Here is a 71,460-nt window from a genome sequence, read left to right as displayed (position 1 = left end):
AGCCTGAAAACCTGCCTGTCATCACCATGTCTGGGGCAATGCATGGAAACATTATTTGGTAAATCAACAGCCTTGCACTGCACAGTGACCTAGATAGGAAATACAATGCAAGGAGGGAGAAGGTGAATGTACACTGTTGTAACATAGGTCAGGTTATTTGCTGCTGCTTTTATTCTGACTGTGAGTTTAATAGCCAATAAACCATTTGAAAACAAGTCCTAGTCTCTCCCTTCCTTCTCAGGCACTCTCACAGCAAGCAACACAGCACACAGCCAGATCAATTAATGAACAATGTATCTCAGGACTTAGCAAAATGTTAACAAAATATTCTTAAAACCACTGTACACATTTCAGCTATGTGTGCATGACTTCAAGAGTACAGCCTTAGGGTGTCGGTGAAGGTGCTCAGAGGGATTAAACCAATGTTGGAGTGACTACTTATCTCTTGTGTGTGTGAACAGGTTTGTTTACGTGAAGAAAACTCTTTCCATTCTGACCTTTGAGATTGCAGTAGACAGTTCAGTTGGAGAAGCTTAGAMTATGCAAGGATGATTTTTGCTCACTGCAATAAAAAAGCAAAGGGAAGTTTTTGGGAGCTAATGCATGACACTGTTAGAAATTCCTTCCCATTTGTACATTTTGTCCCGATTACTTAGAAGCCAAGCATGACCAAGTGATTTGTCATCAGTTTTGGTTTTGTGAGGTTTTTCTCCTTGTAATTTACCTTATAATTAGCACACTGTATCATACATTCTAGCCTAACATCTGATCTTAAAATTCTACCATAAAACCTTAGCACACTGAAAGAAGTAACTACTGTTTTGATATGGAAAGCACATCTCCCTAACCTTTAAAGAAATTGTAGCTGGATGACACTTTCAGAAATGCAGAGGAATGATAGCCTTGTAGGGCAATGGCTCAGTGTTCCTATATTATTATTATTATTATTATTTCCATATTGTTTTTCCATCAACAGAATAAAGATTTCTCTTAAATCTGAAATTCTGCTAGTAGGAAGAAAAACATTTAAAGATTGCGTATCAAAGGTCTTTGAGATCAATAACTTACCCATAGACCAGTGTTCAATATGCAGTCTGTAAGCAGGAAAAGTTTGCTTTCATTTTCCATTCTTCTGTAGACAGAATATTGTCTCCAAAATTAGTCTTGTTCACTCCAAATTACTGAGCTTGGCCAAACTTAAGCCTGCTTTTTTACATTTTCAGGGTTTTTTTCCCCCCCAAAGTAACCAAACAAGAAATGGAGTATGCCTCTTTCAAATGTGTAGTAAACAAGATTTTGTTATTACCATCAGGCTGATCTATCAGAAGTCAGCATGAAATTTTCCTCTTTTAATCCCATATTTTAAAGTTAGTTCTTCTGAAAATAATACATGAAACTTTACCCAAACACAATTTCCCCCTCCACGTTTAAACTGTAGCTAAATCTTGTAAAATACACTGTAACTAAATTTTGGAAGACAATGCTTTTCAATCCGCCATCACAATGAAGGGACCTACATTAATTGAAAGGGAATATTAAGACGGATTCTTACAGTTTCTGCAACAGTCACCTGGTTTTCTTCTATATTTACATATTTTTTAGAAACAAAATTCCAAGTGTTTTGCTCTTGGGACTTAGTCCAGAGTTATGTTTGTGATTACTCTGTCACACACATGATAGTCCATGAGAGCAATWGAATAATTTCCACGTGGTAAACTACAGCATTTCTTACAGCATGTATTGCTGTTTTCATTGGTCCCAGTGAAACCATTTCTCCACTTCTTGTGGAGAATGAAAGATCCCCTCTTCAGGAGTGTTTCTTGACTGGTTGAGGGGTATCTTTTTCATCATTTGCAGCTGACGGTCACTRTGGCTGCATTTTCCACACTGCTGGCAGTAGTTTTGGTATAGCATCTAAGGGGATTTCTCCCTGCACACACCTTTTTGGCCTTATATCTCAATTATTCTCCACTCAACCTGAGCTCACTCCTCATCTCACAATGAAGGAGATCCTGTTCCCTTTCCTGGTCCCACAATTCTGCTTCCTCTGCCTCCATCAGAGCTCAGCACTCCCCCACACAACACTGCAAAACCTCCTAAGGGATGAAGACCTCCTCTATTTACAGAGCACTGAGGTGAGATGAAAGTTTCCAGAGACTTTTCTGGAAGAGCTCCCATCTAGCTGCTCTGAAGGCTTACAAAGGAAACAAGCTTGCACCTTGCTTCAGAGTTTTGCCCAGCCTCCAACAATCACTAAACCTTTGCAGTACAATATGTAGTGCACCAGGCATGCATTTGATGTTATATATTGGCATTTATGAACCTCTGAAAAGTTTTCTTCCGGACATGCTTGGGGCAGATTCTCTAGCATGAACCTATATTCTCAAATTATTTGTGTCCTAGGTCTGTGATTCACTGCTGTCTTAAGATTACAGAGAAGAAAAACCGTTTTTAGCTTTGCGCTGTAGTTTTTCCTCAAAACATTGAGGTTGATATTTTTAAATAAAAAATTAGGTGCCATTAACAAATGCACGGCTGAGCGCTCTGTTGCTCCACAGAGATATGATTCTGCATTTCTTTTACTCATGTCACAAGTTAAACACAGAGTATGCTTTCAAATAGCAGAGAAATGGTTGCTGTATAAGGTAGGAGTCAGGCTGGATTCACAGGGTGGGCATATCCACAAACACAAGCCTGTGTGTGTATACAAGCTAGCCATGTTCAGCCTTTCAAACTGATAAGTTGCTGTTTATTAAAAAGAAAAAAAAAGAAAAAGGCAGCAAGCCTTTGACTACTTTTGCCCACAGCACATGGCTTTTATTGGAGTATGTGTCTGCACAAAGGAAGGAGTGCTGCCTCCCACATAAATTTCAACAACCATTTGAACAATTTGGTAAATAGGTGAGGACAGAGCCTCTACTTATTGTCTGCCTATCCCCTCCACTTAGAAGTCAATCACATAGTGAAGAAGCTCCGAGAAACTCTTTTTAGAAATCTCCCTTCTAATGAAAACTCCTGAGCATGGTCCCAGTATAACCAACCATCTGAGGATACACACAGACACCTCAAAATAAACAAATGAACAAACAACAAAATACACCCAAAACAACAACAAAAAAGTGAGACTAATTCCAGGGAGAAAATATAAGCCTAATGCAACAGTAAGGAAAAAAGTGAAATCCACCTCCTGACAAGATAAGCGTAATCATCTTCCATTGTGCTGTAAGTGGATGAAGAATGTGCAAATTGCTGGGTTTTGCCTCTGCATAAAAATAAAACACCATTTCTTCTAGCACTAATATATTTCTACCTTTTCTCTAGCTCACTAATTAGCTAACTAGGTGAGCCAGGAACAGGTTCAGGTGACTCTAGCGGTGACAAACTGATGCAGAATGATAGCAAGACTCAGACACAATTCAACTCTAATTACAGCTCTTTAGCACATACTGTCACTTTGAACACAAACCAAAGATGTTTTAGTAAGACAAATTCGGCTGTGTGCTTGCACAAAATCCTTGTAAGCTTAATTTCCCAGAACTTAATATTTCAGTACTGTTTCTTAAAAGCTCACCAGCATAGAATTCCAACATTTCGTTTCAGTGGATTCACAAACAGCATTTTGCCATCTAAATACCCAGTGAAAGAGATAAAATTAATAGTCTCAATTTAGATCATGCAGGAGGGAGACAAAAATCTTTCATAAAAATATAGGAATTAAAATTACTTTATATCTACCACTAGCATTCCTAGTTCAGTAAATATCTGTCCTTGGTATGAGGTGCTTGGGATGTACTTTAAAACATGATGAAATATCTTATTGTAGTATTAGTCCAAGAGTATTTGCACAGAGGGTTGTGCTTGTAAGCATAGGAAGAGTAAGAAGACAGAGAACACCATCATAATGAGTATGAATCAATATCACAATTTTTAATACCATATTTGTTCAGTTGTATAATATCAAGAACTATTAGAATCAATAGCCAGAACCTTTCAACTACTAAAACCTGAAAAGAAAAACAAATAAACAAACAAACAAAAAAAACCAAAAACCAAAAAAAAAAACAACTTTACAAAATCTGAGTCCCTGTCATGCTGTTTGCAGCATCAATAGCCTGAAACACCTTGCCCTACATCCTTAGATAGCAGAATCAGGTGATGCTAGCTATTAGCCTGTCTTGGTACAGAATATCCTGCACTTTGGATCTGCTGATTCCCTCAATACAGTTTCAAAATGAAACACTTCCCTTCAGTCAGAGAGAAAGTAGAAATGGGTCAAGTTACATAATATGAAGTAAATAAGAGTGAAGTTATATGACCTGACTGAGTCAGCTTACTATTCTGACTTGGGTGGTCCTGCTTTTCCCTCCCCAACTCCTGGCCCTGCTGGTCCACACCCTCTCTTGCACCACATCAAACTGCTTGGTAAGCTGATCCAACTTGTTAATCCAACAGAAAACTACTCTCTTGAACTGACTCACCAAACGGCTTGACAAGAGTGATGCCAAGAAGCACGGCTCTGGAGGGAGCAGAACCACCCCTTCTGGTGGCAGCAACTCAACACCATGTCTTAAATGTACCAGGAAAAGCATTGCAGAAGGGCACAGGAGAAACACTGAAGGCAAACAGAAGGACATGGAGTACAATCTTGTGTCTTCGGGAAGAACAGAAATGCAAGAATAGGCATCACAAAGCCCTTGGGGTGGGGTAGACACTGAGGGGGGCAAAGGCAGGACAGCAACAGGACATTGCATCATGTTAGGCATCAGAGGGGAGCATAGGAACACCGGCACTGTCCTGGCTCAAGGAAGAATGGGTAGTGATAGAAACATGGTACTGAGTCCACCAAGACTGCAGTGGCTCTTTCGGGTTCAGGCTCACAGTGCTTGTACGTGTGTACRTCTATAGCCAACCCAGGCAAAGGTGAGCTTTTCAGATGTGCTATCTTGATCGTTTCAACAAAACATGAGCTATGATATTGTATCCCCATTGTCCAAGAAAAGGGGGAGGACACCATTGTTCACTCGAAACAAACAAAAATGAAGCCTGTCCCCATTCTTCTCAAGAAACTGCCTCATCAAAAACAGAAAGAACAAAAATCAAACTGCTAAGTGTTATTGAGGAATACCACCTAGTCAGTCTAATCAGCTCAAAACCTGTCTCATTATTATCTTTTCCTTCTTCTCGGCAGGTCCCACATAGCAACAAATGTCTTAAGCCTGCTGTTTTCTTAGAATTGCCTCCATAAGAAAAAAGAGTTTAGGAATAACAGAAATTGTGCTAGTCATCTGGAGAAAGGGAAAAGAAACTGCACCTTCACCCAAAAACAAAATGTCCAGTTACTTAACAAATACATCTTCATAGTTTCAGGAACAGTTCTTGAGTTCCTCTCTCAAGCTCTGGCTAACCGTTTCTAGGTAATCAGAAACAAAAAAAAAAAAAAAAAAAAAAAAAAAAAAAAAAAAAAAAAAAAAAAAAAAAAAAAAAAAAAAAACAAACCCAAAAACATGTGGACACTGTAAGTCATTAAATAGCATGATATATTGTGAGGCATGAGAGCTGAGGTATTGTCAAGCCTCCCAACCCAAGAGGCAGAGGGCAAACTGTCCTTGCCTACACCCCAGGACATTCCTGTTCTCTTTTCCAAATACAAGACCATGCAGGGGCAGAAGTAGGAACTACGTGCCTGGCAGCGGAAAGATGAGGAAAGAGAAAATACGATGTGCAATAAATCAGGTACACAAAATAATCATGGCAGGTCACATCATCCTAGCACTGCACGGCATTGTTTCCACCTTAATGACCTTTCAGCATGTCATGATGCTGAATCATGATGACAGAGGAGCAGGAAATACATATCAGATACAGAATGAAAAGGTCTTTTTGATTGTGGTGCTACAGAGCGCTGGATTTTCTTTGGAGTCTGCTGTTCTCACTGTGGAAGACTTGTCTGCACCAAAATCAAGAAAAGTTTCTGGAGCAGTTCAGATTAATTTGACCTACATACAGATAAAAAACTGGAATCTCTTTTTTTTGCCCCCAAAACTGTTTATTGCTGTATCAGTGCATGAATTTCAAATGGGTTTTTAAAATGTTCTTCAAAAGTAATTTTCTGTTCATAACCGGACTTTAGACACCCTGAGGGCCCTACTGGCTTGCTTAAATTAGAGGCCAAAAATGTACATAATGGTCAATCTTTAGCAAGACAGGGAGTTCTTTTCTAACCAGAGCCAGAAATACTCCCTCTGGAGAAATCTCACAAACAATGTGAAAAAAATCTTTTGAACTTTCCATGGTACAAAGTTTCAAATGAGGACAAAACTGAAATGAGTCGGTCTTGAGCATTTTCTAAGACATGCTGCATTTCCATAGCTTTACAGATACAGACATCTGGAAGCAGAACCTTCAGCTAAAAAGAAAAATGCCCCATTGTTTTGTACTTCGCTAGCATAAATAATTTTCCTTAAACATGAATAAAATTATTACAATAGAAAAAAAAAATTAGCATGTATAAATCTCTCTGGATCAACCCTAACCATATTTTTGTTGTAATAAAAGTAGGCTATATTCCCAAATATGAAAATGTATATAATTTCAGACAGATTCAGGGACAGCAAAACCAATTTTAAAGAGCCTGGAGGAATCTCATAATATTAAACACAAGTTTACATAAAGTAATTGAGAATACTTCACCTTATAATTTAGTCCAACCCTTATAATCTCAGATTATAATGAAAGGTTTTGCCTTTTAAACATTAGACCATTATGATGTGATAAATAACCAACTTATTCTATTACTTTAATTTCCRCAAAAACTTTTAGGAAAACTCTATGATGGCATCAACAAGCACTAAGCAGAATAAGAGATGGTACAGGGAAATGCAGACTATTTTCAGGGCTCTGAGCCACATTCYCTGTTGTCCCAAGGGCTCTTTGCCACTTCATACTGTGAAAAATACCAAGTTCTTGGCATATGGAARCCTGGATCTTGAAAATTCCTGAGACTCCTTTTAGGTGATGCTGCTCAAGTGATTTGAGGGGACCCTGTGTTTGGTTATGTGCTCTTCTGTAGTGGTCGGCACTAGCCCCACCAGGCAACAACTCCACATCTTCCAGATTACCTCTAATGGGTAACCCTTTCCTTGCCTTGCAGAGACAGGGGCCAGGGGAGGTATGGGGAGGCGGGGAGGGGGGTGTGAATAAACCATGCTAGCCCTTTGAGTACCTCAGGAAAAGAATGTGCATTCAACAAAGGAGCACTTGCATAGCCTTGTTGATGTACTTCGTACACTTTGTCCTGATTAGAAAGGAAGTGAGTTTAACAGAGAATCCAACTCAGACAAACAGTTCTCTCCTTTAATTTGGAGAAGCTGCAAACCTGTTACAGTTTGTTTGCTAGTATGAAAATGGCACTGTTGGAACCAGTGAATAATGGTCTAAGTGGAATAGCAGCAGTCAGGCTGAAGAGCATGGCAGAATGGTTCTGGGTAGAAGAGAGCAAATGCTACTAGCCCCCAAGTTCAGAATTTTAATTATGACATTGTCRTGGACAAGCATCTGTTTCACTGATGCCTTACACTACCACCCATCTCAGGAGTAGCTTCCAAGAGGCTTTCTGGCAGTAATGAAAAACTTAGCCTGGAGTCCAAGCACTTCTTTTGTGTTCACAGGAAAACTATCTCAACATGAGATTACTTTGCATTTAAATTTTATTTCTAAACTRACTTATAACCTTCTATAATGTTGTTATTCTGCATTCCCTTTCTACCCAGGCTTCAAAGATTCTTTTTTGGTTGCTTGGATGTCAGCACKCCATTACTGCAAACTATCTAAAGCATGGTATAAATGCAGCTATTATTATTACTTAATAAAAATAGAAAAGTTATTAATTGACCAACCTTCCACTCCCCCTTTCTAATAAACATATCAGATCCATATCTAAGCGGTGATACAAAACTATGACCTTGCACTAAGTTTATCCCACAACATCCTCATTATGACTAGTATTTAAAGACTTTTCATTGCATTCTCTGCAACCACTATGTCTCACCATTACCTAGTCACCCATAAAGTTATTTTCCAACATCCACTGACACAGATAAGAAATAAGATACCTAGGGAAGTCCACGTTAGAGAGCTAGTAAGAGTAACCAGCGTAAAAGAAAAAGCAGGAAGTCCCTTCCTGCTCTGCTCTGGCAACCATCATATCGGTCATGTTACTTTGTATACCGTATGTTGCTTTTAGTTGTGCTTTGCCCTTACTGTCTTTTAAGCAACAAGCTCTTGGACAATGAATAGAGTCTTTATATGCTTGGAAAACATTTCTAGCATCTTGCAGACATTATTGTAATATAAATAGTCATTGTCTTCCTGAGTTTCCTTACCACCACAGCTCTTCAACAGAGCTTTGTCACTGTAAAACAGCCTTCATTAAATTGTTTTGTGTCACTGGTGTAATGCTGKAATCATAAAATATGGCAAATGTTTCATACACCCAGAGATGGGCTTTGTTGAATTTGGTATGTCTGTTGACCATGCTGTGAAACAGTATGATGTCAAAATAAMCTGAAGCAGCTTAGCACATTAGCAAATGTGAAAACTAAGACCTTTAATTGCATCCCAAAAGACATGTAGAAAAGAGAGGGAAAGAACAAAAGACTTTTGAAGCCAAATTAGCCTGTAAATTAATAACTATCATTAGATTTTAGACAGGCACCATACTTGTGCCTTGGTCCTTTTCTTAGTTGTTTCATGGTTGGATGACTGAGTTTCAAGTCTGTGACTTTCACCTCCATTATGTTTGCTGAAAGAGTACACAACAAATGCAAAAGATCTTTAACTCTTCAGTATCTATCTGGCAGAACATCATTGTTTGAATTTCTGAAGTTTTTGAAAAAAGAGAAGCCTTGACTCTCTTCTCATTTAGCACMGTTTAACAATGCTCCTAGTCCAAGGAAATCAGTTGAATTAATCTCAAAGCAAGCTAGAAGAATGCCTAAGCCTAGTATTTCTGACATACCTCATATAGATATAGTTGAAGGAAAAACTCTTATTAAACCTACATTAAAAATCTGTCTACTTAATGCTCTGGACTAAAAGTTGTTTTTAATCCACTTMCTTCTGCCCTTACCACAAAGAAATTACTAATCTGGAACTTTGTTTTTAGTTTCCAGTTTTTCCAGTCCATTTGGCACCTTTGTTGTTGTTGTTGTTGTTTTTAATTCACCTTTGGAGCTTGCTGGTCACATTCACCTTGAAACTGTATCCACTGGGCTTTCATGACCTTGTCCCCTCAGTACCCTTTTGCCTAATAATTCACCCTGGTTTTCCTTCTCATTTTTCATGTATGTACCACAGGCACTTGTAGCCTTGGCACATTTTGTTTCTCCCACATCCTTCATACAGTACTCAGTGCCTAACATTCCTCCAAGTCCTATTACTATGCCAATCAATCTTAAATAAACACTGTTCTATAGGAGAGATAAGAACTAAACCTTTTAATTGCATACATAAAGCCATCTCACTATAATACAAGTATATTACAATCTTAAATCTCACAAAAGTATTAGTATTCCTCTTCTACAGTAGAGAACAAGTCACTTATCCAAAGTCATGTGAAAGCCTCTGGCAGCCTGTGGGTTACTAAACAGAGAAATTCATTAAACCTTTCTACCTCAAGATCTGTGTATTAGCTCATGTATTTTACCCTTCTTCAGCTTTAGAATGGATTTGCTTAACTTCCATGCAGTGCAGTCCAGCAGCATGCATTGTGTCTCACCTGCCCAGCCCATGGAGTGGACCAAATGGTTCTCTGAGAAGAACACTGAGCCAAGTAGGAATTCTTGCTCCACCTTACCACAGAGCTCTGAAGCACCAACCACCATGTCAGGCTGTACTGCAGGAAACAGCAGTATGCACTCCAYATTCCTGAACTATACCACAGGTAAGCAAAGTCATGGTTAAGCGGATCAGTTGGAGCTTAAACACCACCTCAGAGGAGTCCAGGTCCCCATGTGGCTTCTGACAACCGGCATGACTGAGCAGGGACCTTTGTCCCTCCACCAGAACTGCTCTGCCAAACAAGCTTCCTTTTTCCTGTCAGGGACTTTGCCATGTTCATCACAGCACAGGCCCCAACTCCTGGCCTCTCCTATTGGCAGCTAAATCAACTGGCTCCTTCCTCCTGCTTTTTGCTTTTTCTTTTTTTTTAATCAGCCTAGCTCCGGCCTTCATTACCACTGAGTTAGGCGAAACACAAGCCACGTGTTATTTATGTAGGAGACAACACATGTCTCTACCAGCTATCCGGCGACAATACTTTAGGGCCCAGGAGGATGACAAAACCTAGCCCTTCACTGTGGCTGGGTGCCGCCGCCACCCTGCCGGTCATTCAAGAAACAAGGCCTAACTTCCCTATCACCCACTGCTCCTCGGTGCCCCTGCCTCACCTGCAGCAGGCCCGCACCCCATAGGGGCAGCGAAGCAGCTCGCTACTGGGGCCACGGCCGCCCACGGATTAACGCCCGGCCCAGTCCAGACTCGTGACATCCCCCCAGCAATTACCCCCCTGTCCCTCCCGGAAAAGCCGTGCTCGTCCTGGGGACGAAGGAGACGCCACCCGCGCGGAAATGCTGAGGCCGGCCCGGCCCGAGGCCTGTCCGTGTCCCCGAGGCCGGGCCCCGCGGCGGCGGCGGTGCTTCTCGGCCCCTCACGGAACGGCGCGGAGCACGCGGCCGGCCCCGACCCGGCCCCGCCCGCCCGGCCACGCCCGCCTGACGCGCCGGCAGCGCTGGCGGGCTGGAAGTGGCGTACGTGCACAGCGGGCCGCTGGAGTGGCGCCTCCTCCTCCTCGCCCCGGCACAGCGGCGGAGGCGCGGTGGGGAGAGGCGGCGGCCGCGCCGGCCCGTGCTGTACCGGGCAGAGAGGCCGGCGGGGAGCGGAAGGCAGCTCGCACCGCGCCACCCCGCTCCCCTTCGGCCGTTCCGCCGCCGGCGGGGCGGCGATGAGGCGGCGCTAAGCGGCGTTAGCGGCGCAGGGAGGGCGGCGCGGGCCCCCGCGCCCCGTCCGCCCCGGAGGAGGCCGCGGGCCGGCGGAGGCGGAGGGCGGCGGGGGCCGCGGCGGAGCCTGAGTCGGGCGGCCATGATGCAGTGAGCGTTCCCTCCCCGCGCGGCCGGGCGGGGGCCCGCGTTAGCGCCGCTCCCGCCCGCCTCCTTACATAACACAACGCGGCGGAGCGGGGCTGCGGCGGCACCACCAGCGCCATGGCGAATGACAGCGGCGGAGGCGCCGGCCAGGGTGGCCAAAGCGAGAGCAGCAGCGGCGGCAGCAGCAGCGGCAGCTGCAGCAGCAGCGAACGGGACCGGCAGTACTGCGAGCTGTGCGGGAAGATGGAGAACCTGCTGCGGTGCGGGCGCTGCCGCAGCTCCTTCTACTGCAGCAAGGAGCACCAGCGCCAGGACTGGAAGAAGCACAAGCTGATCTGCCGCGGCGGAGGCGCGGCGGCGGCGGGCGCGGCAGGGGGCGCTACCGAGCCCCGCGGCGGACACCCCCCGCCGCCCCGCGCCCACGGCGGAGCCGCGGCGGGCAGCGGCAGCCGGGCGGGGGCCGGGAAGGGCGCAGCGCCGCAGTCCCCGGAGGCCCCCGCCGAGGCCGCCCCGCTGACCAACAACCACGTTGCCGCCGCCGCTGCAGCTGCCGGTGGTGAGGCGGAGGCCCCGGCCGCGGCCCAGTCCCCGTCGCCCTCCGGGGAGGCAGCGCTGCTGTACCGGGACAAGTCGAACCTGTACCCGAGCGGCGTGCAGGCGGGGCCCGGCGGGGCCGCGCTGCGCCCCAACGGGCAGACCAAGTCGCTGGTGCCGCAGCGACTGGCGCTGGAGTACATCGTGCCCTGCATGAACAAGCACGGTATCTGCGTGGTGGACGACTTTCTCGGCAAGGAGCTGGGCGGGCTGGTGGCCGAGGAGGTGCGGGCCCTCCACCACACCGGCCGCTTCACCGACGGACAGCTCGTCAGCCAGAAGAGCGACTCCTCCAAGGACATCCGCGGCGATAAGATCACCTGGGTGGAGGGCAAGGAACCGGGCTGCCAGACCATTCGGCTCCTTATGAACAGCATGGACGATCTCATCCGGCACTGCAACGGAAAGCTGGGCAACTACAAAATCAACGGCAGGACGAAAGTGAGTGAGGGAGGTAGCTGGGACCCCCCGTGCCCGTCGTCTCCCTGCTCCTGCAGCCAGGGGGTTGCGGGAGCGGGGCGGCGGAGCCGGCGCTTCCCCGTGTACGGTCGTGTGTGCGCGCACGTGTGCGGCTGTCTGCGGGGCTGCGTGCGTGTGCGCACGTCCGTCCGGCTGTCTGTCTGGCTGTGCGGTGCCTGTGCGGGGCTGTGCCGTGTGTGTGCGCCCGCTGCYGCTCCGCTCCCCGGACCCGACTCATACTTGTGAATCGTGTACAGTTCTGGRCTCCTTAGTACGAGAAAGAGGCTCCTTGCCTTTCTCAAAAGGGTCCAGCGGAGGGGCACAAAGATGATTAGGGGTCTGGAGCATCTCTCACAAAGAGAGACACTATGCGAGCTGAGCCTTTTTAGTCTAGAGAAAAGAAGACAGAGGGGATCTCATTAGTGTATGTAAATACCACATAAGAAGTTCCACCTCAGCGTGAAGGAGAATTTCTTTACATTGAAGGTGGCAGAGCACTGTCACAGGCTGCCCAGGGAACTCGTGGAGTCTCCGTCTGGAGACATTCAAAACCYACCTGGACGCTTTCCTGTGCARCCTACTCAAGGTGACCCTGCCTTGGTGGGAGGGTTGGACTGGATGATCTCCAGAGGTCCCTTCCAACCCTAATAACTCCGTGACTCATGTCCGGCCGGAGCAGTACCCCCAGACCCCCGGGGGTCGCAACCTCGACGAGTGGGTTGCTGTCCCGCGGTCAGCTCGRGGATTGTTCTCTGCTGGGAGGGTGTGAAAGGGTTTGTTTGCCTCTTTACTTTTCCAAAGCAGGAGAAAAAGTGATATTGTTTGTATCCCTGCGTTTTGGTTGAAAAACCTTTGACCTGGAAGCTCATCCGCTAGGCGATTAATATTGAAATACGAGTAACCGGATAACAGTGCTCTGATGGGCCCCAGGAAGCCGGAGCCGGCTGTGAGGTGTCCCGGCAGCGGTGTTGGCTACGGAGCATGGAACTGCCTGCGCGTAGTTTGTAGGCTCACGTGAATGAGSCGGGTTTTGGTATGCCTTAGCTCAGGATGTGGTCTGCCAGGTGCAGGACTTAAAGATGTGGGCAGGGGACCTGCATCAATGAGTGAGTGCCCCCCGTGGCACAATAAACCCATGAGTTACGGTACAGCCCTCTGGCAGTGGTGCTGCAGCGGGCAGCAGAGTCACAGCCACAAGGAGCAGAGTGGCTTTCAGCAGTTTTTATTTGATTGTCATCAAGTCACTTTTCTACAAAAATTTTACTCTTTAGCTCTATTTTGAGACCAGAGATTTGAGTCAAAATCTCCCATTGTATTAGCCTAATTTGTGATTCCCTTCCAGTCCTTTAAATAAAATTCATGCCCTTGGTAGAGGACTAGTAATGAATATTCATCAATATCTTTTCAGTTAAAAAAAAAAAAAAAGAAGAGGGGTGAAGCCCCTTCATACTTTGCTAGCTCTGTTAAAGCATAAGGAAGCCAGTGAAATGGTAGGAGTCATCCTGCCGAGGTGGTTGCACTGTCACAGATGGACTGTTGTTGCTGCAGCTGCAGCATCTCAGCTGGTAGGAAGCTGCGGGAGGGAGGAAGGGAGAAACTGGAAGGCAAAAAACAGCCCTGGATTTGTTCAGGGCATGGGAAACTCCCGTGATAAAGAAAAGTGGGTGGGGATTTTTTTTYGTTTTGGTAATGCTGCCTGCATTTCTTCAGTTGAACCAGTACAGTGCTAAAACTTTTTAATGGGAACATGATCTAGAGTCCTCATAGATCTCTGCAGGACTTTTCTAAGCCAACTTRCCTTTCAGGTAGTCTTAAATGTCTTCAAGGCTTCAAGCTTGCACTCTGAAAATAACAGTAGTTTTGCTGGATTTCAGTTTTATGCAGCAAAAAGGAATACTGCTTCTGATTTTATGTGCAGTGGTGTGCTTCCATAGAGAGTAGGTGGCAGGGCTTTGGAAAAGGACTTTTGGAGTTGTAGTCCTGAATCATGCGTGCAATTCTTTGTCTACTATAGTTTACGTTCCTGCTTGGTTTTCAGTCACTGTTGAAATTCCTCTGTATTTGGGGGATCAGAGCAGGTGCAGGGATCAGATCTGTAAAAGTGCAATAGTTTACTCCTTGGTGGCACAGGAATGCATTAYTTTCCCTTATTTCCCACAAAAGTCAGTGCTTGTAGTATGCAGGAAAGCTCAGTTCCCTAAAATGTCACCAAAAGCTGAATGAAAACTCTCACAGATTTACAAAAACTGTCACTCACAGATTTACAGTAGCAGATGATACCTAGAGTATTACTTCAAATAACTTGTATTGTAACCATATAACCTATAACCCACTAGTGGTGTTGACATTGAACTTGACATCACTTGTATAAACTGTCTAGAAGCAGTGTATGAAAAAAGCAAGAAGAAATGGGTCTGAGGTGTATACCCTGAATCTCTTGGCTTGTAAACCTACCTGTCAGGGAAAAAGCTATGTTGTGTTAATAGAATTTATTTCAAACTGATTTACATTCACCAGGGCTAGCCTCTTAAGGTAAAGGACATGAAATAATGTTAAGCCTAACCAACCTGAGATTTTACATTTTAAAGTCCCTGATARGTGTTTTCTCTGGACTGTCTGGGCCACCTAGAACTGATCTTCTTAAACTGATGTGGTTCTGCCTAGTCCTGATTACTCTAGATTACTCTGTAGATTACTCTACAGCCTGAAAGATATCTATACAGCAGTAGGTATAAGGTAGCCAGCTACCTCTGAGATGTGTGGAGACAGCAGCAAGTATAAGAGAATGGCTAATAATTTACTCATCTTGGAAGTCCTGACTTACTGCATTCCTTGCTTTTGTTCTCTTTCCTTCCAGACTCTGCTTCCTTCTTTTCTCTAGCAGATGGTGGCACATACTTGCATATGTGAGTTCTAGTGTCTCTCTCCTACTTCCTGTTGTTTTCTAGTTTTTTCTTCTTCTTTCATCTTTTCATAAATTCTTTTTTTCCTTTCTCTTATCAGTTGCTGCATTTGTACATGCGTATATTTCTGTTTTCTGCCTCTCCTATTCTTACATAGCTAGTGGAGGTAAAAGCCTGCTCATCAAAATAAGGAAAATAAATTACCCTGAATCTTACTCAGGTGAGAAGGTTTTTCCTCCTTCTCAATACAGAGCATGAAGAAGGGGTTAAGGGAGGGAGTAGCTTTATGATTTTTTTGCTATCTTTCCCTTTCCCCTATTGTGGATTCTGCTGATCTGAAGCTTACATCCTTTACTGGTTCTGGAGTAATACTGTGACTTCCCAGTGGTGGACTGCATTCCTAATAATCACCATTTAATCAGACATCTGATGTGTCAGCTGTTCCTGTTTCTGCTCACCATTGCACCCAGTGCCAACTGTCTCCTAAGCCCTACCTCCTGCTTTTTTTTTGGAAGGACATTAAATAGGCAGTTTGACAGACCCTGTTACCTCCTTTTAGTTTTTGCTTCATTCCCACTTGAAACCTGTCAGAAGACCAATCCCATTCCAATTGCTGCATTTTAATGCTTTCCTCTCTTTACTAGAAGACCAGTGGCACTCACTGCTTTTCAGCCACCTGTACTTTAAAAATTTGTGTTGTTACACATCATGCTAACTAGCTTTTCTGCTTTTTCTTGTAATTGCTCATCTCTTACTCTGGAGATCCTGTAGTTTTCTGAAGACCTAGTGGCTGCTGGATTCMGACTAGTATGTCTGTGCCCTATTAAATTAGATTCTTTCAAAGTTAGTAATGCTTCTTCAGAATATAATTGTCCAAGAGTGAGTAGATTTCTCATACCCTGCTGTTAGCTTTTTATAAACTGGACAGAAGAGACTCTCTGCTCTTGCCACTTATTTATGTTGCAGCTTTTCTACAAACATGTTGGATTAATGTTACCAAGGAAAAGCAAGATTTGTGGATGTGCTTTCCACTCTGTCTTATTCTGCAAAATTGTAAGCATGTGTGGCAATAAGAAGACAAATGAAAAATAAGAGGTAGAGAATAAGAACGTGGCAACCAAGGAAAGTGAACGCAGGGGCTGGTGTGCAGCTCAGGTGAGTCTTGCGCTGACTGAGGGACCCAAGACCTGTGCCTTAGGAATGTCTGTGAAGTGGGAGGCTTGGGCTTAGGAATGTCTGTAAAGTGGGGGACTTCCCTTCCATTTGCTTGTGGCATGTGCAATTACATTGGTTCTTCTGTATCATTCTAGAGATTTGTTTCACTATCACACCTTGAATTTATTACTTGGTAGAAAACTTACTAATTGGTTCCTAGTGAATGACCACATGTATGGGTTTTAATTTGACACTGAGTTATGGGAAAGTGTGGGTAGGTCACTCAGTCTCCCAGTACTCACTTGAGTTGCTTGACCTTATTACAGATTATGACCAATGCTCATCCTTATCGGTTGGTTCTTCCCCTGACAGCAGTGTTTCTGTTGGTGATGTTTTCTTGTAGATGAGTGTGCTGGTTGATGAAGGATTGTGTGGTAATTAATGGATTCACAAGAGCCCACACACAGTTCCTAAATCCCTGTTGGAGTGGAGCCCTGACGTGATGACTATAGTTTTCATTTGTTGTTCCTCATGTACTAGCCTTTTGGTGGAGCAGGTGATCAGAAGACTGGAATCTCTCCTGCAAGTGATCATTTGATTGAGAAGCACTGCAGCATCCAGAAAAKGATCCTTTTTACAGCCAACTTTAACATTGCTGAGGTTCTGGCAGGTTCTTCTACTAGAAAACATTACAAAGATGTACTGGTTTCTGAGGGGCAGCTATGTGAGGATGGTAACTTAGAAGTGTGGTATGAATATAGTGTGTGTAAGGGTGGAGAGCACCACGTGCGACTGCTAGAACTTCTCCATACCTCTGTGTGTTAGGCTGTAGTTCAATAAACACTTTGGGCTGGAACTGCTGGAGAAGTAGTCGCTCTTCTTTGCCAGCACAAGTATTTACATGGCCATCCTGYGAACTGGTTTGGGGAACTGATCCATCAGAAAAATAAACTGGCAAAAGAAGTGCTCCTGGTTCAGTGTTTGGATGTTTGTGCTGGCACAGGGGCCTGGCAGATGGTGAGACTTTCTTTCAACAGCAGTGCAAATTTATGCCAGTTTAAAGTGTTTGCCAAGCTACAGCTTTAGTTTATCATTTGGAGTCTGATTCTCCCAAAATTTGCCCTTGAAAATTCACAGATTAAGAAATCTTTGCTAGCTATGTATTTTTTTCTTTCTTAACTTTTCTTTGTTCTTTTGTGTTCAGTGTGAGAGTCAGTTCTTGCCATCAGAAGTGCATTCTTCTGTCCTCCAAGAWTCTTTCTTGTGACAATTTGATACAGAAACTTTGCTCATCCACCCACCAGGTGATCCCATGTAACATGTACAGTGAAAACCCATATTTTCTCCAAATCAAGACTGATTTCCCTTATACCCCCAGCTTCAAAACCAACCTACTTTTAAGCTTATTGGCTATCCCTATCCATTATGCTAGAGTTTTATTATCATCAAAGACATTCTTGACTTCTCTGTTTCAAGACAGAGCTGGATTAGCATCCTCTGCCATGAGCAGTGCCCTGCAGCTTGCTACTGTTTGCTGCTGTTAAGGAAGGTTCTTGCTCAGCCCCATCCCCTGGTGCCAGCTCCAACACTTGTTCTGCTTCAGGGGCTCTGTTTGAAATGGGCATTTTCAGTACTGTTTCACATTTCATGTCCTGCTCATTTCCTTTCTGTTGCCTGGTGCATTGGGAGAGCTGTATGAAATTCTGGGTTGGTTTATTCCTTGCTTTTCCAAGCCATTTTTCACTGTAACTGGAGTTCATGTTATTTAGCTGTTACAGTTCTGGAGATAAGGAACTTGTAACATTGTAGTTCATGCACATCGGTGGTTTCAGTGCACTGTGGATAATTTTTTTCCTGCAAGTGATAGCAATGATTTTTTTGATCCTGTTGCTATTTTGATGTACTATGCTCTTTCTTCTGCCCATAGAATGGGTTCATTTAATACTGCCCAAAAATCAAGCGGGACGCTTCTCATCATAGCCGTACAGCTCAAGAGGAAGAGCTGTCTTCCCTTCCCTGTGGCCTCTTGGACTGAAATTCCTTGCCAGTGATGTCCTGCCAAGTCATAGGACTGTCTGAACAGCAGTTCTCAGATCTCTGGGTTAGTTGTATCAGTAASCTTGAGTGGTTGGTTGAGAGATGTTTTCCCTTTTTTTAGATGATGCTTAATTTCTGAATAGGCTGCCATCTATTTCCTGAAAAAAAATCAGCACCGTGTAATTCTCTTTTGCGGTAGTTAATATGTTCATTCTATTTGTAATTCAGTTGTGTTTAGACTGTCCTGGTTAATATCTGATACCTTTTGGCTTGAAAAGGCTACGTTGCTATTGGAATTTTGAAGATGCTGTCTTTCTAGCTGCTGCTGTGTTGTTCTGTACTGAGTGCTGATATGTATGTTTGTACCTCTAGCTATGTACATAGTGTACTTGGAATTTACATGAAGGCTTTCTGCTTCAGCAGAAAGGAAACTTGTTATGGAAGGGAAACGGATACTCTATATAAAGCAAAAATTTCTTCTTGCCCATCCGGAGACTAAGTAATTTCTCTTCTAAGTAGCTCTAAGACTACTTAGAGAGCTCTTGTACAAAGACAGCACTTTTTTCAGTTCAGAAATTAATTTTGGGACTGTTGTGAGTGGATTGTTAGTTAATTCTTCAGTAGGACACTGGTGGAGTCCCTGGCTCTTGTGCTGCTGTATTTTGTTACTTTTCAGTGGGGGAGTGACTGCAGACAATGCAAGGACTGTGCAAGTGGTTTTTTGGATATCAACATACTCRGATTATATCAATTCAAGTTCTTTATTCATTGGCATGTTTTTAACACTAAGAAAACTAAGAAAACAGTATTTTGAAAGCAGTATTTTCAGTGAATAGAACAGTAGAGTTATTTGACTTTGCTAATTACTACAAATTACTAATTACTACAGAATCAAATAATCATTACGATACCCTTTTTGTCTGCTGTGACTTACTACTTAGACCCTTCAGAAGGAGGATTAATGCTGGTCTTTGAGACCTGTTGGTAAAGTCATTTGGTGCTGATTAAATCCTTGTAAACTCCTTTGAGTTTCTGAAGGTTGTTGGTTAATGATGGGTGGTCAGGCATATTTCCAGTGCAGGCTTGTGCCAGAATTAGCTGGTAAGTGGCAGTCATAAGCTTCAGGTCAAAATCCACTCACTGTTCCAGGGCAGTGTCTGTCAAAAATAGAGTAATGCTTTTATGCACGTAACAGCTGCTTACACTTGAAGACTTTCTTGTTCTTTGGTATTTAACTTAAAACTGCTTGAGAGTATTTTTGTTAGTGTATGGTGTTATAAATAGAATTGGGTAGAAATGTGTGTGCCTGCACGTCTGTGCGGAGATTGTGTGTGGTGGTTGGGCAGTCATCGATACACTGTGTGCGTAGTGCTCTGACAAAGAGATGAAGTCCACACCTGTAGGGTAATTCATGGGGCCTAAAGAAAAAGGTTATTTAATACCCAAGGATTAATTTTGCACATTGATTTAGGGTCAGACCACCTTAGATCACACAGTTTGACCATGAAGCCTTCTGGACTGTAGAATTTTTGTACATCTTTGAGGAGGTGCTATGTCACCCCAGTGTGCTGCTGTGAGAGCTGAGCCTGAGACTGCCTTGCCTTGTTTCCGCAAAATGTTGAAAATGATACAAAGGTGAATACAGTGAGGGAGTTCAGGAAGCTGACTTTCCTTTTGGTCCTAGCAGAGTGGAGGCATTGTTGCATTGACTGAAAAGTTTTAATATGCAATAAAGGCTGGAGACTTTAGGGGCTTATATATATTTGCTTGATTTGGTTTTTTTTCCTGGGTTTTGTATTTTAAATCTGTTTCCAGGAAGAGTGTTATCAATTCACATTACTTTGTTCTGTTGCTAGCTTCTTGGTGACGTGGCAGAGGCTGCAGGGTTCTCTGCTGGGTATAGTGTCACTGTGGTTTGCTGCTGTCCTGGAGTTCTAGGGTCTGCTATGGTCCTGCTTGAGTAGGTTAGAAGACTGCCGCTCTATAGTTGGAACACTCTTGAAGTTACTAGTCAAATGAAACAAAGTTTCAGTAATACTTTAGCCTGACTGTTGTGATAATACAGGATTTAAATCACAATAGATTAAAAACTTGGCCTGACTTTGAGGCAGAAATCCTCATATGTTTAAGTTCTCTGTACTGTGAAAAAGTCCAGGAATGCAACATGTGTAAGGTTTCCATAGCAGTTGATCGTTGGTTAGTAATGTATCTCTCTTGTTGCTCCTCTCTGTCCCATTCAAGCATCTGTTCAAGCCGCTAAACCTTGCCGTGGATGCCAAGATCCCTCAACAGCTTCTKCTGTATTCGAACAGTGTGTGGTCTGTTCTCTGCTGAAGGCATTGGGCCCTTGCAGTTTCAGTGGTTGCTATATTGTTCAGGCAGCTGGCATGCAGCCTTACTGCTGTGAGAAAGGAAACTGTGGCCAGTTGATAAGGGCATCTTAAACTGACTCCTTTTCAGCTGGCATACTGGATGATGCCCAGTGAAATAGATGCTGGCTTAATTGTACCTCTGYTTGGCTTGACCTTATTTTGTGTGTGCTGTAGTCCCYCTGTGGCAGCGCATAAGCCAGTCAGGAGCATTGTTCATAGTGGTGGGTTTGCTCTTTCAGACCATACAGGGAGAGGCTGATGGTGCTGGGGCTGTTTATGCTGCAGAGGAGAAGGTATRAGGGGACCATACCAGTGTGTACAGGTACCTGATGGGAGGAGTAAGAAGATGGAGCCAGACTCTGGGCAGCAGTGCTCAGGGGTGAGGCAGTGGGAATGCTGAGATACCATTGGAGGCAGTGGGAATGCTAAGAAATTCCATTGGAATGTAAGAAACACTTAATCCGTGATCAAACCAAGAAGCAGGTTGCCACAGAGGTTGTGGACTCTCCATCCTTGGAGATATTAAAAACCTGATCACTGGTCACCCAGCCTGCTCTGGGTGACCCACCTCTGAGCAGTGGGCTGGACCACATGATCTCCAGAAATGCCTGCCAACCTCAGCCCTCCCATGGCAAAAAAGTACTGCAGTTTGAAATGGAGGAGATACATAACAATCCAGTTTCTGATATCTGTTAAGATATTTTTTCAAGCAATGGCACTCTCAGTTTAAGTCCTGCTTATTGCATCTCTGAATGAAGTTACCAGGAGTCTTTCTTCCTGTGAATGGTCATTTGCTCCCTAAAGGCTCATTTGATCAAACATGCCAGTAATATAATGTTTGAAATATTCATTGTCTTGGATCCTTTTTGGTCATTCAGGTGGTCACTTTTACTAAGTCTCTGCTGCTGCCTCTTCCTTGTTTTCTCCCAAGTTGTTTTTTCATTCATATGTGCATATGCTCATAGCACAGTCCTTTCCTAGCATAGCTTGCTGATACAAAGCATGTGTACACTTCACAAGGCTGATTCAAGTAAACATTTAAGAAATTAAAATCAGTTGCCTACAGGGGATTCTTACTTTCTCTCCAAAATGATTTTAAAGTTATTTGTGATTTTGGGACCACTTCTGTACTGAGAGGGCATAGTGCAGCAGGGATAGTTTTCCTTTCTTGCAAGACAGACAGAAAAATGAAATATGCAGTTTCAAGGCCACAAAGCACCAAAAAGTGCTTTACCTTAACATTTCACRTTTTTACTTTGTTTATGTAGTAAATTCATAAACATTTGGCCAATATAATTTTAGTTACATTTCAGTTTTATTTTACTTAAGAAAAAAGCTCACTTGATATTAAAAAAGGATAATTGTGAGGAGGGAACCWTTGAACTGGTAAGAATCTGGCTTATGTATTTTGCCAGGCTGTTGAATGAATCAAAACCTGGAGCTCTCAAGTTACAGTCCTCACCTCTTCCTCTGCCTTCTAGTCTTTTTCTTTCATCTGTATTCTCCACACAAACTTGCTGCTTCTGCCCATTTCCRTCCTGCCTATGCTCCCCTGGGGACCTTATTCTGCAATGATACGTGTCTTTTCTGTTGAGGGAGAGAAGAAGGGAGAAGGAGCAGGTGCTGAGAGAGGCTGGCTGGCCCAACAGGGGTGCAGAGGACAAGGCTTGCCTCAGTTGCTGCTCTCTGCCAGGTACAGCAGTTGCAGGCACCCTGTCAATGGCCTTTCTTCTGCAAGGAACTGCGTTAGAGAGATAAGAGCCATGTGCTTCTCGAGAGATGTCAGCTTGGCCATCCATACCATATATCTAGTGGTAAATTGAAGCCAGATGGAGTTGTGTTCATCTGAAGTGACCTTCTGTATGAACGAGATGCTAGGCCATGAATTGTGGGTTAAAGCTATGTGGTTTTGAGGAGCATCCAGTCTTACTGTAAAAAAATCCTTAAAAAGACCCATGTGCTGTTTTTGTTCAGATGCTGAAGACCCGCTCTGCTCAAAGCTTACACTTTTTTCACTCTGGCTAATTTGGTGTGGGTTCTAGCAGGTTGCCTTCTCATGCTCTGTGGGAGTTCCTCCTTATCAATTTCACACAAGTGTTTGTCATCTATGTTTACACCATTGTGTATGTGTTGTAAATAATAAATAATTGGTGTGTATATATAAAATTATGTTTTCACATGCCATCTACCTCTGCAAACCACGAGCCCTGAGCCAAAAGTTGGTTGTCCACTGCTTGTAATACGTGCAGATGGATGGACACATTTGCCATTAATTTATGTAATCTTGTTTTAAAAGCCATTTGTACTTTTGGCCTCTGCAACATCCTGTAACAGCGAGTCCTGCAGTTTGATTAGATGGAAAAGGAACTTCCTTTTGTTTAAAACCCACTGATGGTGATTTCAGTGTCTCCTGACTGTATTGTGAAAACTCACTTCCCAGTAGTTTTACTTGTTGTATTCTTAAAAAAAGTCTGGCATTTGCCTCCATGCATTTTTTTCAGCTGACGTTTTTTCTCCTAAACTGAAGAATTGTAGTTTTTTTAGTGTTTATTCAATGGATACTGCTCCATGATTCTAGTTATTCCTGCTGCAATTCTGTGCAGCTTTTCTGGTTCTGCTAATCAAGGTAAGGCAAGCAGAAACACATTATTTAATGTACAAATATATCCTGATTTTATATGCTRGTGTGATGATATATTCTGTACTGCCCTTCCTTGTTTAGTGATTTATGTCACTTTAATTGCCTCCTCTGCTGTGCTGAGATGAAGTTCTTGGGAGAACAGTCTGTATTTACTACATTTTTTTCTGAAGTGATGCTATCCAGTTTAGAAGAATCACTGTATAAGCAGCTTTTTTTTTTTTTTCCCAAGGGTTTTTTCTTTGCATTTACTCTTTCCTGAATTTTATCTCCCATTTTCTTGTCCAGGTGGTTGGTATAGTTATTCTGTGTCCCTTTCTGCAGCCAGGGTTAAGATGGGCTGTTCAGCATATTTAGGTATTGCAGGTAAACACCATCACTCTGGTCCTTCATTCCCCTTTCCCAGATTGCACAGGAATAGTACTGGTCCTGTGGGGATCCTGCTGGTAACACCTCATTTTTTCACTGAAAGGAGGTTAGTTTGGTGTAGTGAAATTGCAGCTAGAGTTTACTCTTTTATTGGTCTTTGCTTTGCCTGTACCATTACTTTGAAAAATGCCTTATAAGTAAGATCCATGGTTAAAGTGATTTATATTTAAAGATATCTAATGTTTGCATTAAAATTAATGGGTTGAGTAAATTTGTATTAAATCTCCACTGTAGCTCAGACAAAATGACATGCAGTGACTCCTGAAGGCCTCCTCACACCTGGCACAGACTCAAGAACAACACACGAGTTCCTATACTGGAGTCCTGACTTTGTCATTTTCCTTAGTGAAAATAGAAAATGGGAGTTGTCTCTCTCATGAGCCAAGGCTATGCCAAAATTATATTGTAAGAGGTAATAAAATAAACATACATTATTTTTACCTGTTTAGCTTTATTAAGAGCCTTGTAAATGTGGAAAATAATGTTCCTCTGCAGGAAAAGAAATAGATGAAGAGACTATCAACTAGCTGTGTTTTCAGTTTAGTCTTCTTATATAGCAACTTGAATTTTGTAGATTTCTAGTTATTGTTGTCTCTTACTTTTTCCACACTCACATCCTGCTACTTTGAAGGAACACACCCACTGAAAGACAAAAGTATGTAATAAATGATGCTTCCTCACCATTGAGACATCAACTTCTGCAATTCAGCTTAGAATAGCTCCATATTAAAACCCCAGAGAAAACTTGCCTTTGAAGAGTGAGAATTCCAATGCATCCCTCTCCTCCCTACCTTCTTCCTGCCCCCCCCCCTTCCCCCGCTACCCCACTTTGGGAACAGCTTTCTGGATGAAATTCTTTMGGGGACTCAGTGCAGAACAAAATGTGCCAGTGATGGGAGGATGGAGTCCCTTTGGTACTTTTTTCCTTTGAAAAATATGCTATGCTTTTTTTCATCATCTAGCCTTCATTTTTAAGGAAGGGTTATCTTGGTTGGGAACCCTTAATTAAGGGTTGTCTTTACAGAGGAAGWAAATTCTTTTTTTTCTGGAGTAATCTCAGTTGTCTTCATGGTAGTTATATAGCTTTGCTTGTATTGATCCTGGGAATAAAATATATTGGTCTTTTTACTAATTTGTGTGTGTGCCAAGTAGGGGGATAAGTCGATAGATATGTTTGAGGGCAGAGCTGCCATTCAGAGTGGTAGATAGCTTTTTGCACCCACCCACTCCATGCGAGCATTTTATTTGGAGTACAGATGAGATGAGCAGCCTTCTGCATGCAGTGGGTGGGTATGAGCCCAGTGCTGTGCTGTGCATGGAGCAGCAGTTTTTTTCTTATCTTTGGTTGCAATTCTGCAAACTGAGAGCAACCTCGGATGTCCAAGATGTTTTGTGATGTGGTTCATTAAGGGGCCGGAAGATACCCAAAAGCAATTACAGCTGAGGCCTGCTGAGGTGTCTCACTCATTAGTGCTTGCAGCTTTATTTCACGGGGTTAGTAGCAGGGCAGTTGCAATTAAAACCCGTGCTGTGGGACTTGCTCCCTTTGTTACTGCAGCCCATGGCTGGCAAATGCATCCACTGCCCACAGGTCCTTGCCCACTCATCCTCTTYCTCCCTGTTTTCCCCTACAGCCTTTTTCTGGCATCAGTCAGCTTTCCTCTTCTTGGCTGCCCAAATGGATGTGACAGAGAGGACACAAAACAAGTTTGGGGATCTATAGTGTCTTTAGTATAAAGATACAGGGCCATCTATTACACATAATAGAAATTAGTACATCCGTTGGCTGCTCACAGGTAATTTCTTGAAATGCAATCTCCTATTTTGAAATTGCTATCCAGTGTTAGTGTGCAGTGCTAGATACATGTTTTAGGAGATCTGTTGTTTATTTTCAGTAATTATGTAGAAATTTCATTAAAAAATACAGTTTCTGCCTGAAAGACATATTTCTGTCAATCCTGAAATCTGAAGTGTTTGCTTGCTGACTTGAAGGAGAAGTTGACTGTATAGAAATCTGGAATCCAGGATTTTTAGAATCGGCTGCTGTTCCCCTTGTTCCTTAGTCTTTGTGATATTCAGCATTATTTTTCCTCTTCCAGTAATGCAGACTTTTGTGAGTGTTGCCATTCCTTCTGGTGTGTACTTTCTTCTTCTTCCATTCTATTCACCGTACATTCTGTGTCCATCAGTAATTTCTGCTGCTGTTGCTTGGGTTAAAGATGAGTTCATATCCTTGGGTATGAGTTGTTTTGGGGTATTTGCAGACTGAGGCAAACACTTCGTCATCAGTTATGTTCTTGCCTCTTTTTTTTCCTTTTTTTTTCTTTTTAATTGGCACAACATTAAGCTGGAAACAGGCTTTACTTAAGCGCTGCAGATTTTGCATGAGGGTTGCATAAATAAGTGCTGTGGAACAGTCTTCTTGGTCTGATGTGACATCTCTGATCTAGGCTACTATTGCTAATCCCTGCAATCTCTCCCTAGTGAGTACTGTCAGTTGCAAAGCCCTCGCTGTCCTTTGGTTTACCAGGACAGTTTCTGCTGATTGAATTTTTAATGACATACAGATAAACCTTTCTGCAGAAACACGAAAGGAGATGTGCATATCCTGTCTTGAAATCTGTTATTTATAGGTGGGATGTGGAATCATGTGCTTCTCTTTTTTTACTGAAWACAGTGCTTTAAAGAAGGTTTAAGAGTATGTAAGTGCTGGCTGCATGCTAACACAGCTGGTGTTGAGGTTTTTGCCTTTCTTGTGTGAGAAAACAAGAAGGGAGAGGACCTGGTTCTGTGCTCTTCTGAATGCTTTGGAAGAGGGTGAATATAAGTCTCAGTRTCAAGTTGTTTCAGAGAAGCTTTTTTGTTCCTGTCAGGTTTTGTACACCGTGGCTTTTCTGCTTACATTATCACTTTGTGTGGAGTTTGGATTCCATAACCTTCTGATTTTTAGAGTGTGAAATTCAGAGTTTGAGGTTAGGATGTTACTTTGTTGAGCTACAGATGCCTGTAACAATGTTGATTGATGGGAGCCTTGTCACTTAGCATTAACAGGCTTTTTAGTTGTTCACAGGAAAGGACTGATCAAAGGCTAGGAGAAGCCTACTTGCCTTTGAGGAAGGGTGAATAATTTCATGTATATATAAAAATACTATTTTTGTTATTGAAATAGTGACAAAGAGGAAAATAGGTAACTTTTTGATCGGATTGGTTTTTTCGTAGCAGTTTCCTAATGCCAACAAACCTGATGAGTCCATTTTAGCCAACTTACAGTTAGTAAGGCGGCATGTTCTATTCTTCCCAAGGTATGAGAGTGATGTGTTTTTCCATCATGCTGGTCTCTTGGGCCTTTGGTTGTGATCAGTGAGGAGACTGGGAAAAAGCCCGTTGAAGCAGCACCAAGGAGCTCTGCAGACGGTCCCAACCTAAAGATGATCTTGTTGCTGCTATGAGCGTAAACCCTCTGTAAGGTGAGCTGAATTGGCATTTCAGAAGACAAGTGGGGCTTTTATATGAGCCAGGCGGGCGCAGGCAGTTTCCTTAGGTGCTTTTTGCTTTATGGAGTCAGTGTTGGGTACAGTCAGATCTTTTTTGTGCTCACATGGCCACATGCTCTTAGAGCAAAATACATTGCATTCCTGAGCTGTGCTCCTTCAGGAGTTGCACTGAGCCAGTGCAGCCTCCCTGTTGCAGTTGAATGCCTCCTTAACCTGAAATGACATGGCTGCCTCTGCTTGGACGTTCATAGAAGGGGTGGGTTTGGGAATCACTTTTCCGACTTGGCATTCCAACATCAGCTGTCTTCCTCCTGTGTTTATGATGAGCCTTAAGTGCTGCATAGCCTCAGCTGCTCCTCAGGGCTTTGCTCAAGGATTGGTGGGAACTGAGACAGCTGCAATACCAGTAGATTTGTGTAATGCCTGCTTGCATTTGAACTGGATGTACTGGGTGATCTGGTTAAAACAACAAAACCCCTAAGTGTTGTTTATGCCAGCTGGGAAAGAGGCCGTATTACAGGATTGTGGTGGGATTGTAAAGAAAGGCCTGGATGGAGACAGTTTGTGTGTGAAAGCCCATTAAAAAGTAGCATGGGCAGAGTCAGCATTTCTTGCATTTAAATTATAGGTGGCTTGAAAGCATATTACAGGCTCTCTGTTGCAATTGGCTTTAAACCTTAGTCAGACTTCTGTGCAGTGCTAATATAAATTAAATCAGTGTCTATAAATAAATGCCTATTAGCATTTCAGTGCACTTGTTTTTTTCTGTAATATATGAATAATTTCAAACAATTGTCTGGGCTGTAATAGGAGTGAATGCTATTGTATATGGTGTAAAGTTTGGAATTCTGTGGGCATGCTGAATCATGTATGTCCCCTTCAAAACAGCCTTTAAACATGTTTTAAAATCATTCTCCTCAGCATACTGTTTATGACAGTAATTCTCTCAGTGTTTAAGATCTACAGGTGGTACCTGAGGTCTTGACTTTCATGCTTTAGTAAATGTAGATGCAGTAAACTTAGGAAACTTGCAGTACATAAGTGCATTCAAGTGTCTGGCTAACCATAGTACTAAATACACAATCCTGTTCCCATGCAGTTGTGCAGCATTCACATTTATATAAAGATACCTTTCCTGCAAGCTGGATTTCAGTTATGTTGTTATTTTGTTCCTTAAAACGGAAACAAAATTGCAGTTCTTAGTAAGAAATGAATCTTCCTCCTAGTATTTCCCAAAAGGATTATGTACATTTTGTCTTTTAATGGCAGAGATGATGAGTGATATTCTTCAAATGGCAAATTTCTCAGCCATTTATTTTCAGATAATAGAATCAGATTTTGTTTAAAAAGAAAAACAAAAAGCAACCACCCTTTGCCCACCCGTAATCCTTAGTGTTTCTTTCTTCCCAGCCTCTCCTCATGCTAAGGAGTCCCCAGCCTTGACATTTAGGCTAATGTGCATGCTTTATGTTTAAGAGAGTGTATCACAGCATCATTAAGGTCGAAAAAGACTCTTTAAGGTTGAGTTCAATTGTTGTTGGAAGTTTATCCGGTAGATCTCACACAACTGRACAAATGCACTGATCACATGTAATAATCTAAAAATAAGTAACCATGCTTTTTTATGTGTTGGGCCCCATTGTGCCCGCTGATGTCATGTGGTTGGCTCTGGAAATCTGGTGTGCACAAAGTGCCGTCAGAATATATTTTAAGTGATGTAGCTGAATGAAACATAACTTCATACTATTTTAGTGCACTGTTATAATTTGCTTTAGCGTTGTTATTTTTTAGTTCTTAAAGATTTTGCTGCTCTGTGCCCTTTTTGAATGGGCAGTGATGAAACTAGGAAGTTGAGTAGTATCATATGAGAGCAGAAAGCTCTACCTCATATTGGGGAAAAAAGTTTCAGAGTACTTGTTTTCTAAATAGTATTATTCATTTCAAAGCAATTATGGTGTTAAATTAAAAACAAATTAAAATTCATATTGGGGAAAAAAGTTTCAGAGTACTTGTTTTCTAAATAGTATTATTCATTTCAAAGCAATTATGGTGTTAAATTAAAAACAAATTAAAATTTGTGTTGACTGACTTACTTCTCTGTCAAATTTTTGTACCTCGCCAAAACAGTGAGTCACGAGTCTGCTTCTCTAGAAGGGAATGGGGAATTAGCCATGGAGGCCTGCCAATTCTACAAACATATTTAACATTATGCAACAGTTGTTTGAATCTGAAATGTATTGGTCAACTTATCTAATAATAATTTAGACAGATTTAGGCTGACACAAATCAAGGTATGTTTTAGACCCTTCATAGCTGCAAAGTCAAGTGTTGTGTTTGCTCCTAGGCTTTTAAGAGAAAATTTTCTGCCTCTGGTGACAGTGCTCTTCATCTGCTTTCTTTGGGAAGCCTCAATTAAGTRTATCTGGGGGGCTTTTTTGTTTCTTCTATGTTCTTGATTTTTTTTTTAAGTTTGCAGTAGACTTTGGTATCAAAACTATCAGAATATGTTATGTAGAAYGGATTTGAAGCACTGACATATCTTCAATGTGCTTGTATAAATTCTTTTTTTTTTTGGAATGAAGGGTGGTTTAGACTTGAAAACATTGTCTGTATTCAGAGATATGTTAGATAGACTTTACTCTTTTTTTTTATTAACCTGTTTAAACCAGTGCACAGTTCTCTGTATTCATTTTTAGACTTGAACTCTGTTTTATTTTCCTGATAAGCAGTCAGATTAAGTTAATGGAAACTAGGCCTTCATAAGACTGAAGAACTGCAGTGCTTTCTCCAATTTGATTTTAAAGCTGCACCTTTTGGTTAAACTGGCACAATTTTGAAAATAGGTATGTCCTGCCTAACTTGGCTAGCAGCCTGGAAAATGCCACCATGTTAACTGTTTTKGAAGATTCAATATTCCTTTTTCCTTGCAGTTTGTAAGCTGATTCAGCCCTCTCTTTGCCTTTGGAGATTTGAGATTTGCAGCTTTAYAAGCTCAGGTACAGGAGAGCAGAAAAGCTCATTAATGTTTAAACATTTTTATCTCAGTTTAGTAGTGGTGAGGGCTGCAGAACTTCAGCTGGGAGCTGGAAATGTGTTTTAAATCTTCTTGTTTTGTCCGTAGCACTGGTTTCAGTTGCTCATGGGTTCACCGTGTTCTCCAATTGCCCTGCTCTCCTCAGGGTTCAGTCAAAGCCTCCATGCAGGGAACATACCTTCTTCTGTTCTATGTTSAGTATCAATACCATCTCCCCCTGGTTAATGCCTCTTGCTTGATCGTTTCATAAGAGCTTCTCTATCCTATTTTTTTATTTGTTGGATGTATTCATCAAAGTGTAAGCACATCCCACGTGCACAGTCATTTCCTGAATATCAGACTTAAACAACCGCAGTTCAGTGTCTTTTCCTGTGCCATKTATAAGAACGGATGAATCTTGTACTCACATTTCTTCAGCAATTCAAGRGCTGAAAAGCATTTCTTGGAGCCTAWGCGCKTGCATGGATTGAATGAATGATACTTGGAAATTGTGAGATCCTGCTGTTGAGCACAATTAGAATTGAATGGTAAAGGAAGAGCACCAAATGTTATGTTGCCACAGTGGGAAATACCTTAGCTGCTTTTTGCTGAGTGGCACCATGGTTACACTAAAACTGGCTGTTTGGATCCACACTTCATGTGGCTCTTGTAGCCCTGAGGAGCTGGGCTGAATATAGCCACTGAACCGGCATGAAAACTGCTGCCTTCTGGCTTGTGTCAGTTTACTAGGATGTTTGAAGTGAATATTGTGAGCAGGTAAATGCCAKAAGTACAGCCATGGCTTAAAGAGGAGTTGAAGAGGTTATGCCTGAGCTTCTGGGTATGAAAGCTTTTTCTGAAATTTGGTCTGAGCAATCAGCATCTGATTAACAAGTTAGAAATAAGCAAAGTAGCAAAGGTGCTAAGATGTTGTGCCAAACTTTTGATGGTATGGTATGTTATGTTGATTGATTTTGTATGCTTATGAAACATGGTTCTATCCAAAGCAAGTAGAAATCTTGTRATGGCTGTTGCATTGAAAAGCCTGGGAAGGAGGGAGGTAGGTCAGGTTACTGAACTCCCTAGAAGGTCATGGAAGATGTAATCCATGTACATAGCTGCGTGCTGATTCTATTAATAGTGTAAGCAGTTATGTCAGCTCTCCATTTTTCCTGTCTCCCTTCCTATCCAAGTTAATTTTTCATCTCTCTTCTCAGTTCAGATTGCCTTCTCTTTGCCAAGCTTTCCAACTTTGCTGCTAAAGCTTCACAAGATACAGGAGAGTGTGACCTGTGTTTATCATCCTTGCCTTCAATTGTTTTGTTTTTTTTCCTGAAAGAGCAGCTTATTCTGTTGTTGCAAGAAGACGGCACAAATAGCTGGTGTGTGGTGTAGTCAGGGTTTATTAGCTTGGGGGTGTGGGGATTGTTGGTTTGTGTTTTAGTATTGGGGTTTTTTTTCCTTTCACACTGCAGCTAGGTGTTTACCATATCTGCAGGGAAGAATGCCACAGAAGAGAATGGTTCCCAACTCCTTTGCTAATATACAAATTGAATGGCTGTAGTGGTAATGTAATTTTAGGAGAAAGAGCTTAAAGGTTGGTGATTCAAAGCTGCTGCAACATGTCAGCTATTTCTTTATTTTAGTTTTTAACTTGGAGATTCCTATCCTCTCTTGAGGATGTGTAAGCTACTGCCTTGATTAATTTTTAAACTGCTGAGTARTAGTTTGTTTTCCCTTTGCATATTGTCCAGTTGATGATGGCTGCAAGGCATGAATTTCTAACGAGAAATCTTTGCTGGGCCCAATATTTCTCTCCAGCTTTTCTAGTTTTGCAGTGTTGATGTGTGTGAAAACTTGGTTCTCTAGCCTTGCTTACTAAATCATGGAGGATAACAGCAAGAAATATTACTCAGATGAAAGTTAGTATGGAAGTACTTAGATTAGCTCTTTCCCAGGTTTATTTTACCCTTTTTTTAGATTCCTCTGTTTTGGGTAAGGCTGACAGGAGTTTCTCCCTGTTGATGTTTTCTTTCTGTCTGTGCTTATGATTTGCAGAAGAGTTACAAATCCGAACCAAATTGTACCATGCTAGCTAGCACTTTTAACTCAGTAATCTTGTTGCTGCTCACACAAGATGATACTAAGCCGATCTTTTGTTCCTTGGATTTGATTGTTATTTTGTTCAACTTGTAAAAAATCTCAGCATGTTTATGCATGCTCAAAGTGAAACGTATTTCCTCAGGACTCTTGTTTGTGAGGGATGAATACATTTTTGAAATAGAAACACATCACAGATGGACCAAACAGGGATGAGTTATTGTAAAATTTTATTTTATTTTTCGTTGGTTCATCATTGCAATGGTGTGTGAGGCTTTTTCTTTCTTTGAATAATCTATGATATGCTATGCCAAGGATTTCCAGTGAAGTCTTTGTGATCACATCTGATAAATTTTGGTAGGAAGTCATYGGTCTTGCATTTAGACAGCTTGTTTTGCTCGCTGAGATTTGCAGTTCCTTCAGCAAACAGCAAAAGTGACATCTCCTTGACTGATGCAGCTTTCTTTAATCAGAACTAAACAATAAAGTTTAAATATTAATCTGTTTCATATACTTATTAAATAAATTATTGAAATGCACATCTTCATTATATGTTTGTGCGTTTGGGGTTTTTTGCCCCCCTCTTAAGGAATTTTGTGTTCTCATGTTACTGGTATTTTCCTCTCTTTCTTAAGAGTTCACTTTAATGCTTCCTTCTTTAAGGAATGATATCTAAGCTTKCAGGCATCCAGCAGTGAGAGGAATGGAGAGGACAGAAGAAAAATTTTCAGTCTGTTTACCGGCAAATCTTCTTTTTTTGTAGATGGGACAGACTGTCATACTTTCATGTGAAAGGAGGTTGAGACTAGCCTCAAATGTTTTCTGCTGTACTGGTGTGCAGAGTCTAAGCTGATGTGTCTTTACATAGGGGGGAAAAAACCTCAATGGACTATGGTTTATTCCCTCTGATGTTACCTTTCTGCATTTTATTGTTGATTACAGTAATGCTTGGCACACTGAGAATGCCTATTCTTAACAAAAAATCTGTTGTTTCAGTTGGTTCTTCTGTTAACAACTTAATGTTGCTTATTTGAGCTGATGGCCTTATTTTCCAGAGTTAAAACRTTTGCAAATAGGACATATGTATGTGAATGAGTGATCAGCAGCAGCTTTAGCATGTGAGTACTTCGGATTTGATAGACACAAGCTGGGAAGATAGACACAGTGGGGAGGGCACTTTCATGCTTTCCTGATTACTCATTAATTCCAGGGGGTATCTTAGGACAGCGCTCATGTGCTAGACACGAGTGCTCATCCTAAAACAGAATGCTCTTGGGTTAARGAAGGTTAATATTAAAAATGTTTGCACAGGAATCCTGTGATGAACAAATCCAATGTGTCACTTAAATATAATCTTTGCAGAAAGTAGGTTCACTTAAGTAGGTTTACTGAATGCTTAAAAATTGCAATGCCCAAGAAGCACAAAATAGCAGAGCTCCTTCTCTGTTAAGAAAATGCAAATAATATCTTGAGTTGAATTAACTGATTACTTTTATGGGACAGCTGATGAGACAGCTCTCTGTTTYGGAGAGCTAGCAGCAACTTCATTGTTTATAGCCTAAAATGTTAAGGAATCTTGACCTTTCAGGTCTCAAATGCCTGACTATATAGATTGCCATTGCAGTGTTTGGTGGAAAAAAAGCCCCAGACACAATTTTTTCTCTGTTCTTGATGTACGTGTCTTTGCTTGCTTATTTATACTGTAAAATGTTAAAACAACAACTAAAGTATGTAGCTTCGTTATTTTCATGGATCACTTCTTTGACCTGTCCATGTAGGTAATCTTGCAGTGCATGACAGGTTGGCATGAATACTTTTGCACAAAGTATCCCATGTCTGATACATTGTTACATTTTGTACCTTTCCTTATCGTAGGTTCAKTGGGGAGATGGGATTGTCACAGTAACTGGCAAGAGCAATGAATATTATGCTAAAGCACTTGAGTCGCAAATTTGTTTGCTTTCCAGTTTGCTGCTAAAGGCTGAGTCATTCTCACTGTTATAATAAATACATATTAGATAAGTTATCACAGCAAAACTGTTTCTTGTCACTTGGAGTTGATGATAGGAGAAGTTTTGGACTCTAAAGTCAAAAACAAGAGGTTTTTTTAAGCAGTGAAAAAATTTTAGACTCAAATGATTGTATGAAATGAATRTGGTTGCTCTTCATGTGAAGTTGGTGACATCTGGTGTTTCCCCAGACTTTCCAAAAAGTGCTGCCGGTCCTCTTCTTTTTCAGCAGTGAGGTGTGAAATACTGTTTTATTGCCATCAAGTCTAACTCCTTGTGATTAAAGTGAGAATTGATGTTGCTCTARCTACTTGATCCCAAAGTTCTCCTCATTCTGAGAGAGTTTTAGTAGCAGTTTTCACACAGATATGAGCAACGGTTAGCATCAGGGTTTAATCTGTATATGTCTCAGCAAAGCCCTTTAAATTAAAACTTTTCCATTATTAGGAATATTGTTACAGGATTGGATGTGGATCTGCTTTCAGCATTGTCCATGCTCCGTGAGAGCTTGGTAGAATTTATGTGGTACATGGGACTTTTTTGTCAACGTGTTGGCTTTCAACAGAAACCAAATATCTTCCTCTTCCAGCCCAGCTTTGCTTTTGATTTCTTCCTTTTTTTTTTTTTTTTTTTTTTTTTTTAAGAAAGGAAATTACAAAACTTTATTACATTATTTGGTATCCTCAACTCACTGTTTTGATTTTTGTGGTTTTATCTTCCCGCAGCAAAACTGATAAGTTATGACTTCGCCAAATATTAAATCACATTCTTGATATGTGTAATGTTTTCATAACATGAGGCCTGTAAGGATGAATGAATGCATTATGATTATTATAGTAAAGAGGTTGAAAAGCTGAAGTGCTTAATCAGAATTAGAAGAATATTTGAATTTTGTATTTTTTGGTACCTTTCATGAAGTATGGTCACTTCCAGCTGATATGAATGAAGTTGGGCTTAATTTGTAGGTTTCTTCATAGTCACACTATATATTACAACTGGGTGAATACTATGTTCTGACTTCTGCCTGGACAGAGCTACTAAAAACTGCTGTTTCCATTACTAGAATATATATGGAAATAAAGATTTTTAAATGGTTGCTGCTATAGCAAAATTCATTTTACTTATATGTGATACGCAAATATTTTACTGATTGAACTGCAAATACTTAAAACTATTTCTCAGTTTTCACATAGCACAGTTTACCCAGCTACCTGCACTGAATGGGTTCCTCAATACTTTCAAGTAATACAAACTCTGGAAAGCTTTATGTGTAGCATATTTAAAAAGGGAGGAGGAAGTTAAAATTATTAGTATAAAGCAAAAAATTCACTTTATTGGGAAAATACATTTTATTTATTACATGAGAGGTGAAAGAGTTTGCAATGCAGAGGTCTGACTTAGAATTCTAACTTAATCAGGCTAAATCTAGACAGGAACGTTTGTTCATAAAAGTTTTTATATTTTTTCAGACAGCAGAAAGTGATTGAGATTAGCAGTATGTTTACTGTTGGTAGAAACTACCTTTTTGTTTGGTTTTTGGTTGGTTGGCTTTTTTAATTTGTGTTATGATTTCTTCAGGTAGGAGATTGTCACGGCAATACATCTGAGTACTGCAGTGGCAGTGGCTGACTTGACCTGGAGAACTTTGTTCTGATCTCTTTCAAAAAACTGAAATAATTGTTATTTCCAGCAAATGCAGAAAGATATAGGGATGTGATGTGTAACGAACCAGCCATGTTCTCTGAGAGCTAATCAAGCTAATCAGGCCATCTGGGAGCAAGGGCCAGTTTGTTTCACACACACATCCGCATGTCTGAAGACTCAGAAATCGTTTTCCAGGGGTCTTTCAAGTGAGCTGAGCAAAATGCAGCATGGGAAGTTTAATACACTACTGTACTGAGAGTCGTTTGGTGCCAGGTTATTGCAGATTACTGCTCAGTGTCTGTTTTCCATTTCTCACTTCTTGACTAAAAAGGATGTTTTTGTTGTATGTGTAGACTTGTTTCAACAAAGGTTCAAAGACCTCCGATGTACAGGACAAAACACAAGCCCAAGAATGCACTTGGAGTGATTGAGTAACATGGGCTATTGATTTTGTCTACAAGTCTCCTAAAACTAAAGTTTGACAACAGTTTTGAGAAGGAATTCTTTGCATTGGAAACACAGGGGAAAAAAAGATTAAAAGGTAGCTGTTGGAACTTGARTCTGGAAAATTTCTTATCACAAGGAGAAGCGATTAAATTACACACAAGACACTTTCCTCTCTGCTATGTCATTCAGGTGAAGGAAGTCTGAATGATTAGYCACAACATGAGAGTAGCCCTAACTTCCATGCCTTAATTAAGTGTTCCTCTCAGTGTCTTTCATGCCTTTTTTGTTGACATCTGTTTGTGTTCCAAGTCAGTTTTTAACTAGAAAGAAAACACAGCTAAAATAATTCTTCACACATTATTTCTGGTTTAATTTTTCTGTTGCTTATATATTAGTTATTTAAGAATTACTATAGTTAAAATGTAGACTTATCCCCCACACAGTGATAAAAGTAACTATTGTATTTGATTCTTTGACTCCAGGCTATGGTGGCTTGTTATCCAGGCAACGGAACAGGATATGTGCGCCATGTTGATAATCCAAATGGAGATGGAAGATGTGTTACATGTATATATTATCTAAATAAGGACTGGGATGCCAAGGTATGCAATAATTTCTTTCTAAAACTTTTTATATATATACACACACACACACACACACACACACACACTTGATACTGCACTTTTGCTGCAGGTTTTTGTTCATGTCCTTATTTCTGTGCCTTAATTGTGTCGTTACATTATGTTAACTGTGGGTATTCTTTATCTTTAGTGAGAGCAGATAGAAATTAAGCATTTATTTTCAAGGTTTTGAATGATGCCAGCAGGACCTTCTTGGCAGTAAAATTGAAGGAAAGTGGTAAATGCCCCACTATACACAAAGAGAAATTGAAGGCAGTTTCATATATTCTTAATTTAATTTTTCCTTCTATTCCTGTTGGATCTTGAGTTTACTGTTTGTGCAACTAGATTGCTTAATTGAGTGTGCTYATAAAAAGAAAGTTACTGTAATTTGGGAGCATTTTCAAATAAGCCAAGTGTTACGGTCCTTGCTACATCAGTACAGTTCAAAGCAGCACAAGCCTTGTATCATTGTAGATACCAGATGTAGAGCACGTTTATACCTCAGTTCAAGTGGCCTAAAAATTTACTACTGTTGGCTACGATAAAGTGAATTTTTAATAAGGATTTTCCTAGTAATTCAATGGGACTAGGTAGATTTGAAGAATGGAAGTAGCAAAGTGGCTGTATTTAGACCATGAAAGAATAATGCAAAGACAGCTTTGCTAATTCTTTGATTTCTCTGCCATTAATGATGGAGAAGTTTATTCTCACAGGATATGGAAAAAAACCCTTAAAACTGTTGATACTTCATCATACTTAGGAAGTTCCATGTGGAAGACCAYGTAGGAGCAGTCAGTTCTGTGAACCGTGTGCACCAGTTATGGATAAACAGATTGCAGACGAGAGTGGTTACTTTTTTTTCCCATTATAACATACTTGCATTAAACTGGTAAATCAGAAAGCTGAGTAATTCAAATGCATTCAAGCTTTCTGTTTCTGATGTGCTCTTTGACACGTGAAATTGAATCTTACAATTAGAAAATAAATTTTTTTGCTRTGATAACATCTTTGCATAYAAGTGTACTGATTGTTCTGRACATCTTAAAATGCAGYTTTGGGGCATTTTTAGTTGATTTATAGTTTCTCTCTTGGCAAAAAAATGAATACATACCAGAGTGAAGAAGTCAAGCAAATTGCATTTTTTCAATAGCTGTAAAAAATTTACTAGCTGCATATTTAATTTATGAACAAAGGTATTCATTTCCTGCAAAATCTATTTTAAATTATAAATGAATATACTACCACATATATTGTTTATCGAAAAAGAAGCTTAGACTTTTATTAGGAGAACAAATGGATCTAAATTGTAACGTTTTTGCTGATTTAGATCACAGATGCCACTGTCATTTATATGAATTCGCCTTGTTAATACTTGCACTGTTGTGACTGTTAGGACATGAAGGCCTATGGTGGCCATCTATAGTTAGATTTAACATCAATACCTTCAGTAAGAAGAAGTTAATGTGACTTAAATATAATTAACTCCCCCTATGTGTGCATTTTTGTGGACATACTTAGGTAGGTTCAACTGTTTTCAAAACCGGGAAAAGATCTAAATTGGCCATGAGTAGTAGAGATTTAAGCTTTGGTTTGAAGTTTCCTGCGGTTTCTTTATTTTAATTATGCATAAATTTGTGCCACAGTTAATGAAATAATGTCTTTAATGGAGAAAGGTGAAAYTCAGATGTGAAATAAAATGTTTCTCTCATCTATATTGGGGTGTTTTTAGCCACCTGTGTAATATCAGTCAGTTTTGTCCATTTTTTTTTGCTAATATGTAATGTAGCAAAAAAAWCCCTGAAACATCTAATGCCACAGCTTTTACTTAAACATGAATGGACATTTAATATTTGCAAGCATTTTGAAATCAGTGAAAATTGTGTGAAACTTTTGTTAAATGAAACGCATTGACAGAAAAGCCATAGATTCATGATTTATGTAGCACCTGATAAGGCTTTTGTTTCAGTTCCAAGCGTCTGAAATATTTTCAAATGTGATATTCAGTACTTTTAAATACAGTGAGACATCGTTCTCAAGCATTGTTTGAAAATATTTCATTTGTAGGTAAGTGGAGGCATCCTTCGGATATTTCCAGAAGGTAAAGCCCAATTTGCTGATATTGAACCCAAATTTGATAGACTGCTATTCTTCTGGTCTGATCGCCGCAACCCTCATGAAGTACAGCCAGCATTTGCTACAAGGTAGGAGTGATGGACTCTCTGCTGCATGCTGCCTCTCYTAGCTAGAAATCAGAAATTAGTGACACCATGATTTACGACTTGACAAAAAGGAGTTGTTTCTCCTAATGGATGATAGGGCTTCTACTGTGTTGCTGAGTTTGTASTGATGCCTGATCTCTTATTTTGGAGGAAACATCCTGAGTGGGTAGGTGGGGAGTTTCTGATCATGTGCTTGGCGGAACCGGGTGGGAGCACACAGAGCCATAAGCAGACCCCAACTTAGCCAAAGGGTGTTGTCTTCATTACTTCTCTGTAGCGGTTTACAGTCTTCTCCCTTCCCTTTGTTCTTATCACCCTACTGTATTACTGGAAGATYGACTGGGTACTTCAGTTTTATGTTCCCTCTTGTTGGGAGGAAGCTGTCAGAAAATTCTAATTTTCAAACTGAGCTGCCACATTCTAATTTGAGAATTGAGGGAATGTTGTGGAACAGAAACAACCATTGCTAGACAATTTTTTTTTTTAGTATTAGAGGTGTTATTATTCCCAGTCTGAAGCACAGGGGGAGCTTGACTTCCCTTTTGTCCCTCAGTGCAGGGCAGTGGTTAATTCTAAAAGTACCCACATTTACTGCCTCCACATGAACTGTAGTTAATGCGGGCTTCCTGTTGCCAATGTGCTAACATGTTTGGATGGCCAGAGCACTGCATATTGACTGGAGCTGAGATAAGGCAACTGTCCTTGCAAAAAGTAATTTGAAACTGCCTTCAGCGCATCCTCTTGCAGCTTTTCCAGAAGCTGTACTGCTTTCCTCCCCTTGCTTTCTGCTTCCAGAAGAGTCAGAGGGTGAAATGCCATTTACTAGAGCTCCTTAAAGTCTTTTCTCAATAGCTGGCATTTTGTATTCAAATCCTCTACGGGCAGTGGAAAACCAAGAGSTGTGTAGGAAGGAGTAATTAATTTTCTATTGTGGCAAATGTCCAAAAAAAGATTCTTCTGCTGTGTGACTCAGTGATGAACTTGACTTAGAAAAAGATGAGGTCACAGGGCAAGGTGATGTGGGCAGAGACTTTATTCTGGGCAGGAACCATAATAGCAAACTCATTAGGAAAAAAGACTGTAAACTCAGCATCAGTGTCACCCTTTCAGTGACTTTTCAGATAGTACCTACTAGTAGGAAAAAAAAMCAAAACCAACTGCTTGCTTTATGAAAACTTTCTTCTGCCAGACAATGAAATTATCATCAGATTTGGGTTATGTTTCATGTCAAGTTCTTCACTTTTTTTTTTTCTTCATTGTTCAGGAGTTCTTTTTTCTTCTATTTCCTTAGGTACGCAATAACAGTGTGGTATTTTGATGCAGATGAAAGAGCACGAGCTAAAGTAAAATATCTAACAGGTAAACTCTTCTTAATATCATTGTTATGTCTTTGTGGAAGAGTAGCTAGTCTAGCCTCATCTCCTGGGCTCACCCTCTTCACTAAAAGAGAGAGAAAAAGGCATAACTCAAAAGTCAGATTTTACAGGGAAGGTGACCCAGGAATTGAACTCCTGGGCAGTAATTTGTGAAATCCAGGTCATTGCCTGTCCTGCTCACCTGAGGCTGCTCAATCTTTTTACATGGAGGACACAGCTTCTCCCTACTCTTTTCTCCCTAGTACATGTGGAGGAGAAATACATCAGAGATTATAAGGCATTGCAGAATTGAGAGCTTTGGAAATAGTTTTGTTTGAATATAGGAATTCAATGAGTGAATACAACTTTACTTGACTAGAATTTTTATATTGGAAAAACAATAGCCTAGAATTAAAATCTGGAATCAAAGAATGGAGTTACTTCCTCAGTTTCCAATTTCAACCTATCTAGCATCTGTTTTCCTTCTCTGGCTTCTCCCCCAAGAGGAAGTTGATCTAATTTTCCTGTTCAAATTAGCATTATAAGGAGAAATTGCCTAGGACTTCTGTCATGCTTGTAATTGCCATCACAGTCTTGTGTTTGTTACAGTAGTTTAAAAATAAACCAAAATCAGGTGTACTGCAAGTGCACACATACTCGAACCCGGTTTTGTCGAGTTCTGAAATGAATTATGTTGAAGATGTGCCAGTCATTTCCCACTGAAACTTCCATTCACTGCTGTTCGATGTCTGGAGCTCCTAAAGAGCCCAGAGCTGTGTACAGTTCAGTTCAGTGTCTCTTGGTGCACTTGGTCACAGTGCATTTTGGGAGTGGCAAGAGCAGTGCAGCTCCTCCCAGGCTTTCGAAGGAAGCCCTGCAGCTCTGGCCAGGCAGGCTGTCCCACTGCTCAGTGGCACATACCCGGCAAAGCACAGTGACTTCCCAGGCAGTCAGGAATGCTGCATAACGCCCACCTGGTCTCCACAGCAAGCCTGTCTGTCTCTAAGCCAGTCTTTACGTCACAAGTGCGCAACTATGCAGCTCCTGGAACCAGCCTTGCTGCATCAGAGCTGTTTTGTTGCCTCTGCACAGCTTCCACTGCTGCCTTTTCAGAGTTAGTACAGACAAATGGTTGGGTGGGGGGCCTGAAGCCTGAAGGGAAAGTGCTTTCCTCTCTGCCTTCCTCCCTCTCCAGGGTCCCCCTAAACTGCAGGTACTTTAGGAAAGAAGTCTGGGTTGTTCAAATTTCATAGAATCACAGAATCGGTTAGCTTGAAAAAGACCCCTGAGATCATCAAGTCCAGCCTTTGGCTGAACACCAAGCTGTCAACTAGAGTATGGCACTGAGATGGTGCCACCACATTCCAATGTTTCATTACTCTTTCTGTGGAGAAATTCCTCCTCCTTCAGTATCAGTTTGCCCTGCAATTGGTTTATATTACTATATTGTTGTGTTTTAAGTTCTCATTTGCAATTAAAATTGCACTCTTTGTTCTGTATCTGCAGCAACAATTGTGCAAGATTGTTCAGTTTATTTTCTACTGACAATAACATATAAAATTATAGAATAAAATGTCAGAAAACTATTCATTTTTTGATAAGTGTCAGTCTAACTAAAGCTGCACAAAATATGTGTGAGTTTTTCTTACTTATGGTATATTATGTTTTGGTAGTAAAACTTTACTCTAGAAAGTGATGTCGACTGTTGGACTGTACATTGTTAAATGCTGAAAAACAACATTTTCTTTTTCATATTTCTGCAGGTGAAAAAGGTGTGAGGGTTGAACTTAATAAACCTTCTGACTCAGTTGGGAAAGACGTTTTATAAGCCTTTGATTTAGCAACTCCCCTTGCTATTCTCCCTGATAAATCTTGATGCTATCTATTAACTTTTGAATGTGAATAACAAGACAAAGGAAAATCAACAACAAACCAACATCTTAATATGGAAGCAAACAGTGTTTCAATGTTGCATCAAAAAGAAGGTTCTTTGACTGCTGAAGCATTGTACTATGTGATTGTGACTCCAGGCCTGTGACTGCTTATGTGAAGAAGATAAGCAATCAGTAAGAAACACCATATGCATCTGGACATAAATAAGTGCCCTACATAGAATTTGTCCATCCTTATATTTTGCCAGACTTGTCATCCAGCTGAATCCATTTCATCTCTCCCTTTTTTTATATGGTAAAAGTTTGAATTTTGGGTAATTTTTGTATGACCAGGTACAGTTTATCAAAATTGAGTCTTAAAAAAAAAAAGAAAAACTGAAAAAAAAGGAAAAAAATTACAGTATTCTCCAATATAACATGGATCTATTTTTGTAAAACTGTTCATACTGTTCTCCTCTGCCATGAAAGACCTAATTTAATGTAAGGGTTGCCAGTAACTGATAATCACTTTAATTTTCTTTACACCTTAAGTCAGAAAAGGAGCACTTTAATTACCAGCTAAAAATCTGATTGTTTTGTATCATATCTCACACTAATCTTAACTTTTAAAGATTGCTGCTGTATTGGTTTTTTTTTTGACTATGTTCTCTTGAACCTTATTAACAGAAGCAAATCAGTATCTTGCTATTAGTAATATTCAATTTGTGGTTTTCTATGTTGAATCCACATAGGGGAAGTTTCTGTCACTTTTCTTTTTTCTTTGGTTTCTTGTTTTTTTTATTTTGGAGGGGGGATGTATGGTTGTTTTTTTTATTTTTTAAGTGACTGGCACTAAGTGAACTTGACACTATTGGTTGCTATCATTGGCTTTGGGGACCTGGTAAATACCGTCAAGTTACAAGAATATACAAGGGCTTTCCTAGGCTATTAGAGGTACCCAGAACCTCCTTACTTACTTGACAGAAATTTTTGAGCTTTCTCCCTTTTCTAAAAAAATACTTGCTGCCCCCCTTTCCTTTGTATATAAGTTAATAGAATATCTAAAATCCACTTTTTTTAATTTCCTTTTTAAATGTTGGTGTCCCATACAGTGTATAAGTCGACACCTTGATCTATTATATAGTATCAAGGAAGTGGTCAGCACACTGAAGCTGAAGTGCATCACTCTGTAGGCTCCTTGTGCAATAATTCATCTTTAAATTTTCACTGTTGCTGAAGGATTTCCCCGAAAAGACACTGCCTTTTGATCAATACTGAGGTATATATTTAGTAAGAAAACTTTTGCTTTCTTTACATTGTTTTTATTTTATCAAGGAGACGGAACATCACAGAGTAAAAGTGAGATGTGCAGAAACTTTGATATTCTTATTTTTAAGAAATGGATGTTTTGGACACGGATTTTTTTTCTTCTTTCTTTTTTTATTTTTCCTGAGCTTTAAAAGCTTGAGAAAACAAAAAWGAACCTATCAAAGACAGCATTCATATTTACAGATGTTTGGGGTTGTTCACTTTACCCAYTGCAGTTTTCTATCTGTCCCTTATTTCCCTACTTAGCCAACCAAAACAATGTGAGTGTACAGAAATATTTCTGTATATATTACAACTTGTGACAATTTTAGCATCTGTATAGTTTGTATTCAATTAGAGACCTTTTCTATGGAAAGCTCAGTAATTTTTTATTAAAAACATTACTATTGTTCATGTAAAACATGAAAACGCTAATTGTTTAGTAACAAACTGACAGAAGGGGGAAAAATTCAGTATTGGTATATCATTTAGGAGAACCAACAGAAATCCCAGTTTTGTTTTTATTTCAATTTTCTTTTTTTTTTAGTAAGTTCTTCCCCTGTACAGTTCTCTTCCTCTTTCCACTTTTCTTCCCAGAAAAACAGACAGGATACCTTTACTGTAAGTGCCTCTGCCAACCTGGCCAAGGAGTGCGAATCTTCATTACTGTCTGGTCTGCAGTACATTTAAGCTACCAATGAAACAAGCAAAAAAGACACCTCTTCTACTTGATCTTCATTAGTACTTAAAAGAAGTACTACTTAATAAACGTTTGGTTTTGTTTTGTTTTAGAAATGTAAGCATAAGCCTTTAAACTTATTTCAGTCCCTCTGTAATTCAAACTGCTGCAGTTAAACAGCGTATCAGATTCTAATCACACTGTAGGTTTGTGCTTGCCAGACAGGTTTTAAAAGCTTAATTTTTCACTCCATGTAAGTCATTACAACAGGGTCAACAAATCAGGTCAGCCATTTCTTCCATGTCCTTTAGAAACTGTTCATTTCATGTCGGTTGAATATTCAGTCTTGAGCGTCACCAAGCAGGTCCTTGTTTTAAAACTATTTTTTAAACTGTCTTATGATCTGTATGTGTCTAGTCCTGGTTAAAAATAAAGCTTCATAATGCTATTTTTATTCATGATGTTAGCTGGCTGTGAAATATGAGACCTTTATCTATAGCAGGCAAAGAAATTCAGGATTCATTTACAGGTTGCCTATAAAGTTGTGTAATTTCAAAAGCAGTGTTCATTATGAAAGAGCTCTCAAGTTGCTTGTAAAGCTAATCTAATTAAAAAAGACGATGTATAAAGGTTCTTGAAAACTATGTGTTTTTTTGCAATCTTTGTAACTTTTAAAACTACTCTGGAGCACCAAATTTATAAATGTCCTCGATAAAGAGGGTATGTGGAATTTTGGTTGTTCTCTTGTGGGTGTTTTGTTGGGATTTTTGTTTGGATTTATTTTTTTTATTGTTCTGTTTTTGTTGGGTTTGCAGGGGGCAGGTTGTTGGTGGGTTTTTTTGGTTTTTGTTTTTTTTGGTTTTTGGTGGGTTTTTTTCTGTTTTTGTTTGTGTTTTGGGTTTCAGGGATGGGGTGGGGTTTTGTTTTTATTTAGTCAAAGCTGCTTCTGCTCTGGAGAAGGATCTGGGGCTTTTTTCCTTAGACTACCTACAGTTACCTGGACGTGGTAGCAATTTTCCTAATGATTTCCTCCCTTGAAAATAGGACCATATTTATGCTTTCTGAAGAGTGAAAATGATGKGGAGTCGGCTCTAGTTTTTCACCACTTTGTACAGCTGTATGAGAAGCAAAATGAAAGTCCCATTCAGACAGGATTTGTAAGGTTTAATGGGATCGCCTCAATTTCACATGGCTCCCAGTGAATTATGTGTCCTTGAGAGATGACAGAAGAATGGTAATGCACAGGTGCAGACCTGTATGAGGTACCACACAATATTCCTCCACTTTTGATGAGCTTTGTAATGACTGTATGGTAATCAAGGAAATATTTTTCTGGGTGTTCTCCTGCCATTGCTGTGGCTTTTGTGAAGCCCCCTGCATGTGCTTRTCTGTCTTCTGTTAGTTCAGGAAGAGTTACCTRGATCTGCAGATGAGTCTCCAGCATYAGTGCACCTTTCATGGCACTTGGATGCCAGTTGTGCTCAGTTCTGCTCAAAGGTGATGGTTCTTGGCATTTTTTTAGGTTGAAACCCAAACATAGCAGCATAGAGCTGATGGCAAAGTGCTTTTTTCCATGTTAAGTGCTGTTTAACTTCTGACAAGTTCTATTGAAAGTACCTCTTCCCCATCCTTGTTTTACATTGAGCAAAGACAAAGCCTTTCTTGCAACTATCCTGGGTAGACGTGGTTTCGGTTTTGTTGGGKTTTTTTAAATTATCATATTGTTGAGCACAATATGCAGGGGGATTGTTTTGGTTAGTAAAGTCAAACACTGTTCTAGGGAAAATGAAGTGTTTCTCTTGGGTGTTTCTCTGAAAAGACACTTGCARACCTGACAGCCTGCATCATGTGCAAAACAGCTGGCTGTGCTGACCACTTCAAGGTCAGGAGTGGAAAGGTCAYATTTCCATTGTACTGGTAAGTATGGCCAGACTGAAAAGTACCATTTCTGTGCATGTTGCWTGTTTTGAAAAAGAGGGGAAAATGCCAAGTCACAACAGCAAGCTCAAAGTGTCAAAACTCCAGGAGTCTAGCATGTACTTTGCCTGCAGGAATGCAGATAACTGCATGCTCTTGCAAATACCTGGTGGGAATTTATGAGTACCGAGCAGCAAAGACTTTAAAGAAGTTCATGGGTCTCAGCTGGGTTTGAATATCACCGGCTTTTTTGGGGGAATGGGGGTGGAAGCATGGATGTCTAGATCTCCCATTGTCAGCTTTTATTTCTTTTTTTCAGATGTAAAGCTTGAACATAAGTAATTGCCGCACATATCCTGAAGTCTGTTTGTACAGGAGCTGTGTTCACTCAAACATCTGTTGTTTTATTGCTCGACCCTATCTGTTGGGGCTGGATTGCAGCTGACAGAAGCAGGTTTCAGGGTCCTCTCTGCTACCAGACAAATCCAGTTCCAGAGAATTTGCTCTGTTGAATTTTACTATCACCTTACTGAGTTTCATCGAGCTTTTTCCACTGGCTTTGAAGCTGAGTGAATATACATCATGTTTACCCCTTTCCTGAAATATGGAAAAAACCCAAATTCATAGCTCCCAAATGAGTTGGCTCTAAAAGTGGAAGGGACAGATGAGCTGTAAATTGCCAACCTTTTTGGGATAGRCTCAAGTCCTTAACAGGACAGGGAGGAAGTTATGAGTTGAATAGAAATGGTGAAGTAGGATGGGAAGAGACTGGCACATGAGACCAACATAAAACATGTAGGCTGAGTATGAAGAATATGGGATATGCCAACTCAAAATATGTTGTAGGGGTCTGCTTTGGGAGGAAGATGAAGTATGGGAAGAAAGGATGCACMATGTGTTTGTCTCAGGAAAGAGATGTTCATGCATCCCATCTATACTTTTCTTCATCAATGTGTGTTGCTAAAGAGCTTTATCTCTGAAGATGAGAAGTTTGTAACTGTACTTGAACTCAGCTTCCTTGTCTGTATTCCAATAGTAAGTTACTGGACTTTCCCCTTATTAAACATGCAGCTTGGGATTAAACTCCTGTTGGTAATAGTTTKTGGGGTCTTCTGGAGCATTTACGAGAACTACCTTTGTGTATAATGTGGCCATAAATGCTGGCAGAGGTGACTGRCTAATTTAGCCTCTAAGCCCAGTAGCAGCCTCTTCACATGGTTAAAAGATTGCAGGGCCTGCCTCACATCAGAGTGGGAGGGATGTAAAACAGAGATGGGCTTACAACATGCCATGATCACACACAGGCAAGCTGTGATACAAGGCATGATGCTCCAGGGCAGTGTCTGAACTGAAACCCATTATTTCTTTACAATACTGTTGGAGACGAGGAGTAAAATTTCACCTCTGAATATTCACTGTGATCCTCATGAGCCTATGTGTCTGTGTGGTTTGCCAGGGTGGAACCAGTTCCTCTCCTGGACTTGTTTCAAGGGCTGATGTGGTTCTATTTTATTTTTGCTTTTAAATAAAAGATGAAGCCAGCATAAATAAAATGTAGAGATTTGACTCCTACTCACAAATGAAAAGCCTGCTAYCTGAATATTATATTGGGTTGTGAGCTGGTATTTCACTACTTAAAGAAAGCATGGGTCAACCAAAAAGCCATCAAAAAAAAMCCAATCAAAACTATCTGAAGGCAAGTCACTGGTTTTAAATGTGTTTTGCTTACATTACTGCATCTGAACAAGCTTTCTAAATCTATTAGTAAAGATTGCATTATAGCAGAAGCATAGTGGCAGCTCTAAGACACAGAAGGAAATTAGAATTTTGGAGCTGGATTAATTGCTGTTGCAATCCTGAGAACTTTTTTTCATGCAGTAAGATAGGAGTGAAAGTGTCCAAAAAAATCCCAAACAGCCACTACAGCAACAAACTAAATGTCACCGCCTCTAGGTCTGAAAAGTGCAGTCTTGGTGAGGGTTGCACCTTGAATTACTGGACCCAAAGATACTTCAGACAAACTGTTTTTATAGGAGCACTTGGGAACATCCTTGGACATCAAGGAGAATATATTCCTTCAGGAAAAACGTGATTGTGGACACCACTAAYGTTTGCCTAAGAGCCATGGATAATAGCAGTCTGTTTAAAAAAAAAAAAACCAACACGTTTAAAATAGCAAGTTAGGAAATGACTGTAGCTGAGAGTTTCTGCAACTTCACAACCATGCAGCATTATGCAATGAGGTGAGGAGGGAGGGCACGTACCTTACCATAAACCCAAGGCTTATGCAAATCCATGAGGGCAGGCAGGGGGCAGGGAGCCACCTGTGGTCAGGCTGTGACAGACACCAGGAGCAGGATGCAGAAATGCTTCAAGTGCAGAAGTGCTTCAATGTTCCTGCTGTGTCTCAGCCAGGACAAGGCCTCTTCTTAAAGCAGAAAAATATGTTCTTTGAGTCCCAGAGGTGACACAGACACACTGCTATTACAGGGGGAGGATGCTGTGTCACACAAAAATCCACTGGGGCAGGGATGGAGGAGTGGGGAAAGTAGGGGAAAAAAATCAATACTAAGGGCTGGGATCAAGCCATCCTGTAACAACTCCTAGCCGAGTGAGGGTGCTTGCCCAACAGCAGAAGCCTCCCATCCCTCTCTTCCTGCGGGGTGTGCATGGACTGACTGCAACCCCTTCGTGGTTCAGTGCCTGCACAGCTGAGGGTGCAGGGCATTGGTGTAGGGTGGRAGTGCGCTGCTGCAGAGTTGGCTTGGAGAAGATTCACATTTCTGGGACCTGCACAGGGATTGAAGAGAGGTGGCGTTAAGGCAACAACTTTTCAATGTTTTCCTCCAAACTCAGGGCTTCTCATTCCTTCAGGGGATGCTTGTGTCTGATACTTGTGTCCATAACATCTCAACAATCARCTCCAAAGTTCATGGCATTGCTGACCACATTGGATGTGCATCTGCTTTGGCAAAATTGTATTTCATGCCCATGCATAAGCCCAAATGTTAGCAACTAGACATCTTGGCAGAGTTGTTTTAACTCTGCCAAATTGCCTGGGAAATGTTGCCTGATAGCTTGAATAGACTTTCAGAGTTTTGCAGTGCCTGAAATACCTCCTATTCCTGCTCATGGGATGCTYTTCTACCATTCTAAGTCTCTTCTAGGTACATCAAAGTTAATTAAGTCTGAGTTTTAATTCATGCTGTCTGCAGGGCTGATAATCCTTCCCACCCGGTGTGCCTTGGCAAGGATTCAGCAGTTGGGTTTGGCAGGGCAGAGCTTCCTTGTACCTGTCCTTGTGTCATGGCATGTGCCCAGCTCCTGCCTGAAGTCCCCCAGTCTCTGATGCATGTGACAGGAGACTTATCCCTCCTGCCCAYGATCTGGATGGTGCAGTGCTGAGAGATGCCCATGCCCAGCCTTGCAGGGAGAGGAAGAAATGTGCAGCTGGAAATCAGCTGATGGTCAGAGATGGTGTGAGCTCTGCCAGGGCAGGGGCGAGCAGGGGGACTTTAGTTGCCTTCAGCTGTAATTTTAATCTGACCTGAAGTGCTACTGGGATTGTTAGGCAGAAACCCGGGGCTATGGAGGTGGGAAGAGCCTCCTGCACGTGCTCTGGTCCAGCTCCCCTACCCTTGATCAAGGTCACCCAGATCTGGCTGCCCAGGATCATGTCCAGTTGGGATTTTCGTGTCTTCAAGAATGGAGACTCCACAACTTCTGCAGGCAACCTGTACCCACCTTCAGCTGCCCTTCCTATAATAAAGTTTTTTCTCTTGTTTAAATTAAATTTCCAATGTAGGTACTGCTAAGTATAAATCAAAGGAACAACCCAAAGGATTCTTGGCAGCGTATCCTGGAGAAGAAAGCAGATTTAAGTTCCTTACTTGCAGCCATACTCCACCCGGTACTGGTTCCATCCTCTCTGGAGCCCTTGGGTGTTGATTTATCCTCAGGATGACTCTTCCCTTTGGCCGTGTTTCTGTTTGCCATCTGCCAGGACAGCCCAGATCTGTGCCACGTCCTTCCACAGCCACGTTGCCTGGCGCAGCCTGTGCCCAGCTGTGCAGTCCTGTCACACAGCAGGGAGTTCTTTTTGCTGCTGGTGCTGCAGGGAGGCTGTKTCCCACCAGGCAAGCACTGGCATCTGCAGGAGGGCACCAGCCAAGTGARTCACTGGCACTGCTCTTCAGCTTTGTGCCTGCACCCAGACACAACCCACACCTTCCTGGTGAATCAAAAACCAGTTACAGGTCGGTGGCAGCACACCCACAGAGTGGATCTTTTGGAGAAGAAAGTGGGTCATTACTGGGATGCTTCTGGGAAGAGACCAGTATCAGTGGGAAGGAAAGGCAGGGGAGCAAAGCAGGGGGGAGAAAGAGAGGGAAAGAGCAGAGAGGCCCTGTGGCTGTCCCTGCCATTGGCAAATTGCTTAATGAAGTCACGAGAATAATTAAACCCCCCCAACTAAACCAGGTTCCAATAGCTCAGTTCCTGTACCAGACCTGCACTGAGCCCTAGCCCACATCTTGCYCCAGACTTTTTATGCCACTAATGACAGAACTCTGAAGAGAAGGTACTTGCAGTAAACACAAAATCTGTGATCCAGAGACTGACATCAATTAATGAAAATAATCACTGCTTTAAAATTAGGCAGTGATGGAGGCAAATACTTGACTTGTTGGGTTTTGCCCCTTCAAACATCCTTTGTTGTGCAGTTTAGGAAACGTAATATCAGAAACTTATTAGGGAAAAAAGGAGTGAAATTATGTGAATGACAAAGGATGGATGGAACAAAGACAGGGTGAGCTATCCAGGCCTGTTTTAACCTTTAACCTTTCTAAGCTGCTGCACCTGCTTAGAAATTTAATCTAGTCTTAAAGCAACCTGGCCTGGCTGAAGCTAAAAGGAACAGAGGAATTAAGGCCATGGCCACGGTCCATTATAATACACCTGTAGTACRCCACCCTTCCCTGGGCTTGTCACACCCCTCCGGCTCCCTGGCTTAGCCAAGGCACAGGAGTTTTGTGTTTTATAAACYCCTCTGACTTCCTAAAACTCTGTTCTGCATCTCTTGCAGAGCTGGGTTGATGGCAAATGGTGACAGAAAATAAACTTTGTCACTGCTATGGATGCAAGCAGTGTGGTATCTGAAACCCTCAAAAGGATGCCTTGGGGTTACTCCTGAGCCCTGAACTAGAAAAAGCAGCTACTCTCTCATCTTCAAAGTCCTTCTTGCAGCAAAGCTAAAAGAATCACTCACAGAACACCTACTTAGTTGTAAATTGACTTCTCAGCCCCCAGTTAGATGCAGTAGTTCTCCCCACCACCACCATTCCTCCTCTTTTAATTTGTCTGTGGTCCAGTCAGGGTTGCTCCAGGTCCACGTTTCGCCTGGAGTGCAGTGTAGGTGAAATAGGAGCTTGACAATCCTGCACTTTGTTTTCTCCCGGCACAGGTTGGAGAGGAAGAAATAAGAACTCCTTTCGTGCAAGGAGTGCCCCCTAAYGGCCTAGTGAAGAATCCCAAAACCCCACAGAGCCTGGGGTCTTGGCCTTTATTCCCCATACACACGAGTATGTGAAATCACATGCCCGTATTTTCACTTAGATTGAAATGCAAGGCTCTTTCATGGCCTGTCTGCCCATGAACCGCACTTCAAGGCCAATTTTACGCAGAGTCTTTGTATATGTACAATGTAAAATACATGTATATGTACAAATGTAAAATACATTTGTATTTTAAAAAATAGTTTCTTCAAGCCCAAGGCTTCGAGACAGCTGTAGTAACCCAGATATGAGTAAGAACTTGGGTATTCCAATTTGGARTGTAAAATTGATGAATGCTGCCTATCTGCCAAGGAGCAGCTGCTGCAAACCAGYGGTTTCACTGCTGCCTTCACCATGTCAGGCAGCAACAATCGTGCTCGTAGGGGGATGTAGGTCAGGTACAAGCTCAGGAGGACACCCAGTGCAGCTTTTTAGTGGCCTTTCAATTTTAGTTGACAAAATTCAACTAAATGTGCAGACATGGTGTTCTAGGATGACCAGGTCCAACAGTGGTGAAGCAAATTGCTGTGGTGGCAGTTCCTGTGCATCATCCCACCAATAACATGGATTGCTCCAACCACTTGGAAGACATGTCCATCTGGCTTTTTCCTCAGAAATTTGCTGTTGATTCCTTCTTGCTGTTACCCTTCAGTGAAGTGTATCCTCCTTTACCAGAAGAGATGCTGTGTGTATCAAAAAGTGAGGGAACTGAGGGGCTCCAGAAGAAGAAAGGAGGAAGAAAACCTGAAGAAGAAGAAAACCCTCACAAGCCATTTAGTCTATTGCACATGCTCCTGCTGCACCAAGGGAAGTTTGAATAGCTACTTTGCATCTCAGGAATTTCCTACTTGTCCAGTCCTACTTGTGACTAAGCCCTCTTTAGCCTTGGATTTTGCACTAGATTATTACCTTGTGGCCCCTCCTTATGCTGGTCCAGAGGCAGGTCCCATACAGCCTGTTCYAAAGGAACCATTTTTCTCTGGCTGCTCTCTTGGGAATTGTTCCTAGAAAGGGGGCTCAGGTGATGGGTTCCTGATCACACACCCTGAGCAGCAGGGCCTGCCCCCACCTTAGACGTAAATAGCCTCCTCATCAGCTTATGCACAGGCATTAGGGTTGAACTTGCTGTGAGAATATGCTTCCCATGTGACCCAGATATCCCAGCTGAAAACAAATAGTGGTTGGACTACTGGAAATGCTAAAGGAGGGATGAATACACATTATTGTTTTTAAAACAGGTTATAAAGCAGACTAAGCAGACTAATTAGCAGATTAATTCAATTGTATATCTTCTTGCAAGATACTAACACATCAGTAGTCCTGAAAAAATTCTTCCTGCTGCTTCATTGGAACTCAAGTATTATGAAAACTTCCTAGATAACATTTTCATTAACCAAAAATTACTTAATAATATTTGACCTTCAAGAATTCTTGCCTGATAACCAGTTTCAAGGCAAGTAAAAAGCAGTCTCCTATCACAATAATGAAAGAGCCAAGTGACCCCCACTTGGCTAGTTTTAACTTCCGGAACTCCTGTCTGAATCATTTGGAGCAATTCTAACGGGACACCACAAGATGAGACCGTTTTTTCCTTYAGTTTGCAGAACCTCCTGTTGACAAACAGCACACACATGCTTGACCCCCTTCCATAGCGCTTTGCCTCAGAAATCAAGTCTATGAACTTGTTTCTCAGATTTCCAGCCAGGCAACTTACTCTGCACTTCAGTGAAGCGTGTTTGTTCAAGGCTCACTMACAGCCTGTGTTGTTCCAGGCAGTATCTAAACTCACTCAAGGACAAAGTCAACTGATAGAGAAGATGAAATTTCTCACCTTTGACCAAATTTGGCAGCATATTTTATAAACATACTGGTAGTCATTGTTATCATTGTGGGTAGGACATTGTATTCAAGTACAACATTTTACAGAAACAGCATTCATAGTAACATACCCAAAATGAAGGTGGCCATGACCGATTAATAACAGCCTGTAATAAGCAGCAGCTGCAGAGTCTTCCTCTCTGGATAAAAGAGATCTTGGCAGTGGAATACTTCCTTGTAAAAACATATGACAGAGGTGCTGTTTTTCCATAGCTGATCCAGAATTGCTCAATTGTTTGGACAAAGATCTATTTTAGGACATTTGTATATAAGGGACAGACTTGCCTACAGCTTAAGCCCCACCCCCCTGCAACAGGCTACACTATTCCACTAAATTCCTCACTTGTTTTCTGCTTGTTGTTAAAATGAACAATTTGGAAGTAAAAGAAGACGTTAGGAAAAATCCCCACATGTAACAATACCCACAATGCTTCTCCTTTACTCCCTTCTGTTACAATAGGAAAGACAAATGAGGACACTGCACAGAACAATTGTAATGGAAAATATCTCTCAAAAATGCTTCACGATGTGAGAGACCCTTTGTGGTGCAAATGTCATCCTCATCTTAAAAACATACAATAGTAAAAATATTTCTTGATAGTCCTGTCCCTGAAAATGTCAAGTATCATTGGCAATACTGATAGATGCAGMTTTAAGAAGGAAGTATGGAAAATTAACACGGCAAAGGAAGTTTTAGCATCAGTATTTGTAAAATTTTTCACAGTAGTGCAGCAATAGTGAAACTGTTTTTAAAACAGGATGGAGAAAGCAGAAGATGATGCCATCTGTATTCCCCAGCACCTGTTTCTACAGGCAAATTTAAGAAGGAAAAGTGTTAATACAGAAAGGCTCAATTAAACCAGACTCTTACCAAATATATAGGTGAACCCACTGGTAACACAAAAYGGCCAAGCTTAATGGAATTTCAAACTTTATTTTAAGTATTTTAAATTTATTTTAAGTATGCAAGAACAAAGTGATTTACATTAAACTTCTTTAGTGTCAACATTTTTTAAAAAATCACAGCATTTAAAATGAGTTAAGAGAGCAGCAGTAATATGGTAAACATGTACGAACCCGGCTGATACAGCCATTTAAAATTATAGTAACAAGATATAAAACGATTTGGTTTAAAAACTATTTATACAGAACAATTTTTATGCTTAAGCAAATATATTTAAGATCAGTAAAACTGATTAACCCATGAAGTACCTCAGTGCAGCAAGCGAACATTTCAGGAAGCTCATATAGAAGACACATGGGCCTGGWATTCACAATTGTTGGTGGCACAATGGCTTTGGTACTGACTGGCCTGCTAACCACCMAGCTGGCGGGCTTCCCAAAGAAGCAAAATAAAGACTGCCAGGTAATGTCACTTTAATCCTAATTTGTCCTGTATAGCACCGGAGCTTTAACTGGGAAATCATGGAAGCTTTCATGATATGTCCAGGAACAGCCTTTGCCAGTATTCCTAGCAGCGTACCACACAACTTTTACTAACTAGTGGAGGATATGGACGTCAGTTACAGCTTTCTGTTGTTTTATGCAAGACAAGAATCAAGATGTTCATTTATTTCAGATTCCAAAACTTCAGTCTCACAGACAGGACAAGGGACTTTTCCATTCTGCCTCACAGGATTGCTAGGACTTGCAGAGGACTGTGTAAATTCAGCTTTGGTTTTTGTAGTTGTAGTGACATCAGTACCACCCTTTCTGATGAAATAATTTTCAAAGGCAGTTTTGTCTTCCATTTTTGGCCATCGCTGCAGTGTATTAGCACATTCTAAGCTTTTTTTCTCAGATGCACCCTGAGCTGTTTGGGTCTGCTCCAAACGCAYTTGTTTTGGTGTCCAGTTAGGAGATGGCACAGCCCTCTTGTCAGCTGGTGAGCCTTGGCTTGATGTTTCTCCAGCAACACGAGCCATCCTAGCAGGCAATCCACAGTCRTTCTCGTAATCTTCAGTATCAGAAGCAGAGGATTTTGGAAACTGACGCTTTAAGGCCAAGTTGATCTTCTCATGGGCACCATCAGTATGAAGTGGAAAGATGGAACTATGGGGAAGTTTTTCCCGTTTTGTYTCATTTTTAGGGATTGACATTGTCCTTACTGCTGAATGATGCTGTGAGCCATGTGCTTCACTGTTTCCAATGGTACTGCTGGCATTTGTGTTTTTTTCTGAAAGTACCCTGTCTCCTCCTCCAAGCCGATATCCTATTCCACTAAATGGCATCAGGTCTTGCATACCATGTGTTTGTGTCTTGCCTGAAAAATCAGATTAAAAAATAAGTTAATAACTTTTCCATTAAAAAATCAAGGGCTTAGTATTTGAGGTACTTCACACAAAAACTATCAGCTGCTTGAAAATAGTGCATCAAACTACACTTCTTGCAGACAATTTAGTCGAGGAGCAGCCTAGAAATTTATCAAACAGACCCTGTTCTTTGGCTACATAACAGTAAAATCTAAACAAAGCTTATATAGTGTTTGATGCATACTCATTCAAGAAAATGTTTGCACAAAAACCAGTTTGGGAAAGAAAAAGATTTCATAAAATACCTTTGTTACTTGACTTTAAATGTGGAAGTTTTGCTGGCTGAGTTTTCTGCTTGGACTTCTGTGAGAATTTCTCTGGCTCCTTGATTTTTGTGAATGTGCCCCCACATGTCCTTTGATGTTCATCCCACCAAAAGTCTTGTGCAGAGGGTGCTCTGTTCATCGAGCGCTTCACATATCCAAAGTAGGGCGCTCTGTTCTGGCAGGGGCCATTGCATCGCCACCAGTGCTGGCGGTACAAATTTACCTCATCATAAAAATTGTGATAGATCTAAGTTAAAAAAAAACAAACAAAACAAGCAGTCATTCAGGTAGTTTCAAACTCTATATCAACAGCTCTATAGTATTTTTTAAAAAATCTCTTTCCATTCAATTCCTTTCACTACTGCTGCGATTTTTATATTACCTGTTAAAAGAGCTGGGCCTGAATAAAATTTGATCAACATTTTGCTACCAYTAAAACAAAGTTWAAAAAAAAAAAAAAGATAGGATGTGTACAAATATGTCCTAGTTATCTTGTTTGAGCTGCRATAAAATCACTTTGGAAATCTATCTACAATCCCATCTAGAAGACAAACTGTTTAGAATGTATCGCGAACAATACCAGTATTGTATTCTTCTTTCAGCTATTACCTTCACTGATCTTATTAAACACGTTATTTTGAAATAYTGACATAAATATCATCACCCTCTATGGACATAAATCTTGACTGCTCTTTCCCAAATTCTGCTCTAAATGTAGAGCTATTCTGTCCCTGCTAGCATTAAGCTGCTTCCAGTTTACCGCAAAAGCTTAAAGAAAAACTCTTACATAAAATATACCTGATCATTATATGACTAACAACTTGTCACATCTTCCTCAACCTGTTCCCACCACCATCCCCAACAAAATAACTATGGAACTGGCACACATTTAGATGCAAATTTGTAATGGTACCAGCTGTAGAGTGTCTAACATGGACATTACTCACACTGCACCAGACAACTTAAACACCAGATTAGAAGAAAGCTCTAGTAAATCAGGTGAAGAGGATTTTTCTTACTGTGACATTGGCTCCAGTCAAGACATTAATRCGATGCATGTGCTTGCAGAATTCCGGTCCATGAGACTGACGATCTTTGAAGTTATGAGTAACAAAGAGCAGGGCATGGATCATTTCRTGCAACAGCGTCTGAAATGATGTAATCATTAGATGTTTACAGAAAAGCATTGTATTTTCAGTTTCATAATTAAGCTGTAAGTATTTTACTCCTCTACATTGATTGCTGATCTTATTTTTGATTATTTGCATTTTCAGTCTGGGCCTGAACATAGTACTTAGATTTATCAAACCAAATTAACCCTATTCCCATACCACTAAAACATACTGGAGAATATCACTACAATAAGCAGTATTCTAAAAAGTAAAAATAATCCTCAAACTTAAGTCACATCTTTAAGGAGACCATCCCCTATACAACCCCAAAAAAGAGCCACTTTTGAGCAAGCTGAAACTTTACAGCATTTCTGTTCTTAGGCAAATCTAAASGTTCAGCCAGCTCAAAGCAGGAGCTCTGGCAGAGGCACAAGAAGCAACACAAAGTCACTTCAAGTCATATCCTATATCCTTATTTTCTGCTGTTGGCCCTTTTAAAACTACAGTCCATGATGACTTTAGACTCTGACTTGGGAGTTGCCCACTTAGAAACATAAAACTAAAGATTACTGTGATACTGCTACACAAGCCACACAAACATAACAGTAAAGCCACCAGKATTTTATGATCTATAAGTTATTGCATATGAGAATCCCACCATGAAATCTAAAATATCTGTGTGGAGCAGAGGAAGCACAATACACTTCATGAGCAAATTCATGAGSAGTGTTCAAATACCTCCACAAGATCCTTCCTGGGCCTTAACTTTAGAAGCGGCTCACTGAGACGAATGGAACACAAACCACTTCTTTCATGATATGAACAGACACCAGCAGAGCTGAAAACAAAACAAAAAAAAAATTACGAAAATCTGTTTGTTTCTGTAGCACATGAAGAAAATTGAGAATTTAAGTTAAAATGCCATCCCCTGTAAACACACACTAGGTCATTCAGAACACAAAAAAAAAATCACTTTGAGTAATTACTTGAAAAAGTCAGCATCATTAAGCAAGGGGAAAACAAAATCCACATGTTCCTTAGAGYACAAAAACCTGTTTTGGAGGCAGAAGACTGTTTCCTTAAGAACCTGTGATGGTGTGAAATACATTAAATTGAGGCTGGAGACTTACAGCAGCAAACACTGAAAACTGCTGGTGCCTTTAATTTCACTCCCCACCCTCCCTCAACTTTTGACTCATATAGAACCTTCACATACCTTCACTTCAGTGCACTAATCCAGCAAAACCCACTTTTTGTGCATGTGTGTGAGTTAGTCCTCTACCACTGCAATATCCAACTATTTTCAAACGTCTAAAGAATATTGCAACCAGCAGAAGATAAGAGGGGCAGGACTCCAGCCACTGGCAATTGTATCYGCTGCAGAACTGCAGACTACACTTCTAAGATTCCTGGTTTTGTTTAACCTCAAATTTCTTCTATATCCCCCTTTCTAGTACATTCTAAGTTTTGCTAATATACTACTATTGGCTCATATTTGCCTTTCTGCAACAAAACTATCATAAAAACTGAGAACCAGAGCAGCAACACAAGTACATGAGGTTTACACACACACCATCTAAGACCAATTTCTTCCATGTTAACATCGCTATGCCTGCACCCCGGGAAAAGCCAGRGACGACAGATGAAACGCAAAGGAGATAACGACAGCGATCAACCTCTGTCCCGGTGTACGGGCTCTGCCAGAGATGCGGGACATTCAAGTATCCGGGAAGAGAAGCCATGGCACCAGCACTGCGCTAGCGGGGCACAAGCGGCAGCTCTTCCCCGCCTCCCCGACACTCGGAACCGCATACCAAGGCTGGCTGCGGCTCCACGGGTGACAGCGCCTTCCCACCGCCCCGGCACCGGCRGAAACACAAGGATCAGCCTCCCAGCCGCCTTCCCGGCCCTGGCGACCGCCCCCCATACAATCCCCAGCCCCCGGGAGAGGGGACGGGGCAGCCCCGGGAGCCGAGCCGGCGCTGTGCCACGCAGCCCCTCGGTGCCGCACCTGGTCATGCGGGGGCTCCAGGACACCGTGACAGCCTCCAGCTTCCCCCAGAAGAGCGTTTGGTTGAACTGCACGAACAGGGCGTGCACGTCGGGGCTGGGGTCCAGCAGCTCCCAGGCCTCGTCCACTACCGACAGCGGGCGGAGGGACGAGCGATACGGCGAGACATCCGGGCGCTTTGCTGCTGCCGCCGGCGCCTCTGCCGCTGCTTTGTCCTGCTCTTCCCACTCCTCCTGCAGCCTGAGCGCCAACAAGAAATCCTCATCCTCCATCCCGAGCGCCGCTCCCGTCCTGCGTCAGTGCCACCCCCGGCATCCACTGGCGCCGCGGCGCACGCGCAGCAGCGATCCGCGGGTTGCTGTGTCCTTCCGGGCTGCGCGCGCGCCCTGCCCCGCCCCTCGCGTCGCCGGCGCGTCACCGCGGGCATTGGCTCCCGCCGCCCGAGCCGCGGGGCGCAGGCGCGGTGTCCCCGGCGGCGGCGGGGCGATACTGGGCGGCGGCAGAGGCTGCGCCGCGGCCATGGCGCTGTCGCTGGGCGAAGGCGGCGGCGGGAGCCGGCTGCGGCGGCAGCTGGAGTCGGGAGGCTTCGCGGCGGGGGAGTACGTGAAGCAGTTGTCGCAGCAGTCAGATGGGGACCGGGACCTGCAGGAGCACCGGCAGCGCATCCAAGCGCTGAGTGAGGAGACGGCGCAGAGCCTGAAGCGCAACGTCTACCAAAACTACCGGCAGTTCATCGAGACGGCGCGGGAGATAAGCTACCTGGAGAGCGAGATGTACCAGCTCAGCCACATCCTCACCGAGCAGAAGGGCATCATGGAGGCCGTCACCCAGGCCCTCCTCCTCCAGGCCGATCGCGACGACCCCGCGCTGGGCGYCCGCCGCGCCGCCGCCGCCGACCCCTTCCTCCCGCTGTCGGCCAAAGATGCGGCGGCCAACGAGGAGGGGCGGCAGCGCACGCTCACCACCCTCCTGGAGAAGGTGGAGGGCTGCCGCGACCTCCTGCCCGAGAGCCCTGGCAAGTACCTGGTGTACAACGGCGACCTGGTGGAGTACGATGCCGACCACATGGCGCAGATCCAGCGGGTGCACGCCTTCCTCATGAATGACTGCCTGCTCGTGGCCACCGCCCTGCCCAACCGCCGCGGCGCCTACCGCTACGATGCCCTGTACCCCCTCGACGGGCTGGCCGTGGTCAACGTCAAGGACAACCCGCCTATGAAGGACATGTTCAAGCTGCTCATGTTCCCCGAGAGCCGCATCTTCCAGGCTGAGAACGCCAAGATCAAGAAGGAGTGGCTGGAGGTGTTGGAGGAGACSAAGCGCAACCGTGTCCTCAGCGAGAAGCGCCGCCTGGAGCAGGAGGCCCTGCCCCGGCCCGCCCCAATGCCCCCCGAATCCACCAACCCCTTCGACGAGGATGAGGACGAGGAGGAGGAGGACGAGCCCTCTGCGGAGGAGGAGGTTGTTGACCTCTCGCTTGAGTGGATCCAGGAGCTGCCTGAGGACCTGGACGTCTGCATCGCGCAGCGGGACTTCGAAGGGGCGGTGGACCTGTTGGATAAACTCAACGARTACCTGGCGGACAAGCCAGTGAGCCAGCCCGTGAAGGAGCTGCGGGCCAAGGTGGATGAGCGCGTCCGGCAGCTCACCGATGTTCTGGTGTTTGAGCTGTCCCCAGACCGCTCGCTGCGAGGAGGGCCGCGGGCCACCCGCCGAGCCGTGTCCCAGCTCATTCGCCTGGGCCAGTCCACCAAGGCTTGCGAGCTCTTCCTGAAGAACCGGGCAGCCGCGGTGCAGACGGCCATCCGCCAGCTGCGCATCGAGGGCGCCACGCTGCTCTACATCCACAAACTCTGCCATGTCTTCTTCACCAGCCTTCTRGAGACGGCCAGGGAGTTTGAGACTGACTTCGCCGGCAACAATGGGTGCTACTCCGCCTTTGTTGTGTGGGCCCGCTCGTCCATGAGGATGTTCGTTGATGCCTTCAGTAAGCAAGTATTTGATAGTAAAGAGAGTCTGTCAACTGCGGCAGAATGTGTCAAGGTAAGAGGATCCAGAGAAGGTACTGGSACACAATAGCCAAAACAAAAGCTTCAAAGCGTTAAATTCAGTTTTCTATCCATGGTTTAGTTATTGACTCTTGTGCAGGTCTCCAGAGAGGATTCCTACATTGGAAGGTTAGTATTCAGTTGAGGTTGATTTGGTTTTTTTTTCAATTTAACAGAGGAAAGCCTTAAGATTAAAATGCAGATAAAACTCTGCCTTTATCAGGAATGCAAAATGTGTTTATTTTCAATTTGCCTTTAACTTGTAGGAGGTCCTAAAATTTACGTAAGCTACATCTGAATTATAAGTACTTCAAAAATTTCTCTTTGTTTTCCAAGGGTGTCCAGAAYTACATCTTCAAATTTTATTGCAAGATTAACTTTCTCAGGTTGTGCTGATTGGAGGGGGAGAAGCTTCYATATGAGTGGATTATAATGTAATTGTCCAGATTATTTTTGACAGCCAGGGTTTATCTTTCAGTTATTAATTTCTCATTAGTGAGATTCTTGAAGCAAAATTTGGTAGATATGTAAGATGTAAAGGGGSTCTGCACACTAATAACATTGTTTGCTTTTCTTTATTGCCCCAGGTAGCTAAAGAGCACTGCAAGCAGCTGAGTGAGATTGGGCTGGATCTCACCTTCATCATTCACGCCCTCCTGGTGAAGGATATCAAAGGTGCTTTACAGAGCTACAAGGATATCATCATCGAGGCCACCAAGCACCGCAACTCTGAGGAGATGTGGAGAAAGATGAACCTGATGACTCCAGAGGCACTGGGGAAGCTCAGGGAGGAGATGAGGAGCTGTGGGGTGGGCAATTTTGACCAATACACGGGTGATAACTGCTGGGTCAACCTTAGTTACACTGTAGTAGCTTTCACCAAGCAGACTATGGCATTCTTGGAGGAAGCATTAAAGCTTTACTTTCCAGAGTTGCATATGGTTCTTCTGGAGAGTCTCGTGGAAATCATCCTGGTGGCTGTCCAGCATGTTGATTACAGCTTGCGGTGTGAACAGGACCCTGAGAAAAAAGCATTCATTAGGCAGAACGCCTCTTTCCTGTATGAAACTGTCCTTCCTGTTGTGGAAAAAAGATTTGAGGAAGGAGTTGGAAAGCCAGCCAAGCAGCTACAGGATCTGAGAAATGCTTCAAGATTGATGCGTGTAAATCCAGAAAGTACCACCTCTGTGGTGTGAAGTGAACCTAACTTCACTGTGAACAGTGGGGAAGCACTTATTGAAAATGTTGTATGTTGAGTACTTTTTTGGGGTTTTTTTGGGTCCCTGAAAAATGCGGAACTCTTAACTGCAGCCTTCCAGAAGCTAAAGACTTAAAATCAATGCCTGCAAGCATGCAATGCTTTATTGGTAAATGGGGTCTAGGGAAGTGAGAAGGTGGAGGTCACATGTCCTTGGACAGCATATCCTATAGGAAGGGCTTGCACAGTATTTGTGACTTGGGAAAAACTGAAATACAAAAGTTTTGACCAATTGTTTGTGAAAGTCTTACATATACATACACAGCATATGGCAGGAAAAGATTAATTCTCATCATGTCACTGTAGGATTCGTTTTTAAGGCAGTGTTCTGGTAGGAGAGGAAGTSCTGAAGCATTCCCTGGGTGTGGTATTCAGTGAGGCACATCCACCATCCAGATGTGACTCAGCACTGCATATAAATGACATGGATTTGCTCAATGTGGTTTGTGTGATAGCAGTGCAGACTTTTCAGTTTCTTTAACATTGAGATTATCTTCACTCATTTCGGAGGCAGATTGAAATGAAAAATGTTTTTAGTAAAGGTTCTGCTGTTTGGGTAAGAGTTCTGTTTAATTAAACTGTCCTGTAAGCCTGAATTATAGCTGTCTAAAAACAAACCTTCTGCTGTCAGAAACATTTGTTCCCTTCAAGAGAAGTGACAATAAATTGCTTCCCTTCTTCTTTGTGTTCCTTTTCCATGTTTTCTCATGGATTTAATTGGGGTCACATCCATTTGATGAAAYGTGCCCTGTTCCTTGAGGTGCTGTCACAAATGCATTATGGGCTGTTGTCTACTGGTAGGAATCATAGTGAAGAGGCATAAATGCTCTTGTGACATGCAGGGCAGGGAGAGGGTCTGGAGGGACTTTTTGGAAGAAATGGAATGCTAGTTTTGCTGTACAGAAGCAGTACCTGTTGAAGAGACTGAGGTTTTTTGTAAGTGATGTGAACTTTGAAATATACACTGTCTCTGCAAGAATTATGATCTTTCCTGTAGAGCAATAACCAAGAAGAATTATCCTTTTTGCAGAAATCACAAGGATTTGGTTGGCAATTCTAAATTTGATGAGGAGGTTTATACAAATGCTCATATGTTGGGATTGAATGGTGTTGACTGTCTTGTGCAATATATGTCTGTGCAAATGAAATAAGCCAAGTCTTGTGTCAAAGTTGGCTTTGGAAATCTGTCAGCATCAACTTCTAAACTTCTTCCCTTTTGGTGCAAACTTTCTTGTTGTGAGAAAGTTATGTTACAGCTAAGGAACCTTTTGTTAGTCCCTCAAAAAGTGTCCTTAACTGGAATAATCAAGTATCCTATTCCTGTAGCTCTTTCAGATTAAAGCTTTTGTTGCTTTTATCATGGTAATGAATGCCTTGTGACTGCCTGAACAAAAAAAAGGTATCGCTACTAAAACATTCTGCCAAACTGCTTATACTGAAGCTTCTTCATTTCTCCCTGTTTTCACAGTGCTAGCTCAATGAAGTTTTCACGTCAGTGGCTGATTTTTGTTTTCTTGCTCTTTGGATGCCTTTTCAACTGTCAGATTTTGCAAAGCATCCTATTATCTCTGCTCACTTGCTTTTCAGTGGTTGGGCCTTTTGCTAGCAATTCACAAAAATGATAATACAAAATGTTTGTAAAGGGTTGTCCCAGCTGAAACTCATTGAAAGCCATTGGAATAGCTCACTTTTATTTTAAGGGACAGGGACAGTGAGAGTTAGAACTTAAGTGAACATGTTACATCCAAGAGATAGAGACCCACTGCTGTTATTTCAGTAGTGAACTATTTTTCATACCAGAACCTAGTGAAGTGTAGCGAAGTAATATAATCTCTTATCTGTTTAAAGTGGGCAAAGGCAGCAGCCTAATCTGAGAAATACTTTTGAGTGTATTATAAATGAGAACTCTCTGTGGTGATGGGTATTTTGGAGGAGAAGGAGAAGGGATTTTTTTTTGTTCTGTGAACACAGATGTATTTTTTTAACAGCAGAAGGAAGAAGAAATACAGATGGGCTTTATCTTTGTATGTGTGTTTACAAGAGAAGGGCTAGATCTGGAACTCAAATTTGATTATTGTGAGAGAAGGGTTAGGTCTGAAACCCAAGACTGATTATTGTGRTGCTTGGGGATTTTATGCAAGAAGCTGAATCGTAGTTTCCAAATTCACAAGCACAGACATGAGGCTGAAAAGGAGGGGAGCCCTATTCATACTTCTGTTGCAAGCTGGTGTAGCACATCTTACCCACACCAGAGGATGAAAYGTAGAATGTAATTCTGCCACGTGCTCTGTTATGCCTCTGTCACTGAGTCCTTCATCAATCTATGGCACACTGAGCCTACTGATTTTGTCTCTGCTGTCATCCATGGAGCAGTRGGCTTGCGTTTATGTTGGTTTTAATGGATTAGAGAATCTGGCTTTTCATGTGGGTCATCAAGTATCAYGTTCATGTACCTTCACAATTCAAACAGGTGTGCATTTGTATAAATTGCTCTAAGTGGCATTGATATTTTGTAACTTGTGAATCCATTGAGGTCATAATAAAAGAAAATAACATAAAATGGTGTGGAATTAAATTGAACACCCTTTTATGTTAATTTAGTTAGCAGAAAAATCAACATATGCTAAGTCATGGTTTAATAAATTTCAGTTTTGGGATGGTACTTTTCATGAGCTGTACAGTCGTGGAGATAGTGTTGAAGTTGGGATTTGCAGTAACTACTGAGTAATATGAGAACAGTTCTGCTGATTTGAGAAAGAAATAATATGGGGTTTTTGAGACAACTGCATATAAAATCTGTTTTCCTTTAGCGGCTGTAACACAATGGTGTAAAATGATTTTTTTTTAAATTCAGATAAATTTATGTATTAGAATTTAATGCAATAACTTTTCTGAGCAGGGAAGACCACGTATTAAAACTTTTGAACATACAACGCTAGTGGTGTATTTGTTTTGATAATCCGAAAAAGGATGTTGGTTTCAAATTGGAGTTTGCAGTGAAGTCAAAGAGCTTCAGGTCAGTCTTTTGTGAGGGGCAGGTAAGCTGCAGCCAGCTGATGAAAGCCAAGTGTTGTCACTTCAGTGACGTTCTTACGMAGTCACTTCAATGAGGTGATGCTGGAAGAAAATGTTCCTGGACATAGGGGAGAGGCTGTACCCTCGTMTGATGGGACTTTGGGTGTGTGATATATTATCAACACCAAGCTAAAGGGTTTGTTARCTTCCAGTTTCAGTGTCTGGAGTCCATCCACACTCACCTGGATGCTGAATGTGTAGTACAGTCTGTCCCCTCACTAGGTGGAGCTTTGTGCACTGAAACGGCTGCAGGCTGTGAGCAGGCACGGGCATGGAAGCTGTGCTGCCCTGCAGGGTGGCGTGGCAGGTTTTGGGTAGCTTGCTGGGGGCATKAAGATGCTGCAAAGAACGATCCAGATGTTGGGCTCTTTTTCATTACTTGGTAGTGCTTGTGTTCTTTATTTTCTAATTCTTGTATGGTTCATTTTTTTAATTATTCATGTTCTCTTTTTCCTGAGGTGTTTCTGCACCGTTGGCAGGTCCTGCAGAGTATCTCACCTTTCTGCTTTTCCTTAAGGTAGGTACCAGCATGTGACTTTTGTTCTGCCTGAAAAGCATTCTGCTATACTTCAAGCCCCTGCAGAGATGTGAAAAGTTGCTTGTGGCAGCTGCAGTTGTGTGTCTTGTGTAAAATGTTCAGATTATGACTTCTGAGARTCAAGCTTATGTGATGTCTGGTCATTTTACTTCAATATTGGACTGAAACTTCATGCTCACAGTGCAGCTTTGCCCTTCATCACGGTAACACAGAAGGTCCCCACCACCCATTGTTATAACTCACATATTCATTATATTCCCTTTGTTGCACAACTGTTACAACTTTATTGGATTACCTTTTACTGAAAAATGTTAGTAGTTTTGCAGACTCTTCAGTGTATTTTCTCTGAAGAAAATCAAATGTGGAATGGGGCTTATCTGTCAAACAGCTTTGTGAGCATAGACATCTTTTTCCTCACAGATTTGGGAGTTTTGATATACCTTCAATCCCTACAAAGGGGTAGTGGAGAGAGAAACACCACAGACTGTAGATGTATGTAATTTATCATTTCAAGGGATGTTGACTGGAGTAACAGATCAATTCGATTGAACCACCTTGGACACAGTGTTGTTAGCTCTTGTGTATTTAGGAAACTTTGCTAAAATAGCTTTGGCAGCCTCAATCTGCCCTGTAATACAGTTCTCAATTTCAGGGTTCCAAGCTGAGCTAGATTCCCTGCTACAGATATCAGATATGCTCAGTTTGAYGCAGCAGAGAGAAAGTATTAGCAAGGGGCCTGGCCTTTACTGGCCACTGAGCAGTGTTGCCCTTCCCAGTGGTTTACGAGGCTAATCACGGCAGTTTTAAGGTATTTAGATCACCATTCTGTGGCCCTGCGGTGTTTATTCTCTCTCCTTGCCCATACAGTAGGTGCATTCCTTTCGGTGGGCAGGGCATCGCACTTCCCACCCAAGAGGAAGATGAGGGAGGATGGAGAGAAGCCGCTCCCCTAATTTCTTGCAGCGAGCTGCGATGGCGCAGGGTCACCAGCGGAGGTCCCACGGGAGCTGTGCATTGGTGAGCATCCCCTCGGCCCAGGGAACACAGGTACCACTCACAAGAAGATACGATCGCACTCAGTCTGTTCTCATCGTCCAGTGCTCGAGCTAAAAGCAGTTCTGAAAGCTGAGAGATTGATCTCTTCGTGTCAAAACAGGAGCTGGACTCTGTGGCATCGTCTTAGATTGCCCGAAATATAATGTGGCCCTGCAGCTGTTGGGAATCTTGTCCAGATGTGCTAATATCTTGGCATGTGATTAGTGAATGCATTGCACTAGAAAGGTGGACCAGGAAGGTGAGCCAGCTAGTGTTAACTTCACTGCTGTTTGGAAAAATCTTGGAGATGCTTGGATTGATGATGTTTTCAAGTTATTAAAAAAATTAGAAGCATACAACTCTTCATCTAATTGCACTAACACACACAGTTCTTCCTCTGTCCTTCCAGAAAGGTGATCCAAACAAAATTAAAATTCTCACGAAGGTCAGAGAGAGTTAGCAAATCCATTGTGATACAAGGCATGTGAATCTAAACACCTGTAAACTTGGGCAAAATTAGAATCTGAACTTCAGGCATTCCCCAGACTGACTGGGATGAAGGAAAACTTTCCCTCCAACTTTCCCTCCTCTTCCAGTCTTCTGGAGTTCTCTGGGCTTTGAGTCATTCCTACTGTTGCTAAAAATCACATTTCATACACAACAATCCGTGCCAGCCAGATTAATTCAGACCAATGTGTTTTGCTTTGTTTTGTTTTATTTTGTTTTAATTATAGCTTTACAGCACTGCTGCAGTCTGGGGATTCCTGTTACATTAATTTTTCAAACCAAATATTCACAATAGGAAGGAGATGAGCTCCCAGCCCCACCTCCTGCAGGATGCAGTTGTCAGGAGAGTACTTGAAGCTCTGCAGAGAATCGTTCCTTCCTCAGGATTCAGTGAACTTTTCTCTCAAAATGCCAATCTCTGATAAGCAGCTTCCTTTTTTCCCCCTCACTAACAATTGGCAGGATTGCTTGTTTTCCCACTCCACAATATAACTTCTCCAGCAGAGGTGCCAGGTTGGCTTTGTGGAGGAAGGATGTCAAGCTGCATGTTGAGCAGTCTGTACATCTGTCCTAGCACAATTCAGGCTATATAACTCCCTGCCTGTTCTCACCACTGACCGTGTTGGTGCGGAGGAGGGGGAYTGGGGGGCTTGCAAGGAAAAATCTGTAATCTTTGTCCCTCTGACTTCCCCCTAGCAAAAGTGCTTAAACACAGACTGAAGATGTCCCCTGAATTTGGGAAGCCCACTCCTGTAGTCAGAGGTAATTGGATCTTAAAGTGCTTTTCACAAATGGAGGATYGGTAAATTTCTTTCGAATTTTGCAAAAAGAACTGGCAAAGAAAGGGTAGGAGAGCAGCATTAGAGCAAGGGCAGCACATGAGCAAACAAAATGTGTGTCTTTGGGACATCTCAGCTCTAGTGTGACAAATGGTGGTCCCAAACAATTCCTGCCCCTTCTTTGGTGGGAGCAGTAGGCTCCATAAATCATCAGTGCTGCAGCTTTCCAGGAGGCAGCAATAATAGCATTGGACACGCTAAAATAGTCACTTCATCTGACCAGCTGTAATATAGGACACCATGTTAGGGTGAGGGAAATGCCCTCGGGAAAACTACAACACTTAAGGAAGGGTGCACAACGAGGCTGGATCACCTGCTGTTCTGGGATGTGGCTCCACCTGAGCCTGACACCAGTTCTGGCTGGCATTGTCCCAGCCTCCTGACACACACCACCCTCCCTCATTTTCCCAACTTGAGAATTTCCTGTGGTGAGCATTTTTCTCTGCTGTCCACTGGCCTGAAATAGGCCTCCTCCCTCCTGGCAGGATTAATCCCCATCTTGTTTGCTCGGTGACAAGAGATGTGTGCAGGGAACAGAAGGCCCCGGTGGTGCCGCCACCACCCGGCAGCTTCACACCAGATAGCTCCTCTCCTGGTGTGCCTCTAATCATCACTATTTTTTGTCCTCCACTGAGGTTTATTACCATTTAAATAGCCTTTCAGCCTGACATGTCCTGTGGGGTTTCTGCCTCTGCTGCATCATGCCCTGTGAAATGAATTCCCATAAGAGCACATCCTAAGAGCAAAATGGTAAGACCTCAACTAAGCTGGTTTAGAAATTGTTTTAAACCCACACAAGTCCTTCTATTGCCCTTCGGTTTTGACTGGGGCATTTTCTAAGTACTTGGCTTAGGGTTTAATATGCTTAGACAGGAAAGTGTTGTCCAACCACAATTACCACACTGAATCCTGCTGTCTGGGGCAATGTTTTTTAGTACCGTGGGCAAATTCCATGTTTAACTCAGCATGTGTTTTTAGGCTTTGAAGATTTAAGGGCCAGACTGTAAATGCCTTTAATCAGGAAGCAATTAATTGCACAGATTTCCTCCTTACAGCCAGCGTAGCACTCAACCAGGTAATATTCCCTGTGAAGCAGTGGCTCATGCCTGCACACTACTTTTATTGCTGTGTATCTCTGCTAATTAATGCCTGTTGGCTGGTAGGCCAGGTGCTACAGGGGGTTCAGATAAAAGGTACAATCAGTTACGAGAATCTAAAGGTAGTTTTAAGAAGAAAATCAAATAGTTTGCATTCCTGATGAACTTTAAAAAAATATTATTACTATTATTATTTTTATTTATCCTGAAGAAAACTCACAAGCAGGATTGATGCTTTTRATGTAAGTCAAGGACCTGGTTTTGAGTTCAAGGGTTGTTCCAAGTAACTTATTGTTTAGCACACTTTTTGTGTTGAGCTTTTTTCAGAGCACTGTGRTGCTCACCCAAGACAAACCCCAAGCAGGAAAGACCTAGTTTGTCTCTCTTGCACTCACCTTCATGCAAAAGATCACAGCCCTGATTCATCCTCAAAAATGATGCTCAGCTTCACTTGGAGAGAAGTGTATGGGGAGCTGGGGGACATGTTTAGCTCTCAATGGCAGCCCCTGGGGCAGGACGTTCACCATGTCTCACAAAACAGGAGGGTAAGGATTAGCTGCCCCTCTGCCCCACATTTGGGCCAGAGCCATTGCTTCACCTGCCAATGCTGACACCAACCTTGTTCACTCCTTTAAACACAAACCTTACATCCTTCCTGTCCCACATGCTGGCTATAAAGAACAAATTCTCTCATTATGCTATTATTGTAATTTACTAGCAGAAACTTTCTCTGCACACACGTCTCTCCATGTTTGACTACTATAACTGCATTTTCAAAGTTATAAATAACACRTTAGCCTGGTTTATATGTTCATGCAAGTCAAGCTATAAACTGGCAGATGAATTAAATTGTCTCCAGAATTCACATTCCTGTCACTTAYTAAATTATTTGATCAATGTAATTGCTCAGAGCAAGAGCTAATTGGAAAATTACATGCATTTACCCTCTATAGAAGAGGAGAGGCTTATCAGGTATTTTACTGCAGGCACTTCTATTGCTTCCAATATTCTGGAAGAAACTAGGSTTTTAAATGAGCCAGGCCCAAACACACAAGGCTTGTTTGCTAGCCAGATGCTTCCCCATCCTTAAAATTGCACCAGAATTTTGTGGTGCAAGGGTTTGAGCTCGTCTGTACTGCAGCACACACAGATTTCTTGACACGCATGTATGGGAGCTGCAAGCCAAGCACGCCTCTAGGGGTCTGCAGCACAAAATGTGTTGCTGCTCTGCGTATCTGTATTCATGCTGGTGCTGCAGCTGTATGTGTTCAGCTCTTTCTGTGACAGACTTCCATCCCTGGGTGATGATGCAGAGAATACTGGTTGGCTGAAGCCAAAGAGCCTGTCAGGAGTAGGAAAGGCAGAAAGTGATTTTTTGTGTGTGTTTCTGATGTAGAAAAGACTGYAAATCMTCACCTTGCCAGTTCAAACTCCACATCAAGATTACAGCTTGAAATACCAATACCTTTTGAAAGATTTTTTTTRTCCCTTAACTTGCTTAGGTATTCTGGTTAAAATTCGGAGT

At 42.1% G+C, this 71,460-nt stretch overlaps 3 protein-coding genes across 3 annotated transcripts; 2 read left to right on the top strand and 1 right to left on the bottom strand.

Moving 5' to 3' along the window:
- The first annotated feature begins 11,185 nt into the window (after positions 1-11,185).
- On the top strand, positions 11,186-45,131 carry EGLN1 (egl-9 family hypoxia inducible factor 1). The gene is made up of 5 exons (XM_057368429.1): positions 11,186-12,176; positions 36,918-37,037; positions 39,123-39,259; positions 40,569-40,636; positions 42,396-45,131. The coding sequence occupies exons 1-5, from the start codon at positions 11,259-11,261 to the stop codon at positions 42,458-42,460; spliced, it is 1,308 nt and encodes a 435-aa protein (XP_057224412.1). The 5' UTR covers positions 11,186-11,258; the 3' UTR covers positions 42,461-45,131.
- A 9,644-nt stretch (positions 45,132-54,775) lies between these two features.
- Positions 54,776-59,884, bottom strand: SPRTN (SprT-like N-terminal domain). Its single transcript, XM_057368428.1, has 5 exons — positions 59,539-59,884; positions 58,266-58,365; positions 57,435-57,563; positions 56,395-56,662; positions 54,776-56,100 (listed from the first exon to the last, which is right to left on the bottom strand). Exons 1-5 carry the CDS (start codon positions 59,808-59,810, stop codon positions 55,379-55,381), a joined length of 1,491 nt encoding a protein of 496 aa, XP_057224411.1. The 5' UTR covers positions 59,811-59,884; the 3' UTR covers positions 54,776-55,378.
- A 117-nt stretch (positions 59,885-60,001) lies between these two features.
- On the top strand, positions 60,002-64,210 carry EXOC8 (exocyst complex component 8). Its single transcript, XM_057368427.1, has 2 exons — positions 60,002-61,581; positions 62,174-64,210. Exons 1-2 carry the CDS (start codon positions 60,058-60,060, stop codon positions 62,780-62,782), a joined length of 2,133 nt encoding a protein of 710 aa, XP_057224410.1. The 5' UTR covers positions 60,002-60,057; the 3' UTR covers positions 62,783-64,210.
- Positions 64,211-71,460: the final 7,250 nt, after the last annotated feature.

Source organism: Malurus melanocephalus, unplaced genomic scaffold (assembly GCF_030028575.1).
Source record: "Malurus melanocephalus ecotype Western Australia unplaced genomic scaffold, MMel_1.1 scaffold_92, whole genome shotgun sequence".
Lineage (NCBI taxonomy): Eukaryota > Metazoa > Chordata > Aves > Passeriformes > Maluridae > Malurus > Malurus melanocephalus.
This window is presented reverse-complemented; position numbering and strand designations above follow the sequence as displayed.

Bases quoted from the DNA above. Each gene is read 5' to 3' on its own strand.
- EGLN1 (XM_057368429.1), top strand. From the start codon at position 11,259: ATGGCGAATGACAGCGGCGGAGGCGCCGGCCAGGGTGGCCAAAGCGAG. The intron at 39,260-40,568 runs GTAGGAGTGATG...CTATTTCCTTAG, and splicing joins CAGCCAGCATTTGCTACAAG to GTACGCAATAACAGTGTGGT. The intron at 40,637-42,395 runs GTAAACTCTTCT...ATATTTCTGCAG, and splicing joins TAAAGTAAAATATCTAACAG to GTGAAAAAGGTGTGAGGGTT.